Source organism: Malus sylvestris, chromosome 7, assembly GCF_916048215.2.
Source record: "Malus sylvestris chromosome 7, drMalSylv7.2, whole genome shotgun sequence".
NCBI classification, from domain to species: domain Eukaryota; kingdom Viridiplantae; phylum Streptophyta; class Magnoliopsida; order Rosales; family Rosaceae; genus Malus; species Malus sylvestris.
Genome location: NC_062266.1, coordinates 14619243 through 14691331, shown reverse-complemented (window position 1 = coordinate 14691331; position 72089 = coordinate 14619243). Strand labels below are relative to the sequence as shown.

Sequence of the window (72089 nt, the reverse complement as noted above, 5' to 3'; positions counted from 1 at the left end):
AAGGCAATCATGTTAAGAAGTGGGTAGGAGGTTGGAACCAACCCACAAACATCTAAATCGAGCCAAAATAGGACAAGAAGCTGCTACTTGAGGAGGAGGAAGAAAACAAGGCCACGGCAGGGGTAGAACAACATTTGCCGCAGCCCTCTAAAGCTTCTAAGCCATCCAATACAGGTAAGTTAGGTTCAAATTTAGTTAATCCTAACACTATTCTGCCGAATGTGCCTTTCCCTCGTAGATTTATGCAATCTAGGAAAGAAGATAATGAAAAAGACATTCTAGAAGCCTTCAGGAAGGTGCAAGTCAATATCCCGCTCCTTGATGCAATCAAACAAGTTCCAAAATATGCCAAGTTTTTTAAGAAGCTTTGTACAACAAAGAAGCGGATTCCGGAGATAGAGGTGGTACATGTAAGTGAAAATGTCTCTGCAGTTTGCAACGAAAGTTACCACCTAAATGCAAAGATCCAGGTAGTTTCACTATCCCTTGTGTTATTGGTAATACAAGGTTTAAACATGCTATGCTAGATTTAGGTGCTTCCATTAATGTCATGGCATATTCTGTTTATGCATCTATGAATCTAGGAAAGCTTAAAAATGATGGTGTCATTATTCAATTGGCTGATCGATCTAATGCATATCCGAAAGGAGTTTTGGAATATGTTTTGGTGCAGGTAGACCATTTGATTTTTCCGACAGATTTTTATATGCTTGAGATGGAGGATTTAGCCCATTCTCCACCATTGCCAATCTTACTTGGACGACCGTTCATGAAAACAGCTCAAACCAAGATTGATGTGGCCAAGTGAGCGTTGACTATGGAGTTTGATGGTGATGTGATTAATTTTAATGTTTCTACATTTGTTAAGTATCCTAATGATGTTTGTTCTTGTTGTGCCATTGATGTGAAAAGAAAAAAAATAGGGCAGGAACGTTCAGCACCTAGCAAGAAGGATGTATTTCGAACCACCATCGAAGAGGAAATTTGATAGGAGCATATTTATGCGACTTAGTTAGCTTGTTTTCTTGCATTTTCATAGTTAGTTTCTATTTATTAGAGTGATTTAAGCTATTTTCGTGTGTTTGTAGGTCCAAATGACAAAGTTGGCAAGAAAGTGCAATTTGGAGCATTTTGAAGTAGTTTCAGGCATCAAATGGATAGCTTATGAGTGGAGCAAGATGGATGGACGAATTTGAAGACCAAAGATGTCTAGGAATGTGTGAGAGAGTTGGAGAATCAAAATTGGAAGTTTTGAAGATAAGGAATCAGCTACAAAGAAGGAACATTATCCAACCTTATCTAAAACATTATCCAAACAAATCTTATCTTATCATTTCCTAATCTAGCCTTATCCTATCTTATCTTATCCAAATCAGTTTGTGCCTTAATTCCAGCCATTTATAAGCGATAATTATGCATTTAAAACACATATTTCAGATTCTAGAGCCATTATCCTTTATGTGCCGCATATATGCCTTCCCCTTGGTGATTTAGGAATTGTAATATGTCCCTAAAACCCATGCCGTGTATCCTTGTTCCTTTAGGTTCAGAAATCTGTTCTAAAACATCCTTTCTAGAAGCTTTAATTTCTGTCGCACCTTTCTTACCTAATTCCCCTTAGTTTCTGGTTGTTGTAACCCATTCCACTTGGGTTTTGGTTGCACAATCCTATCCCTACTCAACCTTATGCCGTGCCTAGCCCTATATATACATACTTGTCCACCTATTTCAGAAGTTATGCACCCATATATTCAGATAAACTTTAGAGAAAAAGGAGGGAGTGTCGTAGGCTTCTTGGAGATTTGTGTGTGCTTGCAAGGAAGGAAGGAGAAGAAGGAGCTTTGTGCCGTGGCTTGCAATCCAAAGAGGGTTCGAAATCTACCATTGGAGTTGCTGGGATGTTCCTGGTTCTTTCTACCTTTAGATTTGTTTCAATGTTGGTTTTAATGTTGTTTTCAATTTCTAAAGACATGTGGAACTAATTTCTTTATAGTTGGAAGTGAATTCGAAGCCATGATTATATGTTTTATATGAATTGATTACATCCAATTATTGTTTCTTGAGTCTTGAATGTGATTTGCTTATCTGAATTATCAAAACTTGTTTCTGTATGTTGATTGAGGATGCATACTTAATTTGCATGCATGAATTTGATGCTAGAGTATAAGGGAGTTTCACCTAATCGTTATGAACTTATATTCACAAGTAGTGGAAGTCACTAGTCATGATTGTGTTAAGTAAATTCTAGGCAGGAGTATCATGCTTTTCATAGTTACGAATGCTTCGTCGTGAATGCAATTTACTTATCTGTTTGATTGATTACTTATTCTTGTATGTTTATTAAGGAGGCCTACTTAGTTTGCATGCATGAATTTGATGCTAGAATATAAGGGAATTTCACCTACTCGTTATGAACTTATATTTACAAGTAGTGAAGGTTGCTAGTCAGGATAGTGTTAAGTAAATTCCTGGCATGAGTATCATGCAGTTCATAGTTACAAATGCCATGTCAATGCTTATGATTTTCACAAAACTGGGTGATCTTTGATATGTATCTCTATTATGCAGTTCATGTAGGGAACTTGATAAGAATAATTTGGTTGCGTCGCTAAGTCCAATCCAATGAATTTAGGGAAATCTGATGGTTAATTTGTGCAGTTCATGGTTAACTTAGGGCATTGTCATTCATAGTTTATAAGAAGAATAACTGGAAATCGATTTGTATGCATATGTGTCATGTGTGGAGAATGACCCTCTAGCTAGCCTTTCACCCCTTTAATTCACCCAATTTCGTACCCTTTAGTTTGTTTCTGCAAGTTTGTTTGTTTATATCTTAAATTCATCGAAACAACCCCCTATTAGTATTTTGAGTCAAGTTAAGTTTAGAATTCGTCCAAATCACACTTTAAGTTCCTGTTTTGAGTCAATTTGTTTGTTTTGTGCTGTTTGGAGTTAATCTGGTTAGGTTTGAGTCACTAGAGTCTAGTTTTGTGTTTTTGAGTTAAATCTGTGCAGATTAGCATCCCTCCTAATCCCCGGCCTAGAATGATCCCTTCTTACACATACTATAACTATCAAAAAGAGGGTTTAAGTTTGTGTGTTATTATATATCACATCAGACACAAAGGTAAAGTCCTTGCCTAGTTCCGTCTCTTGAAGTGGTTTAACACTTCAACACTCAATGATTCAAAATCATCATAAGTCCATGTTGATGGACTATTTTTGTCAATCAACAATTATGTTCTAAACATAATTACAAACTTTCAAGAATTATTCAAGGCAACTCTCATTTCTTCATACAACAATTTGTAAGTGAGGAATCATGGCACATAAAGTGTCCATGCCCTTGTGCTTACTTCTCATGTTCCTTGTTCATTTAACAAAGAAACAAGCACAAGTGTTTGCGTTAACTAAGGGTTGTTTAAAGCAACTCTTATTTCTTCATACAACGATTTGTAATGGAAGAATTATGACACCAAAAGTGTTGTCCTCTAACATGTTCTTCCAATGATACATTATCAATAGGGAGATTGTGAGGATGAGACTACTTAGGAACATATACAATCCATTCAAGACAATCTATGGGATCGTGGACCAAGTTCAAAAACTAAAGCCTTCGGCTTTTCTTTGTCAAGTTTTGGATAGCGTTTGCAAATATATCGGTAAATAAATACATAACGAATATAAATTGATTGATTTCAAGCCATTTAATCCGGGTCTTTAAATGAAATAACACCACCCACTATTTTTGGCAAATTCCATATTCCTCATCGGAATTCGAGAGTTTTGGAGGAAACTTGTAGTAGGGTATGGGAGGCTCACTATTACCAAGCCCACCTCACAATTATATGATATTGGCTAGCGTTTATAATAATAAGAGAGTACACTTACTCATTTACATCTCATGTAAGCACCCATCTAGTTTGGCCTCTAGAGAATGATGCCTCAGAATTATATCATGTTGGCATCATTGCACTTAGTTAAATCATTTCCACCATGCCAATTCGTGTAGGGGTTCAAGCATAGCCTCATAATTATATCATGTTGGCTAAACTCATTGCCTACCTCACTTCATCATGTATGTACATAGAACTCCTCCTGAGTGTAAGCACATACTTTGTACTCCCCATTATAGGATGAAGTCGGTGTATGAGTCATAAACGATTGGAGCCTACCACGGTGGAAGGCCACGAAAGAGGGTTCAAAGCACTCTCACGCTTGTCAACTTAATAATGGTTTGGTTGAGGGTTTTAGGTCTCATCATATATAAGCATACATTTTAATCTTATTAAAACGGTTTTCTAAAGCAAGAATATATGGTACTACCAACATAAGCTTTGCATTCATTGATGGACTATAGTTGCCTTAGCGCCTTAGGATGACTATGAACCCTTGATTCGATCCAACACGAGCCTAGTGTTGGATGTCGATCTAGGGATGGTGATTGATTTTAGTTACGTGTTTAATCATATTAAGGCATGTTTTCTTATTGGGTGTTGGACCCTACTACTCCAATTTCATGCATATCAAATAAAACAAGAAAATGAGTACTTCAAAGTAAAGAAGAGCTTATGCTCTTTTACAACATTTGATCAAAACAAATTACTTTAGAGTAAATAAGAGCTTATTCTCTTTTACAACATTTGATCATATCAAATTACAACCAAAATCTAATCTACATATTCCCATGGTTCAAACAAATTTGAGAGACGGCCTTTCACATAGCTCAATTATCATAGGTTTAGGTTCATAATCACCCTTTCTTTAATTAATAAACGCTTTAACTAATTAAACTTGAATGCAACATTGTCATTTGGTTTTTGTATCCATAGAATTGATTTGGATGGAGCTAAATGAAATGAAAATCCAATTCTCATTTAAAGATACAAAACTATTTTGTTCTCAACTAATTTGGGCCAAAATGCAACAACCTTAACTTTTTGGGCTATATTGCAAAACACAAACTTTTGATGTCACTTTTTAAAACACAAAAGTCCACTACTTCATGTAATTACAACTAGAACCCAAAAATTTCAACAAACACAAAAACTTCATTAAAGGAGCAAAACAATTTGTCCTTCAGTGATTTTGGGCCTTTACGTAAAAACGTAAACTTTCGGGTCAAAGTACAAATACACAAAAGTATCAAAACTTTATGTAATTGCATAAACTTCCCAAAAGTACCCCCATTTTAGGGGTGGCCTGTTTTGGTAGGTGAGAGTGGGATTTGGTTTTTTGTTGAAAATTCAAAAAAGCTTAAAGAGTGTTGAATAAGTGAAAGGTATGGGTTGAAAAGTTGATTGGTATGGTTGAAAAGTTTGATTGGTATGGTTGTAAGATATAGGTAAGGTGTAGCATTTATCAAATAATAAAACACAAATCATCGATCACCAATCAATAACAAACTAAAACTTTATGAAAAACAACAAACACATTGAATCAAAACACCAAACCTTTTAGTTCTTGGTAAGAACATCAAGAACAATGAAGAACATCCATGAAAACCCATAAGAGCTCCATAAACATTTTTCACCCAAAAACTCTCAAAGTAAAGGGAAATAACATATTACCATCCTAGGGTACCTAGGGGTTCCAAAAGTCACTTTAAAACACTATTAACAAGACAAACATGAACCCAAAAATCCACCCTTTGGATTTGGCCAAATTTCCCCAAAAACATGGCACCAAATTTTAGCTCCAAAATTCATGCTCATATGAACTACATCTACAACATTTGAGATGACAAATTTTCTAACAAAATTTACATTCAAAGAAGCAAGAATAAAGTTTGTAACAATTACAACATTCAAATCATAAACTATGAAAATACAAAACCCAAAAGGATTCACCAACTACTCTACCTAGGCTCTTATACCACTTGAAGGAAAAATTTGTGGAAACTAGTTCATTTGAGCAACATCTATTCATGCTATTAATAATTAAAAGGCAGAATCATGCTTGTATGCACTAAAAAACAAAACTTTACCCATGAAATTCAAGACCTAGTAGTTATGGTGAACCAAGACTCAACTCAAAACAAAGTGAGTTGAGAAACTTTATACCTTTGAAGCACCTCTTTTCTTAGCAAAGGTTAATCACCCATGAGAGGGCCTTCTTTCCTTTGTCACCTTGCTCCTTGGCTTCATGGATTTGGATGGAGGAACTTTTCTTCTTGGCTCCATGTCTTCTTGGATATGGATGGAAGAATTGGGTTCTCTAAAAGTCCCCAAAGTTGGAGACCCCTAAGTTTCGACACCAAGGATGGTTAAGGAAGAAGACGAGTGACCATGGAAGAATTAGATGCTAGTAAATTCCCCCATGGTGGTCGGCCTTCTAGAGAGAAAAAGGAGAGCTTTTTTTCTCTCCAATTTCCTCAAGAAAACCCTAATGAAGTAAAGGCTATAAAGTCACATTTATACCTACCTTCATTGGAGTGGCAAACTTGTAATAAGTCCAAAACCCACTCCCTCTCTAAGCATGGTCGGCCTCCCTATTTTAGTGGGTTAATTGCCCATTTTGTTTTAGTTGTCACACAACTTAAACCTTATATGCCTCGTGGACCAAAACCCTTTTTGTGTCCCGAAACGTAAAACTAACTTAAGGCCTAAAACGAACCTTTCGTTCTAGATTAATTAACTTTTAATTAATCCTTGCCATATACAATTAAACTATTTAATTATCCTTACTCATCTTCATTATATCCTTCAATCATTACCTTACACAGTGTGCAATCTATTAGGTTCCTTTTAGCGAGGCAGTGGGCGATTAGAACTCTTCATATCAATTGTGAATTGAAACTTACTTTCAATTCTCCCTTTAGTGATTATACACCTTTAGGGCTTCCACAAACCATTAGTGACACCTATCAGTATGTCATGGCTACCCAAGCTAATAAGAAGAGGTTGAGAACCTATTCAGTTTAGGATGACAATGCAATACAGTCTTTCTTTAATACTATACTCTTGACCACATTGTTTGGTTTGATAGTTTATTCATGTCTACTATCCAATGTGATTCATTTACTTATATGATTACCTTGAATGTGATTTGGAACGACTTCCTAAATTTTATTCATACTCTGGCCAGAGATTCTCATTCATATCATAGAATATTCTCCCTCAAATGGTTCAAAGGTTAGAGATCCCTTGTTGCACATTCACTTGCCTCCTTGGCTAAGTGGCTTAACCCCAAGCATGTCGTGGACACCCTCTTACAGAGTGACTTTGACATAGTCAAAGATCAAGGACCTAACCATAAGACAACTATCATGCCTCCAGTCAAAGGACTACTTTGCATTATCATAACCATGAGTTCTCATGTGACATGAGTATGAGATCTCCTTGTTGATCGCGTTCAGTGGACTCATTCTTTATTAAGCACCTATGTACTTGTCTTGGTGTCAGTCACACCAATGACTCGAGACCAATCACTCTCACTGAGAGAAGACGTAGCACGTACTGATCTTAACGGACTGTCAATGCCCAATTGGCAATCTTATGATCAAGAACATTTAGGATATGTTTACAAAAGAGAATGGTCTCATGAATCTAACTTCTTTAGATCACATTCTCCCAATTACATATTCCTTGGAGTTATCATTTAAGCATATAACATTTATATGAGACGGCTTTAAACAATAATCTTTGCAATTTATATTAAACTAGATTAGTTTAACATGTGAATTCGCAAAGTATCATCATATGATTTGCTTTAGGGCACATTTCCAACAAGGCAGGCTTGGTGTGTCACGCCCCGATCCCGAGGTACATCCAGGATAGACCCATGACATCACCAAATCACAACTCAAGCTTCGATTTGCAGAGTAATTTCGTATACTTTATGGCTAGGCTATATCTAACCTCCTCGTTAAACTGCCTACGTACCCTAAATAGAGATCAAGCCATTTGTAGTTTACCCTTCTTAAACTCTGAACTTTTCCTAATCTACTCGGACCTACCACCTATACAATCAATGTCACAGGGCAAACAAGAACTCGAATAAGCTACAAAGCTCGTGTGAGTGACAATAATACAACTTATGTGATAATCAATAAAAAAAATGACCATCAATCACAGTTTATAAACCTCAAATATAAATTCATACTTATGAAATCATAGTCAAGTCACTAAAAACTACGAAGGAGTCACCCATACATCTAACGTCTTTTCTAATTCAAACCACAAAAATTCTCAAAAACTATCATTCATAAATACACTAAAAACAAGGGCTAGAAAGACGCAGTTCGACTGAAGCCTATATAAGTAACCAAACAGAAAGTGGCCTCCCATAGCAAATTAACCAAGCAAAGCCACCCCTGAGAAAGTAACCAAGTATGTAGTGACTCCCCATCGCAGATTAACCAAGCAAAGTCACACCTACGAAACTGTTAGGTAATGATCACCTATCACGAATTAACCAAGCATGATCACCCCTAAGTATGTATGGCCATAAGGATCGCCCATCGCAGATTAACCAAGCACAATTCATAAATAGTATAGTCCCCTATCGCAGATTAACCAAGCAAAACCAACTCTGAGAAGATAACCAAGTAGGTAGTGACCCCCCCCCCCCAATTGTATATTAACCAAGTAGAGTCACACCTACAAAACTATTAGGCAGTGATCACCCATTGCAGATTAACCAAGCATGATCACCCCTAAGTATGCATGGCCATACTTAAGATATAAGGATCGCTCATCATGAATTAACCAAGCATGATCCATAAATAGGATTGTCCCCTATCATGGATTAACCAAGTAGGACCATCCATGTACCACGACTACATGGTGCAGACTCGATGTCACCTAACCCCGTGACACTAGGGTAACGATCCTCTACTAGACCTCACGTTTAACAAACATCTCAAAACACAGTTCATAAACATTTCAAATAGGCAAGTCATGTTGGAAATATGCCCTGAAAGTCAATCTTTGGAAGAAACCTTTCAGGACAAATGAATCGATGTATGGATGACTCTTATACATCAAATGGCAAAGATACTAATTAGGACTATCTCAATAAACGATATATGTCCTTATTAATGAATCCATGGACAATGGATCGATTGAAGAAGTAATCTAATGATGTTAGACTACAGAGACCTTCTTCACATAACCATTATGTCCAAAAAGGTTCCTGGTCATTGGATTGTCGGAGGGATACTGACAATGCTTAGACCGGTACATACTGTGTCCGCTTCAAATGGAAGAATGGAAAGTCTCGTCCCATTTGTGTAGTGACATTAAGACAAGTATGTAGGTGCTCATTAAGGGAATGAGTTCACTGAACACAATCGAATGAGAGTACTTGCATGGAGGTCTACTCACATGTCAAGCAAGTAACTCTAATGGTTGGAATAATGTAAGTAGTCCTTTGACCTGAGGCATCGTCGTTGTCTTGTGGCTAAGTACTTAATCTTTGATTATGTCAAAGTCACCCCATTCGCGGATATCCACGGCATAATTGGGGTTAAGCCACTTAGTCATGAAGGCAAGTGAATGCGCAACAAGGAATCTCTAATCCTCTATTAGAGAGGAAGAATACTCTAAGATATGATTCGGGAATCTTCGACCGAAGTATCGAGCATAATAAAGGAAAGCGTTCCTATACGACTCAAATGAATCATATAAGAAGGAATAATCACATTAGGGGTTTGACATAATATATCCATACCCTAGTAATGTGATTGAGAGTATTGTTTTAGAGAAGGATCGAATTACATTGTAATTCCAACTGAATAGGTTCTCCGAACAACTTCTACATTAGCTTGGGTAGCTATGACATATGGTTAGATGTCACTCATAGCTTGTGAGTTCTTCTAGATGATTAAATGTAGTCATCAAAGAAGAAAGGTGAATTAAAAGGAAGTTTTTAATTCACTAAGTGATTGGATTAAATATAATCAATTGGATTGATATCAATCACCTCACTGCCTTGCTAATTAGAACCTAAAATGATTGTACACCGATACACTCTTGTAGTGAGTAATTAATGGATGATGGAAATAATTAATTGGATTAATTAAGTGTTGTGATTAATTTAGAAAGTCTAAAGAAATCATAAAAGCGATAAAAGATCGTTTTGGGCTTAAAGAAACGTTCGGGTTTAATTGGGCCCATTGGGCCTAAACCCATTGGGCTTTTATTCAAGCATTGGATGACTAGAAATAAATAAAAGCCCAAAGCCCAAACCAACACAAAAGGGCCGGCCCTTGCAAGTGGAGAGGGAGAGATATTTAGTCAAGTTGTTGACTAGGTTTCTTTTTGTCTATATAAGGAACTTTATAGAGTTTTAATCCTTAGGGTTTTTTGTGTGTTTTAAAACAACAAAGAGGCTAAAGAAAACATCTCTCTAAAACCACAAAGGCCGGCCACCTAGAGGGTGAATTAGCTAACAATCTTTCACCCTTTTGGTTATTCCTCCATCCATCTCACTACACTAGTGGGTGTGGATATTTAGAGGTCTTCTCCTTTGGAGACTAAAGGAGAACCTTGGAGCACTCTTACTAACAAAGTGGAGGAGGCAAGGAGGGAGGCTAGGCTCAAGGAGTTCAAGGAGCAAAGGGCTTGGAGGTGGTCCATCCTTGGTCTCAAGTCTAGATCAAGAGGTATAAGACTAAACCTTCACTTTGTTCTTCTCTAAAATGTTATGATGCATTATATATAAACCTATGAACCTTGAAGGGGATTTGCATGACTATAGCTTTGATATTATTTGATAAATTGCTTCCGTTGCTCATGTATATAAATTTTGAATTGTATATGCATGCTAGTCATTTAGAAATCCCATGTGTTAAACTCATAATTTTCCCTTCAAGTCACATAACAATTCATAAAGTAGATTGATGGCAAACTTTATAAAAACAATTATTTAACATAAAACATAATTTAAAAATCCATGCTATATCTACAAAGTATACTAGCACATGAGGTTTTCAGGGTAATAACTATATCACATATATTAAAGTCACTCACCGAGATAAGCCCGCAAAGCCTCACTGAGTCTCTAGTAATACTAATTTTAGTATTTATAATGATTTGGGACATGTTGACCAAAGGTCAACTCTTAGTCAACGTTGGGGTCCACAACCCTACGTAATTCGATCTGGAACATCTGCCCATGAATTTTCGATCCATAACTTCCCAAGAGTCTCATTAATCTTCTAGAACAATATCCTAAAATTTCGAAGTGATTCAACAATCAGATCTCCGCCAATTGCTAAAATTATGGGGTGATCAACACATGGTTTTACGAACTTAGAAATTCAATTCGGGAAGATCCGTACATCGGATTCCTGATTCGTAAGTTTCAAAGTCCTCAAATATTAGTACTATAACGCATTAAAGTTTGGTGACGATCGAACAGTTGAATGGTCGATTCATATAATGATCAAGTGGTGTGCCATAATGAAACTAGGTTCAAACAATCAAATCACATCAAGTGGATATCAAAAATGAAATCAGGACATCTAATCAAACTTGAAAAGGCATCGTCGGCCCATTGGCCACTCATCGTCGCACGCACCGCCGCAGGTGGCGATTTCCAGCGAAGGAAACCTAATTTTCCAACTAACTCTAAAAATTACCAAATTTTACAGACATGTAGATCTCAATGAGAGGAACAACTTTCATACCTTGGCCAAAGTCCAATTCGACCTCAAAATGAGCTTCAATGCCTCCACCACAATTTGGGCTTTGTTCCTGAGGTTGAATGAAGTCTATTAGTGGTAGTGGTTGATTAAATTAGCTTCAGGTTTAACGGATCGCCCCCGTGGAACCATTGCACCCATCGATACGGTTCTTCATGAAACCGAGCCAAAATTTCATCAATTTTGGGGTGGAAGAGGAAGAGGGAATGATGGGGAATGTTTTCCAGGTAGTGGGGAGCCTTGGATCGCCGAAAAAAAAATGCCATAGTCGGCGTTAGAATGTGTGGAGGAACCGGGTTGGGGAGCTAAGTCAGGTTGGAAAACGAGTCAAAAGGATTAACAGATTCCCTCTTTTTTCCCCTCTCTCCTTTCCCTCTTCTCATTGAACCCTCACTCCCCTCACTAATTTCCCTTCTGTCTCTCCTCATCTCTCTATCCTAGCCACACATGTGGCACCAGATCAATGCTCCAACAAATGTAAAGCCTTCCAGATTTATGGTCAAATGGCCATTTTGCCCACAACTTCGTTCGTTTATAACTCTTTCGTTATAACTCTGAATTCCATTTTGTTTACGCCCACGCGTCCATTTCAAAACGTAATATTCGAATCTGCAAAGAAATTCAAAAAATCATGAAATATCAAATACGCTCATGAAGAATCCCGTTTAATACATTAAGAGAAATTTCGTCCTTTCACTTATAAAAAAAATTATACGCTGCAAATACAAACGCGTCAAAACTACAAATAAGAATATAAAATATGAAATACGTAATTTTCAATAATGAAAATCGGGGAAGGGATTTCACATGGTGGATCTCTCACAACTGCTCTCATGAGTAGACTTCTTCTTCTTAGCAGCAAATCGACGTCAACAGCAGGAGGAACAAGCCCAAGTACCACCCTACTTGCAGAATCCTCATTTCCACTCTTCATGGCAATAAGTCTCTCCGAAGTCGGGTCAGACTTAGCTCCAGATACTGGGGGCACAACAGAACCTTTACGTTGTGCAATATTGTCAGCAATCAGTCTAGCCACCTTCGGGGCAGCCAACTTCACATGCTCATCTTCAGCTAGCTTCGGAACAATAGGCTTCACAAGCTCAGACCCAGCAACCTCTTTCTTCCCCTTTGAAGAAGTTAAGTCAATCACAAGAGTAGGTGACAAAGATCTTTTTCCTCCTATTTTCGTTCGTAGCAAGCTCCACGACAGCGATTGAACGAGCTAATGCCTTACCTTCTCTCGGGGGTAGTCCACTTTTCTCCCAAAGAAAAGTGCTAAGTAGCCAGCCATTCATGATACTCAGCAAGAATGCTCAAGACGACGTGCGCCTTCTTCATATCTGACGAAGTCTTTGGAGTTAAGCCTAAAGACGAAAGGTATTCAATGAACAAGTCAGAAGCAGCTTCACACTAGCATAAAGCAGCCTAAAGACGAAGTAGTTTACTTACTATTAATGAACTAAGATGAAATCTGCAATTTAGGCGAGAAGTTGGATTCCCACTCTCCTTTTAATTTCTAAGGTGTCTCTAACCCAGTCCTAATCCCATTTGCCTGAGAAATTAAACAGTTTATGACAAGACCTCAACTGCCCATGAGCCAAGCCTTGTGGCCTAGCTTCTGCCCCTCTCAGCTCAACCAGGTAGTAAGGGAGCCCAGCCCATGTTGGCTCTTCCCTTATTTTTTTTTTTTTTTTCTCTTTTGGTCCAGTAGGTATGTGATAGGAGCATATTTATGCGACTTAGTTAGCTTGTTCTTGTGCATTTACGTTGTATTTCCTTAGTTATTTTAGTGTTCAAAGTTATTTTTGTGTGTTTTCAGACTCTAAGTACAAAGTATGCAAGAAGATGCATTTTGGAGGCCTTTGGAGCATGTTTCGGGCTTGGAATGGATAGCAAATACATGGGCCAAGTGGATGGACGAATTTGAGAACTAAAGAGGCCAAAAATATGAAGAATTATGGTCCAAAAGATGAAGAAAACAGCCCAAAAATCTATCACCCCAACTTGCATTCCTTGCCATGCAAACCACATAGAATTCCCTTTGGATTCCATGCCATGCTTGATCACTCTTGTCCCCTACATAATTTCTAATTTCATGCTTCAATTCATTTAATTATTACACTCAATGGCTTGATACCTCTTGTTCCCTTCACTCATTAGATTTTAGACAACATTTACATCCATTACATGCACCAATTGATGCTCCATCATTCACATTTGGAATCCAATGCCATGTGCAACACATGTTGTTGCACCTTTGACCCATTTGTTGACACATTTCACCTCCCTTTCCATCTCTATGCAATGTACACAATCATTCATGCTCCCTAGCTACAACACCACTCCATTTTACCTTTCACACTTTGCATCATTACTTCATTTTCACCCTTGGACCATTGCACACCACACACACAAATTGCCATGCATTTCATCCTTAACCTAACCTGATTTTCTAAGGTTTTTGGGGCCTATAAATACATGTTTACACCCCTTGTCCAAAGGACAATCCCCCATATTCATCATTTTATCACAAAAATTCGTCCATACACACCCTAGGAAGCAAAACACCCCAAAAACACCATTCTAGTGCCTAGAAAACATAACAGCCACTCCACCTTCTTCCACCCTCTTTGCCTAGTTCTCCACCACCCTCCAACCCTCAAACACTCCTCCACACTTACCCTAAAACTTTCCATACCATTCCCCATCCATTCTACACCATAAAAACCACCCAAAACTGTCCAAAACCTCTAGTGCCACTGCTTGCAAGGAAGGAAAGAGAAGGAACATCTTGTGCCGTGCCTATGCCCAAGCCTTGGGAGTGTTGGAGCGTTTCTAGGTGTTTTCTATCTTGTTTTTAATGTCTAAATTTATGCATCTTTGCTTTGTAAGTATGAGGAACTAAACCCCTCTTAGTTAGGGGGTGATTCGAAACTATGTTCATGCTTGCAATATGATTTGATTACATCCAGTTGTGATTCATAAGTTGTGAATTCAATTTACTTATCCGTTCGTATAAAAACTTATTTGTGTATGTTGGTTGAGAGTGCACGCTTAATTTTCATGCATGAATTTGACGCTAGAATATAAGGGAGTTTCACCTAATCGTTATGAACTTATATTCACAAGTAGTGAAGGTTGCTAGTCACAATCACGTTAAGTAAATTCTTGGCATAAGTTTCATGCAAATCATAGTAACGAGTGCCTCGTCAATGCTTATGTTTTTCATAGAACTTAATGATTCTTGCTTGTATCTCTATTATGCAATTCATGTAGGGAACTTGTAGGGAATGTTTTGGGTTGTCGTATGCGATCATCCAACCTAATAACTTGTGGAAAAACTGAGGGTTAATTAGTGCAATTCACGGTTAATTTGGGGCGTTGAGTATTCATAGTTTATCGAAAAGCAACTGGAAATCGTTTTGTATGCAAGTGTGACATGTGTGGAGAAGAACCTCCTAGCTAGCCTTCCATCCATAAGTTTCATTCAAATTCATTTTACAATCTGTTTTGATTCACTTAAATTTGTCTAAGAATTTGTTTACTTTGTTCTTGTCTTAATTTAATTATTTTCGTCCAAAATCAACCCCATCTTATTTCTTTGAGTCATATTAATTAGAACTTGTCTTAGATTATGTTTTTAAGTGTTTTAGTTCATTAGAAAACCAAAATTCGTCCAAGTTTGTGTTAGAGTCCCAAAACTACCCAGATTGTGTCTTAGATTAATTTTCATGCATGAATTTGACGCTAGAATATAAGGGAGTTTCACCTAATCGTTATGAACTTATATTCACAAGTAGTGAAGGTTGCTAGTCACAATCATGTTAAGTAAATTCTTGGCATAAGTTTCATGCAAATCATAGTAACGAGTGCCTCGTCAATGCTTATGTTTTTCATAGAACTTAATGATTCTTGCTTGTATCTCTATTATGCAATTCATGTAGGGAACTTGTAGGGAATGTTTTGAGTTGTCGTATGCGATCATCCAACCTAATAACTTGTGGAAAAACTGAGGGTTAATTAGTGCAATTCACGGTTAATTTGGGGCGTTGAGTATTCATAGTTTATCGAAAAGCAACTGGAAATCGTTTTGTATGCAAGTGTGACATGTGTGGAGAAGAACCTCCTAGCTAGCCTTCCATCCATAAGTTTCATTCAAATTCATTTTACAATCTGTTTTGATTCACTTAAATTTGTCTAAGAATTTGTTTACTTTGTTCTTGTCTTAATTTAATTATTTTCGTCCAAAATCAACCCCATCTTATTTCTTTGAGTCATATTAATTAGAACTTGTCTTAGATTATGTTTTTAAGTGTTTTAGTTCATTAGAAAACCAAAATTCGTCCAAGTTTGTGTTAGAGTCCCAAAACTACCCAGATTGTGTCTTAGATTAATTTTCATGCATGAATTTGACGCTAGAATATAAGGGAGTTTCACCTAATCGTTATGAACTTATATTCACAAGTAGTGAAGGTTGCTAGTCACAATCACGTTAAGTAAATTCTTGGCATAAGTTTCATGCAAATCATAGTAACGAGTGCCTCGTCAATGCTTATGTTTTTCATAGAACTTAATGATTCTTGCTTGTATCTCTATTATGCAATTCATGTAGGGAACTTGTAGGGAATGTTTTGGGTTGTCGTATGCGATCATCCAACCTAATAACTTGTGGAAAAACTGAGGGTTAATTAGTGCAATTCACGGTTAATTTGGGGCGTTGAGTATTCATAGTTTATCGAAAAGCAACTGGAAATCGTTTTGTATGCAAGTGTGACATGTGTGGAGAAGAACCTCCTAGCTAGCCTTCCATCCATAAGTTTCATTCAAATTCATTTTACAATCTGTTTTGATTCACTTAAATTTGTCTAAGAATTTGTTTACTTTGTTCTTGTCTTAATTTAATTATTTTGGTCCAAAATCAACCCCATCTTATTTCTTTGAGTCATATTAATTAGAACTTGTCTTAGATTATGTTTTTAAGTGTTTTAGTTCATTAGAAAACCAAAATTCGTCCAAGTTTGTGTTAGAGTCCCAAAACTACCCAAATTGTGTCTTAGATTAATTTTCATGCATGAATTTGACGCTAGAATATAAGGGAGTTTCACCTAATCGTTATGAACTTATATTCACAAGTAGTGAAGGTTGCTAGTCACAATCACGTTAAGTAAATTCTTGGCATAAGTTTCATGCAAATCATAGTAACGAGTGCCTCGTCAATGCTTATGCTTTTCATAGAACTTAATGATTCTTGCTTGTATCTCTATTATGCAATTCATGTAGGGAACTTGTAGGGAATGTTTTGGGTTGTCGTATGCGATCATCCAACCTAATAACTTGTGGAAAAACTGAGGGTTAATTAGTGCAATTCACGGTTAATTTGGGGCGTTGAGTATTCATAGTTTATCGAAAAGCAACTGGAAATCGTTTTGTATGCAAGTGTGACATGTGTGGAGAAGAACCTCCTAGCTAGCCTTCCATCCATAAGTTTCATTCAAATTCATTTTACAATCTGTTTTGATTCACTTAAATTTGTCTAAGAATTTGTTTACTTTGTTCTTGTCTTAATTTAATTATTTTCGTCCAAAATCAACCCCATCTTATTTCTTTGAGTCATATTAATTAGAACTTGTCTTAGATTATGTTTTTAAGTGTTTTAGTTCATTAGAAAACCAAAATTCGTCCAAGTTTGTGTTAGAGTCCCAAAACTACCCAGATTGTGTCTTAGATTAATTTTCATGCATGAATTTGACGCTAGAATATAAGGGAGTTTCACCTAATCGTTATGAACTTATATTCACAAGTAGTGAAGGTTGCTAGTCACAATCACGTTAAGTAAATTCTTGGCATAAGTTTCATGCAAATCATAGTAACGAGTGCCTCGTCAATGCTTATGTTTTTCATAGAACTTAATGATTCTTGCTTGTATCTCTATTATGCAATTCATGTAGGGAACTTGTAGGGAATGTTTTGGGTTGTCGTATGCGATCATCCAACCTAATAACTTGTGGAAAAACTGAGGGTTAATTAGTGCAATTCACGGTTAATTTGGGGCGTTGAGTATTCATAGTTTATCGAAAAGCAACTGGAAATCGTTTTGTATGCAAGTGTGACATGTGTGGAGAAGAACCTCCTAGCTAGCCTTCCATCCATAAGTTTCATTCAAATTCATTTTACAATCTGTTTTGATTCACTTAAATTTGTCTAAGAATTTGTTTACTTTGTTCTTGTCTTAATTTAATTATTTTCGTCCAAAATCAACCCCATCTTATTTCTTTGAGTCATATTAATTAGAACTTGTCTTAGATTATGTTTTTAAGTGTTTTAGTTCATTAGAAAACCAAAATTCGTCCAAGTTTGTGTTAGAGTCCCAAAACTACCCAGATTGTGTCTTAGATTAATTTTCATGCATGAATTTGACGCTAGAATATAAGGGAGTTTCACCTAATCGTTATGAACTTATATTCACAAGTAGTGAAGGTTGCTAGTCACAATCACGTTAAGTAAATTCTTGGCATAAGTTTCATGCAAATCATAGTAACGAGTGCCTCGTCAATGCTTATGCTTTTCATAGAACTTAATGATTCTTGCTTGTATCTCTATTATGCAATTCATGTAGGGAACTTGTAGGGAATGTTTTGGGTTGTCGTATGCGATCATCCAACCTAATAACTTGTGGAAAAACTGAGGGTTAATTAGTGCAATTCACGGTTAATTTGGGGCGTTGAGTATTCATAGTTTATCGAAAAGCAACTGGAAATCGTTTTGTATGCAAGTGTGACATGTGTGAAGAAGAACCTCCTAGCTAGCCTTCCATCCATAAGTTTCATTCAAATTCATTTTACAATCTGTTTTGATTCACTTAAATTTGTCTAAGAATTTGTTTACTTTGTTCTTGTCTTAATTTAATTATTTTCGTCCAAAATCAACCCCATCTTATTTCTTTGAGTCATATTAATTAGAACTTGTCTTAGATTATGTTTTTAAGTGTTTTAGTTCATTAGAAAACCAAAATTCGTCCAAGTTTGTGTTAGAGTCCCAAAACTGCCCAGATTGTGTGTTTAAGGTAGTTTTGAGTGTTTAGGGGCTGTTTTGAGTCTTTTGGTTTGTTTTAGTGTTTTAAAGTATAGTTTTGCATTCTTTGAGTCTAGTTAGTGTTTTAAACTTTGTTTTTACGTTTTCAAGTCAGTTTCCAAGTGATTTAGCAATCCCTCCTAATCCCCGGCCTAGAACGATCCCTACTTACATACTTTACTACAATTGATAAAAAGAGGGTTTAATTTTGTGTGTTAACTTATTTTTCACATCAGTAGGAGGCTTACATGCCCAACATTCCAGCAGTCTAAAAGGTTAACAACCTCCTTATTTCTCTCGATTGTCGGCCTCGCCCACGTCAGGTCCAAGAGCCCAAAGGGCCTAAGCCATGTCACTCGCCCAGCACTGCACCCCAGTGCCTCAAGTCGCTGCCCCTACCATCCCACCTTCTCAGCCCACGACGAGTCGATTCTTGGCCCTTATTAGCCGACGTGCCACCTCCCATCCCCCCTCCCCGACGACTGCCTGGCAACAACACCATCCAAGAAGAAGACAAAGAAAATTATATTTTTCTTAACTTGGTATGGCACTGAGACGAAGAAAAGCAGCAGAACACAATTCTTTGCATGGGCAATCGAAGAAGATTGTTGGGGAAGAGGGAACAAATATCTTCTGGCTTTCTTTCTTTCTTGTAAGAATTTTATTTGATCTCTTAGTTTACTTAATACCATACTTAAGGCAGGCTTAAATAGATTTTGGTGATAATTAAAATCTCTTTCCTAGAAGAATTTAATTTCAAGCCAAAATGAGAAATTACATCAAATTGGGAAACAACTTCAGGCTTACCAAAGCAACTTGGGATTTTTACATCTACTGCCCTTTCCTGCAAGCAAACCAGCAGGTGTAGGGGCACTTGTGAAGCAAAAAATAATCCCAAAAATCCTAGAGGCGACACGTGGACTTTCAGCTAAAAAAGACATGACTGCCCTTATTAAATGAGTACGACATCCCACGTGCAACTCAACATCCTAGGATATGCAGGCAGTAGGCTATGACTACTCAGAGCTCTACTACCTATGGAAAAAATTCAAAGGTATTTAATGATAGGATTATCCCAAAATCTTATCACAAATACATTCCTAATTGAAGACAAACCCTATCAAGTAAGTAATCCCCATTATATTTAATTAAGGATAATTACCTTTATTTCCAAGATATTATTTACCTAATATCTTGGGAATATTATCACAAAATCAACCCTAATGGCTAGCCACCTCCTCTATAAATACCCATTATCCACAAAAAATGGGACGTGTTACAAGCCTATTTAACTGGGCTATTATAAAGGAATAGAGAATGGGTCGGCATCAACAAGAGAGAAAAGAGAGAGATTTAATTATGAGGTGTATGTTGTATCACCCTATTGTGCCTTTATTTATAGTAGGATAGGTTAAATCCTTACCCTTTTAAGATTACAACTCTAATTGGATATTAACTACTAAAGGGAATATTCAAAGATATCCCTAGATACACTAAGATTTACACAATCACATTCTTATTCTAAATATGACTGCAATACTCCCCCTCGAGTGTGTAAATACTCAACAAAACATCACATCAAATCTTCAGCAAATAAGGTAGAACAGTTGATGAAGTCGACAGAACAACGGGCAAATGCAACAAATTTAAAGAAAGTATGTTGTTGATGCACAAAAATGTGGGGACTTTGGTACAACAGAAAGTGTTAAGTTTGTGACCATCGCTAGATTGCTCCGGTCACTAGTGTGGATACGTATGTAAATGGATAAAGACAGGAAAGCAAACACAAGATGTACGTGGTTCACCCAGATTGGCTACGTCTACGAAGTAGAGGAGTTCTCATTAATTGTGAAGGGTTTACACAAGTACATAGGTTCAAGCTCTCCTTTAGTGAGTACTAGTGAATGATTTAGTACAAATGACATTCGGAAATATTGTAAGAGAATGGTCTTTATTTATAGAAGAGAGTTTCTATTTTCATTCTGACATTGACACGTGTCGAGTTGTGATTGGCTTATGATGTTAACACGTCTCGCACTATGATTGGCTTCTGATGTCGACACGTGTCGTGCTGTGATTGGCCTCCTGGTTGGAGGGAAACTCTTCTGGGTCCTTAACGGTATAACGTTGACCAGTGCTCAGTAGTTTCGGGATTGGTCAAGTATGGTACAAACAGTGCTCCCCTAAGTTCCCGAGTGAGGGAAGCTCCTCGGTTGGGGACTTGCAAAATCCAAGCTATTGAGTAATCACGAAACTTCTAAGTACCGAAGTGTGGTATCATTTTCACTTGCCTTATATGTCTCATATGTAGATATGGCATCTTCTCTGGAAGTGTTTTTCCTCCATCCAGGGGTGGTATCTTTAACCGATGAAGATGCACAAGGTAATGTATCAACTTCACTTGAAGCTTACTTGTAGTTTCGGGCTTGGTCAAGTGCGATACAAACCCTATATTAGGAGTCCCCCAAGTCGCCGAGCTAAGAGATTTGCCGAATGAGGTAACAGACAAGGTAAGCAATCAGACTTCCAAGCAAGTAACCTGGATCAGAGGTTCGACTTCGGCTTCCGGTTGATTGTTCTCCATCTTCTTGTGTCGTAAACAGCAACAAGAATAAGGAGAAGCAAATGGAGAAGAGATGATATGAGATACTTTTCTTTTCAAGAAGTAACTTTCCACATGCTTATTCTTGAATTGGGCTGGAGGATTTTCTAGTTTCCTCCAGAGTATAAGGCCGACTCAAGAATTTAAGGGTCAAAACAAGTCTATCAAATCTAGAGTACGTTTAACCCTGATGATATGGGATACTTTTTCTGTTGACAAAGTAGTGGATGTATCGGCATGTGTTCTGCTACGCTTGTCTCCACATGCTTCCTTGTATCCTTCTCATTTGCCCTATCTGTTCCTCAGGCAGATGTGGTATCTTCTCTGGAAGCATAAGATGTTGAAGATGAGTACTCGAGAGCAATGCCAGGTAAGTAATCAGGTAAGGGGTTCCAGGTAATCAGTTCATGACTGGAAGCTTGATTCCAAGTGCTGACTGATTGCTCTCTTTCTCTTTGTCTTGCAGGTAAAAACAAGGCCAAAGGGAAAGATAGGGAAAAAGCATGATATGGGATACTCTTGCTTTTAACCTTGATGATATGAGATACTCTTGCTCTGGTGTGGCTTGTTTGCAGAGGTATTATCGGGAGGAAAAGAAGCTGAGTATTTCGAGAGACTCTGCTGAGAGTGCCCTCTCGGATGTGAAGAAAAGTTGAGCATTTTTTTTATTTGTAGGTCTGCCTGGCTATTAAGGATGGAGGTCGACATATATAAGAGTCTCCCTAACAACAAGTAGTAGTGTTATTCCTGTACCCTTCTTGGTCATAGCAATGTAGTAGGAGCTGCAAGCTTCACATGTTTTAACTTTGTCAGAGCACTTTGAAAAAGTGGTATGTGGTATCTGGAAAGCTGATGTTGCGTCTGAAGATTGCAGACAAGCTTTATCCAAGGAAATCTGGTTCTTGAAGTTCGGAGAGCGGTGCCTCTTCGGTTTTCAAACAAGCAATCCTGTCGGGGATCTGGCTCTCGAGATGCAGAGAACGGTGCCTCTTCGATTTTTGAGAAAGCAATCCTATTAGGAGTCTGACTCTTGAGATTCGGAGAGCAGTATCTCGTTGATTTTTAAGAAAGTAATCCTATTGGGAGTTTAGCTCTCGAGATTCGGAGGGTGGTGCCTCTTCGATTTTTGAGCACGTAATCCTATTGGGAGTCTGACTCTCGAGATTCGGAGAGCGGTGCCTCTTTAATTTTTGAGAAAGCAATCCTGTTGGGAGTCTGACTCTTGAGATTTGGAGAGCAGTGTCTCTTCGATTTTTGAAAAAGTAATCTTGTTGAGAGTATGGCTCTCGAGATTCGGAAGGCGGTGCCTCTTTGATTTTTGAGTAAGCAATCTTGTTGGGAGTGTTTTCTCGAATGTGAGTAAAGGTTGGGCATTTTTGCCAGTCTGCCTTGCCACGGAGCACAGAGGTTGACACACATTGGGACTTTCTAGTTATCAAGCAGTGGTGATATTCCTCTACCTTTGTGGGTAATAGTAGAGTAGCTGGACCTTCAAAATTTATGTGTCTAAACTTTGTCAGAGATCTTTGGCAAAGTTATCTGTGGTACCCGAAGAGCTGATGTTGCGTGTGGAAAGTGGTTCCTCTTCAGAATCCGGAGAGTGGTGCCTCTTCGATTTTTGAACCAACGGCCTTGTTGCTCTTTCTTTTATAAGGGCACCAAAGATTTATTGCACCTCATTTCTCCTTCATCATTTCTGAGAATGTCTGGCACATCCGACCGTCGTTTTGACTTGAACTTTGGTGAAGAGGCAGCCATGCCTTTTCAAGACCACATATGGCACCCATCATTCTTATCCCCTACTGGTCTTTTTACCGTTGGGGACTCTGTGATGAAGAATGATATAACCGCTGCAATGGTGGCCAGGAACCTTCTCACTCCCAAATATAACAGACTACTTTCCAAACGGTCTAATGAGTTGGTTGTTAAGGATTCTTTGGCTCTCAGTGTTCAGTGTGCAGGTTCTGTGTCTAATATAGCCCAACGCCTATTTGCTAGAACCCGCCAAGTTGAATCATTGGCGGCTGAAGTGATGAGTCTCAAACAGGATATCAGAGGGCTCAAGCATGAGAATAAATAGTTGCACAGGCTTGCACATGACTATGCTACAAACATGAATAGGAAGCTCGACCAGCTGCAGGAATCTGATGGTCAGATTTTACTTGATCATCAGAGGTTTGTGGGTTTGTTCCAAAGGCATTTATTGCCTTCGTCTTATGGGGCTGTATTGCGTAATGAAGCTCCAAATGATCAACCTTCGGTGCCTCCTCCTTCTGGGGTTCTGCCTAGTACTAAGGCTCCGAATAATCACCCTCTGGTGCCTCCTCTTTCTGGGGCTCTGCCGACTGCTGAGACTTATCCTAAGCAACCTTTGTGAAGGCTCCCTCATGTTTGTTTATTTTGATTCATGTATATGTACATATTTGTAACTTATTGGAGATATCAATAAACAAGCTTTGCTTCATTTCAACGTATTGTGTTAAATGCACCAAGGCCTTCTTCACTAAGTTCTTTGAATTTTTCCTTTTGTTGAAGCTTTATGAGTGAAGCATGTAGGTTGAGGTAGTGCTCCTTTAATTTCCCGAGTGAGGAAAACTTCTCGTTTGGAGACTTGAAAAATCCAAGTCACTGAGTGGTCATGAGACTTCCGAGTATCAAGGTGCAGTAGTATATGGTAGGAGTCCCCCAAGTCTCTGGTCGAAGGAGTTGACGAATGAGGCATTTCTTTTCTAAGTGGTAGCCCAAAACTCCTTCTTCATATATATTTGTTATGAAAGTTGTTAGGCCCAAAAAAGAGGAGACCTAGCCAATTTTTTTTTTTTTTCGAAATTTTTTTTTTTTCGAATTTTCTAATTTCCAAAAAAAATAAAAAAATAAATATATATATATATATATATATATATATATTAAAGCTTTGTAGGTGAAGCTTTGGTATTGAAGCTTTGAGGTTGAAGCTTTGTTGGGTACCATGAATTGATTTTGCTTCACACTATCTTGATCAAGATAGTGTGAAGCTTTTGTAGGTGAAGCTTTTGTGTTGAAACTTTGTAGGTGAAGCTTTTGTGGGTGACGCTTTTGTGGTGGGTGAAGCTTTTGTTGGTGAAGCTTTTGTGGTGGGGGAAGCTTTTGTGGGTGAAGCTTTTATTGGTGAAGCTTTTATGGGTGAAGCTTTTGTTGGTGAAGCTTTTATGGGTAAAGCTTTTGTAGGTGAAGCTATCGTGGGTGAAGCTTTTGTAGGTGAAGCTTTGGAGTTGAAGCTTTGTAGGTGAAGCTTTGGAGTTGAAGCTTGATCAAGATAGTGTGAAGCTTTTGAGAATTTGTAGTTGTACTCCATTGATGAAGTTTTTGTTGATGTAGTTTTGGAGTTGAAGCTTTTGTTGGGTACCATGAATTGATTTTGCTTCACACTATCTTGATCAAGATAATGTGAAGCTTTTGAGAATTTCTAGTTGTTCTCCACTGATGAAGCTTTTGTTGGTGAAACTTTGGAGTTGAAGCTTTTGTTGGTGAAACTTTGGAGTTGAAGCTTTTGTTGGGTACCATGAATTGATTTTGCTTCACACTATCTTGAAACTTTTGAGAATTTGTAGTTGTCCTCCATTAATGAAGCTTTTGTTGGTGAAGCTTTTGTGGTGAAGCTTTGTTGGGTACCATGAAATGATTTTGCTTCACACTATCTTGATCAAGATAGTGTGAAGCTTTTGAGAATTTGTAGTTGTCCTCCATTGATGAAGCTTTGTTGAACTTCCAAATTTTTTTTTTTTTTTGGGAACTAGAATTTGAAAATGTGGGAGAGACAACACATACAAATTTTGCTTCCACACGGTTGAGCAAGAGATTGTGATGCAAGCCACACCTTGTAGTAGTAGAAGGTTTGGATGAACCATATAAATTGAATTTGCTTCGAACAATCTTGAATTTTCTTCGAAGGTTTGAGAATTGTAGTTGCCTTCCATTGATGAAGCTTTTGTTGGCACCATAAATTGGTTTTGCTTCACACTGTCTTGATAAAGAGTGTGTGAAGCTTTTGAGAATTGTGGTTGAACTCCTTTGATGAAGCTTTTGTTGGCACCATAAATTGGTTTTGCTTCACACTGTCTTGATCAAGAGTGTGTGAAGCTTTCGAGAATTGTGGTTGAACTCCTTTGATGAAGCTTTTGTTGGCACCATAAATTGGTTTTGCTTCACACTGTCTTGATCAAAAATGTGTGAAGCTTTTGAGAATTATGGTTGCCCTCCATTGATAAAGCTCTTGTTGGCACCATAAATTGGTTTTGCTTCACACTGTCTTGATCAAGAGTGTGTGAAGCTTTTGAGAATTGTGGTTGAACTCCTTTGATGAAGCTTTTATTGGCACCATAAATTGGTTTTGCTTCACACTATCTTGATCAAGAGTGTGTGAAGCTTTTGAGAATTGTGGTTGAACTCCTTTGATGAAGCTCTTGTTGGCATCATAAATTGGTTTTGCTTCACACTATCTTGATCAAGAGTGTGTGAAGCTTTTGAGAATTGTAGTTGCCCTCCATTGATGAAGCTCTTGTTGGCACCATAAATTGGTTTTGCTTCACACTGTCTTGATCAATAGTGCGTGAAGCTTTTGAGAATTGTGGTTGAACTCCTTTGATGAAGCTCTTGTTGGCACCATAAATTGGTTTTGCTTCACACTGTCTTGATCAAGAGTGTGTGAAGCTTTTGAGAATTGTGGTTGCCCTTCATTGATGAAGCTCTTGTTGGCACCATAAATTGGTTTTGCTTTACACTGTCTTGATCAAGAGTGTATGAAGCTTTTGAGAATTATGGTTAAACTCTTTTGATGAAGCTCTTGGTGGCATGAGTGGTAAGTTGCCAAATGATATTAGAGTACGGGTTGTACATTTCATCACCTGGTTTATGGCATGAAGATGAGTTTCTTCTTCACCCGGTTTGTGGCATGAGTGGCAAGTTCCCAAATGATATTAGAGTACGGGTTGTACATTTCATCACCTGGTTGGTGGCATGAAGGAGAGTACGGGTTGTACATTTCATCACCTGGTTTGTGGCACAAAGATGAGTTCATTCTTCACCTGGTTGGTGGCAAGAGTGGCAAGTTGCCAAATGATATTAGAGTACGGGTTGTACATTTCATCACCTGGTTGGTGGCATGAAGGAGAGTATGGGTTGTACATTTCATCACCTGGTTGGTGGCATGAAGATGAGTTCCTTCTTCACCTGGTTGGTGACATGAGTAGCAATGTGTCAAGGCACATTGTAGCATGTGTCAAAGACACAAAGTATGTAGAACCCTTTCGAAGCACAGTTGGCTTATGTATGGATGTGTTGGAATGTATGATGTTTATGTATGAATGTGTTAGAATGTATGATGTTTATGTATGAATGTGTTGGAATGTATAATTTTTATGTTGATTGATATGAGTAATGCTTATGAATGTTTTACCATGCATGAAGGGATCCATGCTTTTGATATGTGAACCATGTTGGTTGTAACACTTAGTATCACATACTTTGTGTAAGTCAGCATAGACCAAGTGTTCCAGTGTTAGGAACGCAAAAGACACATAATAAGTTGTCTGAATTCCCTCTTCATTAAATATTTTCCGAATGGCTTATGTGATAAAAGATCTCAAGCGATTGAGAGTCAAAACATTTGTAATGTGTATGCCTTCTTATAATAGCATTTCCTTCAGTACCTAGTCCTCCACTTTGAAAGAGTGAGGCTTGGCCCCATAGTCATAATAGTCGATGGTATGTTCAACTTTGGTTGTCTTGATACGAACTTTTATCCCTCTTGTTATAATGGGCTTGCTGAGAGTAAAAATTCTTCCTCTTACCAAGAGACAAATACGTTTGGTGACTTAGCGAGTAGCTAAATAAGGCAGGAGATGATGCAATGGGTGTTTGAATGGCCAATATCTCCTCACTTGGTAGAACTTGACTTCCACTTCCCATTTGTTGATAGGGGTTAACCATATAGGGGTTCCCTTGGTATGTCCTTGCTTCGGCGGATGCATTGTTGTAAGCTTGTGCCATCACCTCAAAGTAAGTCTTCCAAGTGTTGGCATTGATCATGTACTTAAATAAACAATCACGTAGGCCTGCCGTGAAGGCCTTGAGGGCGGTCTTGTCATCTGCCTCAGCGCAACGAGAATACTCATGGCTGAAACGACTGGCATACTCTCGTAGTGACTCGTCCGGCTTCTGGTGAATAGTGTACAAGTCATCTGCAGAATGTAAGTGATCGGTCTGGAAGATGCAACAAACAGTTTCCTCAATTCCTCAAATGAGTCTACTGTCTCAGGTGGAAGATGGCAATACTAGTTTAGAGCTCCGCCAAAGAGGGTGGAGGGGAAGAGAATACATCGCTCTTTGTCGGTGTGCATCTGATATGCCATGGTGGACTCAAAGAGGTTAAAGTGTTCAATTAGGTCCTCCCTTCCAGTATAGAGTTATAAACCAAGCTTTTGTTTTATCTTCGCTTGAAGGGGGTGTCGAGGATCTTTCTTGTGAGAGGGCCAGGCCTGGGTTGGTTGCAGTCAGGTATCTCGACCTGACGTTCAGCCTTCAACTTGTCTAGTTCCTCAAGGAGTTGTAGGACAAGGGGGTCCAGAGAGGAGTCATGTACCACTGGAATTTTCTTTCGTAAGTCTCCATCGCCTCTTGGAAGTAGGAAAGTTTAAGCAAGGGCGTGTGGTTTTTTCTTAGACTCGCCGTACTAACTTCTAGGGTGAGTCTGTCGGAATACCTCAGAGTCCCCCATACCTTCATGTTCTTTTAGGACACGTCGTTCCTTCCCTAGATTTGCAGCTAGCCTGGGTCGTGAGAGGGGACCGAGTCTTTCAGAAACCCTTGGGTCATTGATCTTCGAGCTTATGTGGAAGGGATTCTCTCGACGTTGCTTTAGGAAGTCTCGGCAGTCACGATAAACGGGCTTTCGATCCTTCCAACCCTTCCGCAAAGAGGTGTCTTCCTCCACTTCTTCTACTTCAGGTCGAAGCATCTGGCTTGAGAGAAGTCTCATGTTGATCAATGTTTTGATGATTAGCTCACTCCCCACCAGGGATACATATGTCGAATAGAGTGTTGGAAGTATGCCCACAAAGCCACTCATTTGATGTAATAGCTTTTGGAATACTTATTGTATTAAACTATTATATGTTTAATGAAGGGCAAAGCTTATTGTTAATCACTATTTATTGTATCATGTGTTTAAGCAATAAAGGAATCCAAAGAATGTATTTGATCTAAGAGAGAAGTGATTTAAATAAGTTAGATTAACGAGACCTTTCTCTTATGTTCATTCCTAAAACGTTCCTAGCTATAGGATTGCCAATTGGGCATTGACAATCCGCTAAGGTTAGTATGTGTTATGTCAACTCAAACGTGAGTATGACTAGTCTCAAGTCATTTAGTGTTGGACACTAAGACAAACACATAGGTGATTGAAAGAGTAATCGAGTACACTGAACAACGATCAAAAGAAAGTTCGAACATACATGTCATGTAAGAACTCGTAAGTTGCAATATGCAAAGTAGTCCTTTGACCTAAGGCATCATAGATGTCTAATGGTTAGGTCCTTGATCTTTGATCATGTCAAAGGCATTCCATCGAGAGTGTCCACAGCATTGTTGGGGTCAAGCTATCTAGTCATGTAGGCATATGAATGCACAACAAGGAATCCCTAACCTTCCATGGTGGAAGGAGAATGCTCTAAGATATGATTCGGGAGTCTTTGGCCAAAGCATACGAATATGACTTAGGAAGTATGTTCCAAATCATATTCAATTGAATCATATAGAGAAGTATCACATTGGATAGTAGACATGATACAAACTATCACTCAAACAATGGGATTAAGAGTATTGTATTAGAGAAGGACCGTATTGCATTGTAATTGTAACTGGATAGGTTCTCCAACCAATTCTATTTAGCTTGGGTAGCCATGACATGATGCTAGGTGGCACTCATGGTTTGTAGAAGCCCTGAAGATTAGCAAACACTAATCTTAATCAAAGAGAGAATTGAAATGTAGTTTCAATTCACAATCGATCGTTAAGAGTAACAATCGCCCACTGCCTCGCTAATTGGAACCTAATGGATCGTACACCAAGTAAGGATGAAAGTGAAGAAATATAAATGAAATGGATAAGCAATTAAATGGTTTAATTGAAATATGGTCAAGGTTAATTAATAAGTTAATTAATTATACGAAAGGTTCGTATTGGGCTTTTAAGTTAGTTTTGGGCTTCGGGGTCCAAAAGGGTTTGGTCCACTAGGCCCATCATGTTTAAGTTGTATGACAACTAAAACAAATATGGGAAAATAGCCCAATCACTTAAAAGAGGCCGGCCATAGTGAGGGAGTGGTGAGTTTTGCTTAATTGCAAGTTTGCCACTCACCTAAGAAAAGAGATATAAAAGCATCTTTATAGCTTTTACCTCATTAGGGTTTTCTTGAGGCAAAGATGAGAAATATTTTCTCTCTTTTTCTCTAAAGGAGGCCGGCCACTTAGAGAAGATATAGCTAGCAATCTTTTCTTCTCTAAGTCATCCATTTCATCTTCACACCTCATCCTTGGTGTGGAGACTTAGAGACACCAAATCTTTGGTGTTTTTGGAGATCCTTTCCTCACATCCTCAAGGAGCAAAGGAGCATCAAAAGGAAGAAAATCACAAGGAAGATCCAAGGAGCTAGGAGGTGACTTGAAGGCCCTCCACTTGGGTGAATCCCTTGTGTAAACAAGGATGAGCTTCAAGGGTAATGAATCTCTAAAACCTTCTTTCTCTTTAATGTTGTTAAAGAGTCTTGTGGTTCACCATTCACTAGGCTTTGAAAGTCATGGGTTTTAGAATTGTTTTTTAATGCATGCCTACTTTAATGTGTTAATAGTTTGCATATGTGTTCAAATATTCTCACATGTTCTTAGTTAGGACAAAATTTTTCCTTCAAGTGGTATCAAGAGCCTAGGTCTAGTTTATGGTGAATCCTTTTGGGTTTTGTGTTTTTCATGGTTTGTGATTTAAATGTTGTAAATGTTACAAGCTTTGTTCTTATTTTTGAATATAAATTTTGCTTGAAAATTTAGCATCTCAAATGTTGTAGATGTAGTTCATTTAAGCATGAATATTGGAACTAAAATTTGGTGCCATGTATGTTGGGAAATTCGGCCAAATCCAAAGGGTGGATTTTTGGATTCATGTTTGTCTTGTTAAAACAGTTTTAAAGTGATTTTTGGAACCCCCTAAGTACCCTAGGATGTTAACCCTCTTTTGTGTAATGAAAATTTGAGTTTTATTGTGTGAAAACATTCATGGAGCTCTTATGAGTTTTCATGTGTGTTCTTCAATATTCTTGATGTTCTTACCAAGAACAAAAAGGTTTGGAGTTTTGATTCAAAATGTTTGGTGTTTTTGATAAAGTTTTGGTTTATAATTAATTGGTGATGGATGATTTATGTCTTTATTGTTTGACAAAACATTTTCTTACAACCTATACCAATCAACTTTTCCTCACCTACCTATCCACTTGCACAAAACACTTTCAAATTTTGAATTTTTCACCAAAACCTTTTCCCCCCTCCTTTTTCACTACCAAAACCGGCCACCCCTTAATGGGGGTACTTTTGGGGCCTTTTATGCAATTACATAAAGTTTTGATACTTTTGTGTATTTGTACTTTGGCCCAAAAGTTTACGTTTTTTCGTTAAGGCCCAAAAACGCTGAAGGACAAATTGTTTTGCTGCTTTAATGAAGTTTTTGCTATTGTTGAAATTTTTGGGTTCTAGTAGTAATTACATGAAGTTGTGGACTCTTGTGTTTTTACAAAGTGACCCCAAAAGTTTATGTTTTAACATTATGGCCCAATTGTTGTGGTCATTGTTTTTCGGCCCAAAAGATGATGAGAACAAAATGGTTTTGTCTCTTTAATGAGAATTGGATTTTCATTTCATTTAGTTCCATTTAAATCAATTCTATGAATCCGAAAACCAATTGTTTAAGTTGTTTTCTTAGTTAATTTGATTGATTAAGAAAAGGGTGATTATGAACCAAATGCCTCGATAATTGAGCTATGTGATTGGCCACTTTACATTGTGAATGTTTGGGTTAAGTAGTTTAGATTTGAATGTAATTTGATTAGTTCAAATTTGTTGTAAAAGGACATAAGTCCTTCTAATTTTTTGTAAAAGAAAGGGCATAAGCCCTTCTCTTTATTTCATGTATTCCTTTTTGTTTATATGTATGCAAATTGGAATAGTTGGGTCCAACGCCCAATAGGAAATAATGGTTTAATTAGATTAAACGCGTAACTAAAATCAACAACTATCTACCTTAAACCCAAGGTCCAACACAATGCTCGTGTTGGATCAAATCAAACGGTTCATAATCATCCTAAGACCTAATATGACTATATAGTCCATATGAGGATGCAATGCATTCGTTAGTAGTTCCATATAGTCTCGCTTGTTTCATCGAAATAGTGGGAGTATTATATACTACTAATTCATATTAACTTGGACCAATGGTTGTGATAGGCCCAAGTTCTTTTAATAAGATTAAAATAAAATTGATGTAGCCCAACACAACTCCCTCAACAAAACGAATATTAAGTTGATAAGCGAGAGATGATTTGAACATCTCTTCGTAGGCCTTCCACCATGGTGGGCTCCAATCGTTTGTGACTCCTACACCGGCTTCACCCTATCATGGGGAAGTTCAATATATGTGCTTACATTCAGGAGGAGTCCATATGTACATACATGATGTGGTGAGGTAGGCAACGAGGATGGCTGACATCATATCATTGTGAGGCTATTCTTGAACCCCTACACGAACTAGCATGGTGGGAATAACTTAACTAAGTGCAATGGTGCCAACATCATATCATTGTGAGGCATCATTCTCTAGAGGCCAAACTAGATGGGTAATTACAAGAGTTGTAAATGACTAAAGCGTTATTCTCTCATCATTATTTTTGCTAACCAACATTGTATCATTAAGGGCAAAGCTTATTGTTAATCATTATTTATTGTATCATGTGTTTAAGCAATAAGGGAATCCAAGGAATGTATTTGATCTAAGAGAGAAGTGATTTAAATAAGTTAGATTAACGAGACCTTTCTCTTATGTTCATTCCTAAAACGTTCCTAGCCATAGGATTGCCAATTGGGCATTGACAATCCGCTAAGGTTAGTATGTGTTATGTCAACTCAAGCATGAGTATGACTAGTTTCTAGTCATTTAGTGTTGGACACTAAGACAAACACATAGGTGCTTGAAAGAGTAATTGAGTACACTGAACAACGATCAAAAGAAAGTTCGAACATACATGTCATGTAAGAACTCGTAAGTTGCAATATGCAAAGTAGTCCTGTGACCTGAGGCATCATAGATGTCTAATGGTTAGGTCCTTGATCTTTGATCACGTCAAAGGCATTCCATCGAGAGTGTCCACGGCATTGTTGGGGTCAAGCTATCTAGTCATGTAGGCATATGAATGCACAACAAGGAATCTCTAACCTTCCATGGTGGAATGAGAATACTCTAAGATATGATTTAGGAATCTTTGCCCAAAGCATACGAATATGACTTTGGAAGTATGTTCCAAATCATATTCAATTGAATCATATAGAGAAGTATCACATTGGATAGTAGACATGATACAAACTATCACTCAAACAATGTGATTAAGAGTATTGTATTAGAGAATGACCGTATTGCATTGTAATTGTAACTGGATAGGTTCTCCAACCAATTCTATTTAGCTTGGGTAGCCATGACATGCTGCTAGGTGTCACTCATGGTTTGTGGAAGCCCTGAAGATTAGCAAACACTAATCTTAATCAAAGGGAGAATTGAAATGTAGTTTCAATTCACAATCGATCGTTAAGAGTAACAATCGCCCACTGCCTCGCTAATTGGAACCTAATGGATCGTACACCGAGTAAGGATGAAAGTGAATAAATATAAATGAAATGGATAAGCAATTAAATGGTTTAATTGAAATATGGTCAAGGTTAATTAATTGGTTAATTAATTATACGAAAGGTTTGTATTGGGCTTTTAAGTTAGTTTTGGGCTTCGGGGTCCAAAAGGGTTTGGTCCACTAGGCCCATTATGTTTAAGTTGTATGACAACTAAAACAAATATGGGAAAATAGCCCAATCACTTAAAAAAGGCCGGGCATAGTGAGGGAGTGGTGAGTTTTGCTTAATTGCAAGTTTGCCACTCACCTAAGAAAAGAAATATAAAAGCATCTTTATAGCTTTTACCTCATTAGGGTTTTCTTGAGGCAAAGATGAGAAACATTTTCTCTCTTTTTCTCTAAAGGAGGCCGGCCACTTAGAGAAGATATGGCTAGAAATCTTTTCTTCTCTAAGTCATCCATTTCATCTTCACACCTCATCCTTGGTGTGGAGACTTAGAGACACCAAATCTTTGGTGTTTTTGGAGATCATTTCCTCACATCCTCAAGGAGCAAAGGAGCATCAAAAGGAAGAAAATCACAAGGAAGATCCAAGGAGCTAGGAGGTGACTTGAAGGCCCTCAACTTAGGTGAATCCCTTGTGTAAACAAGGATGAGCTTCAAGGGTAATGAATCTCTAAAACTTCTTTCTCTTTAATGTTGTTAAAGAGTCTTGTGGTTCACCATTCACTAGGCTTTGAAAGTCATGGGTTTTAGAATTGTTTTTTAATGCATGCCTACTTTAATGTGTTAATAGTTTGCATATATGTTCAAATATTCTCACATGTTCTTAGCTAGGACAAAATTTTTCCTTCAGAGAGGTGACCCTCCTTGTTGGGGGGCACCCAGATGATGGTTGATGTCCACAGGGACAACGAGCTCGCATGTTTTAGTACGCCTAGTTTCGTGGAGCGTCTCAAAGAGCTTATCATACTGCTCCTGGAGGACCTCATTCTTCATTGCTATCTTGTTGTTCTGAGCTTCTAGCTCATCGACTTTAGCTTGAAGAGCAACCCTCTTTCCTTCCTTCTTTCGTTGCTTCGCACTAGGTACAAGAGGGGTGTTATTCTGTGTGATGTGGCTTCCTTTGCTCCCCATGTTGGAGAGAGATGCTTGGTCAAAAGAGAGTGTACGAATGGTGGAAACCAGCTTGCCAAAGCTGAAAAGAATTGGAATAAGTGTCGTTCCCACAGATGGCGCCAAATGTTGATGCACAAAATCTGTGGGGACTTTGGTACAACAGAAAGTGTTAAGTTTGTGACCTTCGCTAGATTGCTCCGATCACTAATGTGGATAAGTATGTAAATGGATAGAGACAAGGAAGCAAACACAAGATGTACATGGTTCACCCAAATTAGCTTTGTCCACGGAGTAGAGGAGTTCTCATTAATTGTGAAGGGTTTACACAAGTACATAGGTTCAAGCTCTCCTTTAGTGAGTACTAGTGAATGATTTAGTACCAATGACATTCGGAAATATTGTGAGAGAATGGTCTCTATTTATAAAAGAGAGTTTCTAGTTTCATTCTGACATTGACACGTGTCATGTTGTGATTGGCTTCTGATGTTGACACGTGTCGCGCTATGATTGGCTTCTGATGTCGACACGTGTGGTGCTGTGATTGGCTTCCTGGTTAGAGGGAAACTCTTCTGGGTCCTTGACGGTATAATGTTGACCGGTGCTCAGTAGTTTCGGGATTGGTCAAGTATGGTACAAACATATGCATTGGTAGTAAAACTCATAAAACCTCGTTATAGTAAAACCCAAGGTGGGAGAAAACCCATAGACTAACGAAAAAAGTGAGAAGTATATATAATGGCTAAAATAAACGTTAAACATGATGAAAGTAGTGAACTCAACGGAGTATGATCATCCCAGGATAGGTGCCTCATTAAAACCTCGTCAAAAACCCAATGGGAAAAATGCTCCTAATCATAGGAAAAAAAGTACATTAAGATCAAGTGAGTATGCTTCTGGATACTCCCCTGAGTTAGACATAACTTCCAAATACAAGCGATTTAACTCAGATAATTTACGCATGCTGATTCCTTGGATGAGCTTCTAAAAAGTAGACTTAGGCAATGACTTGGTGAAAAGATCAGCCAGGTTATCCTGGGAACAGATTTGCTTGACTTTAATGTTCTGATGTTGTTGTTGCTGATGAGAATAAAAGAACTTCGGCGCTATGTGCTTTTTGTTGTCTCCCTTGATGTATCCCTTCTTAATTGCTCGATACATGCTGCATTGTCTTCAAAGATCGTTGTAGAAAGGTCAATGATGGAAGTAAGAACACTAATGCTTCGAATATGGTCCATAACTAATCTCAACCAAAAGTACTAACACGATGCTTCATGCAGGGCGAGAATCTCAACATGGTTCGAAGAAGTCGTAGCTAGCATTTGCTTGGTAGACCTCTAAGATATAACAATGTCTCTAACGGTAAAGACATAACCCATTTGAGAACGTGCTCTATGTGGGTCAGACAGATATCCATCATATGCGTAACCAACAAGGCAGGAATCAACTCGATAACCGAGGGGGTCAGCAACTCTCGAAGATTCGTGGGTATAGAACAAGCCCAAATCTGTTGCACCCTTGAGATAACGAAAAATGTCTTTAACACCATTCCAGTGTCTACGTGTGGGCACATTACTATGTCCAGCCAAAAGATGAATAGCAAAAGAGATGTTGGGTCTTGTGCATTGAGCCAAGTACAATAAAGCCCCAATTGCACTTAGGTATGGAACTTCAGGTTGCAAAATCTCTTCCTCATCCTCCTTTGGATGAAAGGGATCTCATTTAGCATCTAACGTCCAAACAATCATAGAAGTATTAGAAGGCTTCACTTTATCCTCATTAAAACGTCGCAACACCTTCTGGATGTAGTTTGATTGATGTACTATGATTCCATCTGAACAATGCTCGATCTCCAAGCCAAGACAAAATCAAGTTTTCCCAAGATCTTTCATCTGAAATTCTGATTTTAAGTGAACGGTAATTTCCTCAAGCTCTGCGAGAGTTCCGATGAAGTTCATGTCGTTGACATAAATTGCAACGATCATAAATTCGGAATGTGACTTCTTTATGAACACACATGGGCATAATTCATTGTTCACATAACCCTGACTTGTCAAATATTCACTTATACGATTTTACCACATCCGCTTAGATTGTTTCAATTCGTAAAGTGGTCTTTTTAATCTAATAAAGAGAGTCTTCCGTGGTCTAGAACTATTTGAAACAGTCAATGGAAGTCCTTCTGGAACTTTCATGTAGATTTTCGTATCTATATCCCCATAAAGATACGTGATTACCACATCCATAAGCTGCATATTTAGTTTCCAGAAACTACTAAACTAATTAGGCAGCGGAACGTTATGACATTTATTACGAAGGAATACGTCTCCTCGTAATCAATCCCACAGCGCTGAGAGAAACCTTGTGTTACGAGGCATGCTTTCTATCGCATTATTTCATTCTTCTCATTACGTTTCCTCACGAAAACACACTTGTAGCCCACGAGCTTCACATGTGGTAGAGTATGAGTTATAGGTCCAAACACCTTACTTTTCGTAAGTGAATCGAGATCCACTTAGATTGTTTGTTTCAAGTTTGACCAATCCATTCTGCGTTGGCATTCATCAATGAAATGTGGTTCAATGTCATCAATAAGCATGATGTCAGTAGCTACTATGTACATAAATGCATCATCAATGATCATCTCATTCTGATTCCAAACCTCATCTAATACTGCGTAGTGGACCGAAATTTCTCAATTCTTGGGAGGTCAATTTATCTCATTTAAGATAGCTACTATGTACACAAATGCATCATCAATGATCATCTCATTCTAATTCCAAACCTCATCTAATACTGCGTAGTGGACCGAAATCTCTCGATTCTTGGGAGGTTAATTTATCTCATTTAAGACATCATCGTAATCATCTAGAATAACCTCATGTGTTGGGACAGATGAGTGAGCGATGGTCAAATTCGAACTAAGGTCACTAGTTGGTGCCATTTTCCTCTTCCGGGGTTGTGAATCCTTTGAACCAAGTGGCCTGCAACGCTTCAGGGTTGGAGCAAATGATTGGTTAGCCGCCAACGTACCGAGCCACATGGAAGGTGCAGCCTTCCCTCCTTCGAGGACAGTTCGGCCTTCCCAGGCAAGACTGCACGGCATACATTTATCCTTGCAGGTGTGTTTGTAGTGGGTATATGTGATCTTATCACCTTAGCTAGATTAGTAAAGCATCTGGCATGCTTTGAGCAATGCTCTGAAGATCTATAATTCGTCGCACCTCAGTTTAAGACTGGACAGTGCAGGGATCTAGATGAGACATAGTGGGAGCATACCACAATAATTCGCAGCGTTCTCCAAGAACGTTAGCATACTTATCTCCCCCTAACAACGGGAAGACTGTCTTATCAAAGTGACAATCCGCAAAATGTGACGTAAAGAGATCTCCTTTCAATGGCTCTAAATAGCGAATAATTGATGGTGAATCATAACCGACATAGATTCCCATTTTTCTCTGAGGACCCATTTTGGTATGTAGTGGCGGTATTATTGGCACATAAACTGTGCACCCAAACACAAGTAAATGCGAGACATCAGGCTCGTATCCAATAACCAATTGTATTGGTGAATGAGGTTGGGTAGCGGTAGGCCTTAGGTGGACCAGCATAGTTGCATGCAATATTGCATTGCCTCAGGCAGATACCGGCAGTTTGGTTTGCATAACCAAAGTTGATAGGAGCATATTTATGCGACTTTGTTATCTTATTTCTTTGCATTTAGTTAGTTAATTTCCATTTATTATAGTAATTTAAGTTATGTTCGTATTATTGTAGGTCCAATTGGCAAAGGTGACAATAAAGGGAAAAATGAAGCAATTTGGAGCAATTTTGGACTTAGATTGGATAGCATGCGTATGGAGCATAATGGATGGACATTTTTGGTGACAAATGATGCTAAAAATGTGCTACAAATCTGGAAGAAGTAAATTAATACTTGGAAGACAAGGAATTAGCTGAAGAAAAAAAAAGAAAACTTTATCCAATCTTATCTTATGCAACCTTATCCAAACTAACCTTATATTATCCTATCCTAATCCTATCTTACCTTATCTCCAGCTGCAAGGGAGATTCCTTATCACATTAAACCACTTCCTATCTGATTTAAGGAGTCCTAAAACAATGCAATCAACCTAATCCTTTTCCTCCACAAATGGTGTCGTGCCCCTGCCTATAAATACTACTTATTGCCGCAACTTTCAGGGGGGGGAGAGGAGAAAAATACAAAGAGTGCCACATCCTACATCCAGAGAAAAAGAGTGCCGCAACCTGCTATTCATCCATTGGAATTTCGAGAGTTCTTTCTATCCTTGTTTAGTTTCGATGTTTATGTTAGATTGCTTTTCAACTATGATGAACATGTGTAAATAAATTTCTCTTTAGCTAGAGGTGAATTCGAAGCCATGATCATATGTTTTATATAAATTGATTACATCCAGTTATTGTTTCATAAAACATGAATGCGATTTACTTATCTGCTTTATAGAAAACTTATTCTTGTATGTTTATTAAGGGTGCACACTTAGTTTGCATGCAGAGATTTGATGCTAGAATATAAGGGAAATTCACATAATCGTTATGAACTTATATTTATAAGTAGTAAAAGTCACTAGTCATGATTGTGTTAAGTAAATTCCTGGCAGGAGTATCATGTAGTTCATAGTTACAAATGCCTTGTCAATGCTTATGATTTTCACATAACTTAATGACCTTTGATATGTGTCTCTATCATGCTTTTCATAGTTAGGGAACTTGAGAAGGATAATTTGGTTGCGTCGCTGAGTCCAATTCAATGAACTTAGGAAAATCGGAGAATTAATTAGTGTTGTTCACAATTAATTTGGGGCATTGTCATTCATGGTTTATAGAAAAAATAATTGGAAATCAATTTGTATGCATATGTTTTATGTGTGGAAACCCTACTTGTGAAAATCATAAGCACTAATAAAGCATTCATAACTATGAACTACATGATACTCCTGCCAGGAATTTACTTAACACAATCATGACTAGTGACTTTTATTACTTATAAATATAAGTTCATAACGATTATGTGAAATTCCCTTATATTCTAGCATCAAATCCCTGCATGCAAACTAAGTGTGCACCCTTAATAAACATACAAGAATAAGTTTTCTATAAATTAGATAAGTAAATCGCATTCATGTTTTATGAAATAATAACTGGATGTAATTAATTTATATAAAACATATGATCATGGCTTCAAATTCACCTCTAGCTAAAAAGAAATTTAGTTACACATGTTCATCATAGTTGAAAAGCAATCTAACATAAACATCGAAACTAAACAAGGATATAAAGAACTCTGGAAATTCCAATGGATGAATGGTAGGTTGCGGCACTCTTTTTCTCTGGATGTAGGATGCGGCACTCTTTGTTTTTTTCTCCTCTCTCCCCCCTGAAAGTTGCGGCAATAAGTAGTATTTATAGGCAGGGGGCCTGACATAATTTGTGGAGGAAGAGGATTAGGTTGTTTGCATTGTTTTTTAGGACTCCTTAAATCAGATAAGAAGTGCTTTAATGTCATAAAGAATCCCCCTTGCAGCTGGAGATAAGGTAAGATAGGATTAGGATAGGATAGGATAAGATAAGGTTGGATAAGATAAGATTGGATAAGGTCTCCTTGTTTTCAGCTGATTCCTTGTCTTCCAAGGATTAATTTACTTCTTCTAGATTTGTAGCACATTTTTAGCATCATTTGTCATCAAAAACGTCCATCCATTATGCTCCATACGCATGTTATCCAATCCATGTCCAAAACTGCTCCAACTTACTCCATTTTGCCCTTTATTGTCACCTTTACCAATTGGATCTACAATAATACGAAAATAACTTAAATTGCTATAATAAATGGAAATTAACTAACTAAATGCAAAGAAATAAGATAACAAAGTCGCATAAATATGCTCTTATCAAAAGTCCGAGCTATCAATTGAAGGTGCTTTATGAAAGCTTCTGCCAAGCCGTTTTTGGTGTGAAAATGGGGTACAGGATGTTCCACTTCAATCCTTACTGACATGAAATAATCATCAAAAGGATGTGACGTAAACTCTCTAGCGTTATCCAGTCGAATCGACTTGATCTGATAATCAGGGTGGTGAGCCCTTAGCTAAATAATTTATACTAGGAGTTTCGCAAATGTAGTGTTACATGTGGACAACAAGCAAACAAGTGATCATCGTGTCGATGCATCAACTAACACCATAAAGTATCGAAATGGTCTACATGTTGGTTGGATAGCTTCACAAATATCCCCTTGAATCTGTTGAAGAAACTTAGGAGGATTGTGAATAATTTTTGTAATCGAGGGTTGAGTATTCAACTTCCCCAAAGAACATGTTTTACATGGCGGGAATCTAACGTAGGGAGGTAAATGATGCCCATGTGATGATTTGAGGATACGGTGCATCGTGTCACGTCCAGGATGTCTCATATGGTGCATCGTGTTCTGGAACTCAGGCATAAGGCCAGCCACATGGTGGACTTCTATGCCACGAATGGTTGTTATGTACAACCCACTCAGGAGACGTTCCAACTTATCGTGAATACGCTTCTGGCCATATTCATACGAAGTGATACAAAGAAATTCATATCCATTGTCTTCAGTGGTTTCAATATGATATTGATTATCTCGAATATCTCTAAAACTCATCAAGTTCTTTCGAAACGTGGAGAATAGAGGGCCTCTTTAATGGTTAAGACGGTTCCATTGGACAACATGATATGGGCCTTTTTGCATCCTTCAATCAGGTTGGATGAACCTGAGAGAGTTGTCATAGGTGCTTTCTTAGGTACAAAATTAGTAAAATGGTGTCACTTACGCAATATGGTATGTGTGGTAACACTATCAACCAGATAACTAACTTCCCCACTAGACATATACCTAGAAATAAATTGATTGAATTGGTCACATCCATAAATATAATTCCATTCATTCAATTAATCAATTCAAGAAATAATATCCATAAAACAATTATCCATAATTCAAAATAAACCAAAACTAAATTGGGGGTCCGGCCACTCCTAGTGGGTTTGGCCACTAGGGGTAAAACATCGTAAAAACATGTCTAAATTTTATTTGTCCATATGAGCTAATGCCTCCTGAAAATATGATATCTCCATGGATGTAATAGCATCTTCGGGATGATCCACATGTGCAAAGTTAGACTCACGGTGGGAATGATACTTAGCAATGGTATTAGGGGTAGCTCGACGTACGTATGACCAATGGTCCTTTGATCCACAACAGTAGCACATGTCCATTTTAGTGGAAGTCGATTAAACCGTAGCTTTTCCCTTGTTCTTGAAGTTTGTGGCATTAAAGGTAAGGGGTTAGCGCTTCTTGGTCAAATTTCCTCCCTTGGGTGGGCTTTGACTATGTGGACCTTGGGCTCGTGGTGGGGCTTACCGTCCATTGCCACGGCCATGATGATTTTTATGTCGTTTGTGGCTGCTAGAATTGGTCGCATGCACTTCAGGTGGGGCATTCGAGCCAATGGGTTGAGCTTAATGATTCTTCATCAAAAGCTGGTTCTTCTTTTCAACAAGAAGTAAAATAGAGATCAAATCTGAAAATTTGGTGAACTTTTATGCCCTATATTGTTGTTGCAGGACAATATTGGTGGCATGGAAGGTCGAATAGGTCTTATCCAAGAGATCTGATTCGATTAATTCCACTTTACAGAACTTTAGCAGTGATCGGATTCTACAAACTTCAGAGTTGTATTCATTCACAAACTTAAAGTATTGGAAGCGTAGATGCTGCCAGTCATGTCTTGCTTCAGGCAAGTAAATGTCTTTCTGGTGATTGAAACGGTCGGCCAAAAAAAGCCAGAGGGTGCGTGGGTCCTCCTCAACGAGGTACTCAGTCTGCAGTGCATCATGAATGTGTCTTCAAATGAAGATCATTACATTAGCTTTCTGAGCTTGGTCGACGGGTTTTTCTCAATAGGTGCCTCGATAGTGGCTCTAATACCATTTGCAATAAGATGGAGCTTCACATCTTGAACCCACTTCAGGCAGTTGCTTCTAAATACTTCCAAAGTGGTGAAATCAAGCTTGTTCAAGTTCGAAATGTCCCTAAAATGGAGGGTATAACAAAAACATGGTTAGTCATATGGTAATCCATAAACATACATTGTAGAACATTCGGGTTCTATAGACATGTATTGGTTTAATTTATGCATGAAAGCTACAAGTATCATGTGGTATGTTTTGAATGAAAACTTCGGGTTTCAAAGGCACTAAATATGAAATTACAGGTTCAATTTAGTTTTATGAATGATTAATTCATAAAGGTGAGGTTCCTGCAGGAACATAGAATGCAATATGCTGATTTAATTATAGTGGATTTGAGTTGCTTCGAGAACTCAAGTGTGAGAGCTTCAGGACTACGAAAGTATGTCAATGGTTCAAAGTATAAAAACAAATTATTGAATCGTTAATGTCCAAAAGTGATCTTCAGGTCAATAATTTTGGATTAATTATCAAATTAATGGACTGCAGGTCACTTTTAATTAATTGAATAGATCAGGACCAAACGAGGTCGATCGTGGAAGCAAAATAATGACAAACAGGTCATATTAGCTTCGGTTGGAGATAAACCAAGTGATAATTAATTAGTGTAAACCAAAGTACCCTAAATAAATATTTGGGCATGATTTATAATGCAAGGATGCCAAAAATTGGTATCGGGTAGAAAAAAAGACACATGAGTGAGCCTTGCAGATTCGGCTGTAGGCTTATTGGGTCACGAGAGGGCTTCAAGCCTCTGGGTCATGTGGTCTGGGAAGCCTAACAAGGCTGCTAGCATTGGGCCAAGAAATTGGACATAGGTGTAGGCCCATCAAAAAGTTGGTCGTGGGTTGGTTTGGGAATCCTAGTCGAAGCTGGGTTCAGGTCGGGACAACCCAAGCCCAGTAGCAAAGGTTACAGGAAAGTGGGGTGAAGACTGGGGCGAAGCCAAGTGAGCTATAGGCTGCTTCAAGCGAGCCAAATCATGGGGTAAAAGTAAGCCCAGCGGTACTGGGTTGCTAGAGTTGGACGAGGGACTCACGGAACAGCAGGCCAAGAAGGTTGCAGGCTTTCTTGGTTGGGCTAAGAGACTTCAAGCCTGTTAAGCTCATTAAGCCGAAAGCCTAGGGTGTCTGGCTTAGCATAGCAAAGCCCAAAGGTTGCTGCTATGTGGTCCAAAGGTGTCAAAATGACACTGTGCCATGATGTGCTCCACGGGGCTGACCTTCAAGCTAGCAGTGGTTCGGCGGTGGTGCCAAGGTGGTGTGGCAACTGTACCGCACCAGTTCCCAATATATATATATATATATATATATATATATATATATATATATATATATATATATATATATTCAACTTTTCTAGGGTTTGAAAAACCCTAAATTGCTTGTAATTTATTTATATGCTTTGACTCATAAATTCCATATAACAATATAATTGTGTAATGCATGAAACATATATACATATATATATATATATATATTGACAAATATATATAACACATATAATATATATATATATATATATATATATCGGAAGGAAAATATAAACATAAGGGGTTCATGCATCAAGGGGAGTGTTTTCATGCTTCATGGTCGTTTCAAATATCTTCCTTTATTTTAAGCGTACCTGATTGGCAGAAAAAAAAATAAAAGCCTTTGAATTTTGTAGAAGATAGCCTCCTCCTACAATCCTTCAGTTCCTTAGCTTCTGGCAAGAGCGTGCTAATAACGTGTTGTAGACCTATTTAACTGAGCTATTCTAAGGGAATAGGGAGGGGGAGGCCGGCGGCAACAAGAGGGAAAAGATAGAGAGATTTAATTGTGAGGTGTGTATTGTATCATCCCATTGTGCCTTTATTTATAGTATTAGGAGAGGTTAAATCATTACCCTTTTAGGATTTCAACTCTAATAGGATATTAACTACTAAAGGGAATATTCAAAGATATCCCTAGATACACTAGGATTTACACAATCATATTCCTATTCTAAATATGACTGCAACAGGACGCCTTTTCCATACACAGAAAACCCTAAACACTCACTTTTTTCAGAGAGACTAACTTAGGCATCGGAAATCCATTGGCCAACACCCCCCCTCCACACCCACACTCGTCATGGGCGCGTGAGGCTTTTGGTCTTTGATTGAAGGTTTAGATTGTTTTGTAGGTGTATTTTTGTCAAGACTGAAGACGGTGGAAATTTGCATCGACAAGAACGATCACCAAAGGTTTGTGGCAAGATTCCGAAAGCAACCGGTGCTACCTCTTCTAGAGCCACGAATGGAGCCAGTGTGAGGCATAATCGCCGCAATTTGTTGTTTGAGGATGCCCCCATTCATTCAAATCTCTAGCTCTATCCCTGGTGGTAGAATGATTTCTACAAATTACAAAATCAAATTATCAATGATAAATCAATTTAAGCCAATTCTAGTTTTTCCTAATAAATCATTTTTATTGTCGCTCACCACCCATCTCACACAAATTCTGTACTACTATTTTAGATTAGAGGAATTTATATTTGTTGTTATGTTTGATTTAATTGTTTCTTGTTTGAAGGTGTTGCAGCAACTTAGTGGCCAAACACCCGTTTTCTCCAAAGGTAATAATTTTTTACCCATTTGGATTTTTATTGGTAATTCATTTTTTACATCATTTTATATGTCTGCTGCTAGAAATTAGCGTTCGATTTCACAATATTATGTGATGACAAATTAGGTGATTACCAAAATATAATCAAACTTTAAGAATATGAACTGTAAGAATATCAACCCAAAAGCACGAAAATATTGCATTATATTTTGGAAAAGCCCCACAGTGATTTTTTTTATTTTTTTTATTTTTGAAAAACAGTGATTATATATAGGATTATTTGGCTACGATAAAGAATGTAATAATTACACAACATTAGATAATCCTATAAGCGTCATTATTATCTGGTGCTTTTAGGATTATATTTTGAAGAAGAAGAAGTGGATTATATTTTAAGTATGACCTAACATTTAATTACACAACATCAGATAAACATGAATCAAATCTAAGAATATGAACCTAACGGATAATCATGCTCTATAATCCTAAAAGCACCTGATAAATCTATCTTTGAATGAACATGATTAAAAACAAAACATGATTTAGGTTATTAAAAACTCTACACAAATGGTTTAAAAACCGCAATTTTGTTTCCGGTTTTGTATACAGCTGAGCTTTTAACCTAAACAAAAATAATTAAAAACCCTACAGTTTATGTGAATCGGGGTGACTAGCATAAAAACTCTAAGTCCTGGTTCAATCAGGAGTCCTCAAAGATAAGGATGGCGTGAGAATATTCTTAATGTTCTAAGGGCCTGGTTCAGACTCCCAAGTCCAGTAGGAGTGATTGAGTTCAATTCAAATAAGATGATATTTCATTCAAGATATGCCAAGAAAATTTAGTCCGAGTAGGACTCTACCTCAGCATCAGGTAAAAGTTGCTACTATAGAAGAGGGAATGCAATGTTCAAAGCCTCTTCAAATCAACACACAAATAGGTCATGCGAAAACTCTCACTCCACGCGAAACCCTCTCATCCCTGAGAAAACATTGACTTTTCTAACTTCGTCAAACACATCTTTAGTTAGTCTTAACAAAACTGTGGTTGGCAACCGGCAACACCTTCAATTAGTCTTAACGACACTGGAGCCATAGATCAGGCAATTGAGGAGTACCTTCAGTTAGTCTTAACAGCACTGCTTCGAGATCAACTAGTTATTTATCCAAGTCTCGGTTAACAAGGAATCTCTAAGTCCTTGTTCGAAAAGGTCATTTCATCAGCCTTCTCGACGAAGTGAAGTGTTACTAGGTTACATCGTTCGACACATTGAAAGCTGAACTTAGTTTATGATTGGATATTCACAAGTACAATTTAGAATTTGGCACTTCGACGGCCAAACCACATTTACAATCAAGACACTTATCTCTTTTGAGTATTTGTGTCTGTACAGCCTGGAACCGATTCAACGCACTTATATTTGTACAAATATAATTACAGCGGTTGAGCTCGGTGTCAACGATTCGTGAACTTCGAAGGAATTAGAAGCCTTTTCTCTAGAACCCAAAGGCTGAGACGAGTTCTTTCCTCAGCTGCAATCGCAAGACAAAAGTCAATAGCACATTCGACACCACCACCACCACCACCACCACATTCATTCACTCACCAACCGAGCTCTATCGTCGAGTTGGCACGCCCCGCATTCAATCAAAGGACGTAGTTAGCTCATTAGCTATTCGGCCTGCACGTCGCGTAGGCTTGGTAGTTTTTTGGGTAAACAGATGTTATTTGGATTCAAATTATCATTTGAAGTTATTTTGTTTGTATGTATCAGGCTAGATATACTGTCTGTTATTTTGTTTGTACGTATCAGGCTAGTTATACTGTCTGGTATTTTGTTTGTATGTATCAGTCTAGTTATATACTGTCCTAGAGTTATGCCGTCAGGTAGAGGAAAAGAGATTTAGTACAGGAATTTAATAACAATATCAACAAAGTTGCCCCAGCATACTTCCACTTTGCTCAAACCTGTCATGAGTTAGGATCATAGTGAATAGATAGGTGCATGTTTCGATTCATAAGATATAATGTGACCATAGTAGGACACTTGACAAAAGAATTAACTGATAGACCATGAATTTCAGAAGCTTGAAAGGGTAGTGGGAGCTAAAAATAGATATGCTAGTCCACTCATGAGCTACCTGATTAGCGTTCTGAAAGCCTCCCAAGGGCATATAAAATTAGAAAATTCTTCAGCCTATGACATAACACCATAAACTCCTTTTGGTGGCAGTAACATATGTTGTTATTTCTTCAAATCCTGAATCTACAACTTAGATTTCTGCACGGTGTAAAGAACAACTACCATTATAAACTAGGCTAGTCAACTTCAGGTGCAGAAATTTTTTAAACCAAATTATTTAAATTGGATATGGACTTCACATTTAGTACAAACGTACCTGGAGATTAAGAGCTTGTAGCCGAGGATCAGCTGGCAATAACAGTCTCTGAGGATATTTGTCCCCTAAATACTAATCGAGCACCACAAGAACACATCGTACCCAAATAACAGAACAATTAGAGGAACAAGTAAACCTTTAAAAACTGGAAACAGATGATCCATTTCCCAACAAACTACACTAACCAGCAATATTGCAAAGGAGTCTGAAACCACTGTATCCCCATCGACCAACACCGGAACAAAATGAAGAGGATTCAAACACTTGAACTCTGCAACTCAATCATTAAAAAAAGGCTTAATTTATTGAACCTTGGAAACATAGGCAGCATTTTTAAAGGGGTTATATCTAGCATGTTATATTGCCTGGCTGTGAATTTGTACCGCACATTCGATAAGTATCCAGTACCCACCAAAGTAAGGATTTATACTAAAAATTTGACAACATTAACGTGCCGGATTGTTTGGCAAGAGAATGTGGCTTGTAATGAGCATAATATCGCTTCAAACTCACCTGGACTGAACTGCTCTCCAGCTGGTAGGCTCACCGGTTTGTACTCGTACGGGAGTCCTACGCATTCAATTGAACTAACAAGAAGTCAAAACCAAGTAAAATCCAACTCAACCAAACATTTGGCCATTAATTCATGAATGTTGTTTTACTGCAGTAGCGAAAAGCAATCATACCTATGCAACTTGGTACGGGTTCAATACCCACGGATTCCTCTCCTGCCTACAGCTAACTACCTATAGCGCTACCCAAAAAAAAAATTGAAATATTAATTCAACCAAAATTTTACACAAAATTGAAATCGAGTGACATTTTTTTTAAACAAACGATAGTATCAATACCAAGGGGTTGGGATTGGGCTAAGCCTTACAATATGTTTGCCACAATAATATGGTAACTTCGCCTTTGGTGATAATTGAACGCTTTCATTTACAAGTGGAAAAGAATATCATTAAATCGTAATACTAAGTGGCGAAATCGAGTAACATTTAAATTTGAATGAATCATAAAACATTCAGGAGCAAAAAAAATGCAAAAATTACACTAAAAGTAATATTTTCTAAAAACCTTTAAGATTGAGAGCGAAGCGGACGCGCCAAGAGCAAGAGCTTTGCCAGTAGGAATAGAGAAGGAGCTTTGAAGCAGCCGGTACCTGATTGCTGCTGCTGCTGGTGGTTTCCATGGCTCTCCGTTGTTGTCAAAAGCTCTCGACTCTGAAACGTCTGATCCTGTTCAAGACACTAGTCAACTTCGAATGGAGTTCAATTTAATGGGGGCTGTTTTTGTTTTCTTCTCAGCTTCACCGTCGCCAAAGAGAAAATCCACTTTTTATTATTATTATTATTATTATTATTACTAGTACATGCGCACCCACAAAGTACAAGTTTGAAATGTTTTATTTTTATTTTTAAAATTAGAAGGAAGTGGAAGAGAGTGAGAAAGACGCGGGACAGGAGAGAGAATAGAGGTTTTATTTTTATTTTTTTAATTAGAGATGTTAAATAAAAACAACAAAATTTTGTTTAATAAAATATTTTACTGACCTTAATGTAGTACAAAGATATGATGTCCTCAATATTTTCTTAATATTGATAAAGTGTGTGACACAGTACTTATTAACTTATTAGGAAGCCTTTAAGGATGTGTTTGTTTGGTCTCATTAAATGGGACTGGACTGGACTGGACTACAGTCCCATGTTTGATAGGTGATGGGACTAAGTTAAGTGGGACTAAGGGGATTCGTGTGGACTAGAGGCCTTCTTAAAGGTTCTTAGCGAGGCCCTCCCCAAACCATGGGACTTGCTAAAACCGGCTTCTTCTTCCTCCTTGCGAGCCCCTCTGTGAGTTCTGGGCTTCTTAATTTTGAATTTCGATGGGATTTAATTAAGATCCGCAGACTATCCCTAGCAAGCTGCTTCTCTTCGCCATGGTCATCATCCTCTAAAATCTTGAATCTCATATTTCCCACCACCAACATCAACCACAAAAAATCCCCCATCTCATATTTTCCACCACCAACCATCACCCGGAAAAAATCCCCAATCTCATATTTCCTGTCGCCACCACCGCCATGGACGAGCCATCCGAGAAGCTCCAGAACCTCAAGTCGCTGAATTCTCTGCTGCTCAAGGAAACCAAGGACCGCTAGCAGTAGGTGGAGTCGCTGGTGCAAGGCAAGGCAGATTTGGAGTCCGGGCTGAGTCGATTCCGCCGTGGAGATTGAGCTGCTTGTGAGCAAGTTGAGTGAGTAGAGCAAGGAAAATGTTGGGTTAGAGTTGGAGAAGAGTGTTTGTGGTGTTTTTGTTTTGACCCAGATGGAGCAAATGATGTGAGATAAAGTTTGAGATTGAGATGGCGATGAGTAGAGAGATGGTGAAATTATGAAGTTGATGAGGGAAGTGGAGCAGCTTGCTGGTGGAATCGAGATCAAGAAGGGAAACTGAGAGAGAGATTATGTGAAGAAATTAATAATAAATTAATTTCGACAATAAACTACAGTATTATTTTCATTATCCTACTTGTTAATCCGACACTGCACCAAACGCTTCACTAGGTTAGTCCAGCGTAATCTAGTCTAAGCTATTCCAGCTTAGTCCCTGAAGTTAATCCAGTCCGGTACAACAAACGCCCCCCCTAAGAGAAGAAGGGATTCCCATTTTTTATATAAATGGGAATTAGTTGTGAGGTTCACATCACATCGAATTTTAACTATCCGAAACGTCTATTTCTTAAATTGTACCTCATAGATCATCATTGCAAAATATTAGCCAAATAGACAAATAGTTTCGGATTAAATTGAATTTTTGTAAGAATAATATATGAATTAAGACTTACAAAATAAACGGTTCAAATCGTTGAAATTCCATGTAGAGTGTTTCTCACACCTAATTCCCATTTTTTTTTAAAGAAAAACAAGAATCCCTTTGCATAAAGAGCCTGAACTAGAAAAAAAATATATCAAAATGAGGCGTTGGAAAGTAAAAGAATACTCAACTAACTCCAATTGTTTAGGTAAATCCAACACATTAAACACAATTAATACTGTGAATAACCTCTATGACTAGTGAAACCATACAGGACAACATATAAAATGCCAACAATATATAATGGTGAAAAAATATGTGAAAAATGATGTAGGAAAAAATTATAAATTTAAATAAAATAAAATAAAAAGTGGGCTGTTAAGAAAAAACAAAAAAATGGGCTTACACCAAAAATTGAAGACTCTAAAGTGGGTTGAAATAACAAAAACACAAAAAGGGAACTGGGCATAGCAAGTGAAAAGAAAAAAATAAAAAAAAAGTGGGCTGGCTAGCGGACTGGCTAGCTGGTTGAAGATGGCCAGCCCTCTAGCCTGTTCAGACTCTGTGAGGCCCACGAGCCCTCTAGCCTAGCCCTCGGTTAGAGATGGTTTTCGAGCTATTTTTGGCCCTTTGACTCTCTGGACCCTTTGGTTAGAGATGGCCTTACATTCCTTTAGGCACTAAATCTAATCTTAACCATACATAGTAGGTCATTAATACATCTCTAATACAAGGACATATGAGACCTACAAAAGTAAATGGATCCAGACCTTACACTTGTCATATAAGAAAATACAATGACAGTTAAGGAAATTTGAAAACAACTTCACTATCAACAGAGCCACCACAAATATCAACTCGGTAATCCTGCAGATCGATCCTGAGAAGCTCCTCCGGTCAAACTCGGATTTGGTGACGTTCTGCTAACCTTGATCTCGTTCGAGTAACCGGAGATTCGATCATCAGCAGCAATGCCTGGCGGCTCTGAATCTTGGACTGCTTGCTCTATGTGAACGTTTTTACGATTGCATGCATGTTCTGCGTGTTAATATAATTAGTAATAAATATATAAATCAATTAATAAAATCTGATTAATTAGTCAGAAAGATTCAATGTTCATCAACTTACGATTTTACGAAGGATTTTTTTATACAAGATATAGTTTACACTAAATTACGGTAAGAGAGATTCGAACTTTTGTACGTTAATAGAAATTACTAGTATCAGTGCAGCCTTTAGAAAGAGTCAATGCCATCAAGAAGAAGAAGAATATAGCGGCAACTTTTACGAAAGCCATGGATTCGATGATCAAAAACTTAAAAAATTTGGACTGAGCGAAAGAAAGGGTAGATGAAGGATAGTTAAACAATGTTGTGTGTGTATATAGGTGAAGGACGTGAGTGCCTAGCCTCTGGAGTTTTCTCCATGACCATGAGAGAAACAAAACTCAAACTTTCCTACAAATTTAGGCGAAAGAAACGATTCTCTAAGGATGAAATTTTCTTTAAGTACCAATTTTCCCTTCTTTAAAGAAAAGAGGAAAGTTATGATTAATGAGTTGTGATTCCATCGGGTTTATAAATTAAAGAAGGAAAACGATTTTCACTCTTTTTATTTATAGTCTTCAAATTCAATAAATTAAAAGAGAATCAAGGGAACAAAAACAAATGAGATATGCAGAACAAGAAAAGGGTATGAAACTTAATAGGCAGCCAAACTTTGTATTGCAAGTTATTTTACAGATCAATCCCTTTGTGTCATGATTTTCTCTCTACCTTCTTGCACTACTGTCTCTGTAGCTGGTGTTTGTGCTTGTTTGCCTCGTTGTTGGCCTTCTTGTAATCTTTTGGTATCTTTGCCCGGATATTGCATTTCCAGTTTACCAAAAAAAAAAAAAAATTTGGGATTTAGGGTTTATGTTCATTTATGTATTTCTTATCAAATATCTCAAATACAGCACAAGACACCAATTACATCACTCAATCATTGCTTCCAATTTTGGCTCTGATTTGACCAGAAAACTTTTAGCTTCGTCATCCGTAACTTCACTGTTTTGTGAAACGTGTAGAAACAAAGATCAAATTAGTGGCTAAAAAAGTAACGGAAACGATACAAAAACTGTTAATTAACTTGAAACCATGCACTGCGAAGAACTGGAAAGAGCATAGGAATTTGTAACCTGTCTATAGCTTCTCTCTTGGGAATCAACGTGAGCTCCTTGGATGCAAGAAATCCACAGAAACTGCCAAGGGCTTTCTCCTCGCAGAATTTACATAGATTGCACAGGAAATCGTTGAACTCTTTTGGTTCCTGCATAGGACAAACTTTCGGAAGTTAAATATGCAATTGTCAGGTATAACCACAATTGTTAAACCAGTAAAACAAAACTAACTAGACAATTGGCGTAAATTTGAAACAACATTAGTTTCAATTGGCCTTATAAAGTGAAAGAACTCTGGAAGGTTTGCCTCTATGTATTGACATCCATTGTGAAATATGTGTCTGACTAGTGACTCCTTGAGCATTAGGAGCCATTCCTCCTTACAAGCTGAGGTGGGGTAAATCACAATTTAACATGTCTTCCTTTACTCAGAAGTACATGCATCAATCTGTGACTCGTTATTGTCAATAAGATAGGTATGAAGAGATGTAACCACGTACTATTTTCTTTTAGGGGAAGAGAAAAGTCCTTTTCCACAAGAAAAAGGTTAAGAGGGAAATCATGGCAGCACAAATAAGACGAGCTCCACTTTGTATGAGGGAGAAAGGGGCATACCTGCTCTAGGATACAACCCTTGCGGAGGGCAATTAAACATTCCAATGCCTTTGAATAATTATCCCCTTCATAAGAGTCCTCTACTAAGTCGTGTATTTTATTTTTCATATCCTTAATTGCTTTACCAACCCATTTTGGGCTATCTCTACGACTGATCATAGCTTCAAAATCCTGGACAGGAGTAGTGTCCCCAATTTTCTCAACCTTATTAGGTCCATCGGTAATGCTAAGATGATCCTCCCCCTCCTTTGACCCAGATGGTTTATCTCGCAAAAATCGCCTACTTGATTTCTTCAGCTGCAAACCAGTTACACATAAAACTTGATTTATGTGGTAGGATATCCAAAAAAATATATAAAGTGACTGGATGATAATGAGTAATGACCTTTGGGTTCTCTTTGAGTTCAAACCGGCTATGAAAGACATCAATAATAGACTTGTTTTGAGAAATAAGCTCTTTATCAGGTTCAGTAATCGTCCTAAGAGTTTCATCAAGTGGAGGTACAACTGCATCTGGTTGCCTTGACTTCAACTCAAGGTGACGATAAAAGCGCTGAAAAAAAAGGACAAAATCTGCAATGGTTTCATCTGAAAAACCATAAGGTATAACAAGGGAAATAACACCAGGAAGCCCGAAATCAGTGTGAAGAAGAGTCATGCGAGGACTAATCAAGCAAAATAGTAGTCATGACTCTATTGGTCATAGTTTCCAGCCGTTGTGGCCGGTGCTCGTTTGCGTGCACGAGACACATTATCATCTTTAAACAATTTCCCTTTTAGAAATCATACTGTATAGCCCCTAAAGCTCTGCAAAAATTTCCACAAAGGGAAAGGAGCACCTGAAATGGACAAAATTGCATTACTAAGTACCTCAAGGACAGGATTTGGGGTTAAGCTAGGCAGCAGAGCCTCCTCTTTGCCAGGTGGTGCAAGGTCAAGCATCTTGACAAGGCCATCTGCAGCCTCTTGCTGTTGTTCACTTGGTTGCCACGATTCCGGGAAGTTACTGAAAGATGGGAATTGAAACTCCCTAACATCCTCAGCAAAAGGGAGTACATTGAAGTAAAATGAATCAGGCTGCCCATAAATACAATTAACCATTCAGAATTAATAGGAAACCATGAAACGAAAAGGTATTTTAAGCAGTCTGTGAAAATGGATACTGAGACGTGAGACTCACGATATTGTCATTGTCCGAGACATTAGGTGTTAAGACCCCCACAACAACATTTCCTTGTCCTTGTCTCCAAACACAGCGCATAATTGCCACCTTATTCATATCTTTCATAGCTCTTGCTAGGGCAGAAACAGCAAGAATGGCCCTCGTATTACCCGGTTCAGGGATGAAAATATTGACATCTTTCATGTAATAATGTCTTTGATTTATGTTTATGCATAGGGCCAACCCCAAAAAAATGGAAAAGAAAATATCAAAACTACTGTCATTTCAATTGATATTCAAGGACAAATTAAAACAGATAAAAGTTTACCGCATTATATTTTTAGCATCAGAAAATCCCAGAAGTTTCACACTCTTTTCTGGCTTGAACTTGACAGCATCCCATTCAGCAGATGATATGGGAATAACTTGAGGGCCATAACGATAACCCTTAATCCTCTGGTCAGGAGGCACAACTTTACTAGGATCTTCAACACTTTTATACTCAAAGTCCACCTTGACTTCATGTGTAGCAAATCTATCTGTTGGAGGCGCTTTCTCAGAATATTTCTTCAGAGTGGGAAACTTCTCTTCCGATGTTTTCTTGTAAACCCATACCTGTTTACCATTAAATGTGTAAACAATACACATAAAAAAATTCTCAAACATATTATAATTTCTTGGAAAATAAATTCTAAACTTATAATACACCATCCTCCGGTCCATATGATATTAATTGAAAACCAACATACAAGAAATATATAATCAGATAACTTAAGACACGCAAGAATCAACATCAAGCTTTAAGATGAGAAAAGTTACAGTTATATGTTCATTCAATTCTGTCATCCAGAACATATACTCAAAAAGTCCCCATAGTCCCAATGTAACATGTGAAATGAGTCGTTGAAGCTCAACATTCAAATTTTGGTGCTGTCATTTTTATGTGCAATACAGGATACCCAAGCACAGGCTTACGAGTACCAGCTAGTAGATTGACTCTCATGCCAATGGAATATAACATGCTCCACCACCAGATACTAGGCCCTTGTGTAGACCAACACATAGGCCTACTTAGGTCTGAGTGTTCTGCCATAGACAGTGGTTCAACAATCCACTTCTAACTCAAGCAATTACATAGGTGTGAAGGTCACAAAACTTTATTGGCATGCACAATAGCAGTGTGACAATAATTATGCACAACGGGATAAAAAGGCTTGATTGAATTACTTTGATAAAACATAAAAGGTCTCACCTTAATCTTCATTTTGGGGCTAAGCTCAAGATCACCCCTGAATATTGTAACTGGAGATATTTTTCGAGTTCTAAGAGCACCTAGCAATGAAGTTGGACTCTCAACATGTACCAACTTTGCACACGTTTTCCTTGAAAATATACCCAATAGATGATCATTCTCATCCATTATGTTTTTATCAGCTTCCCCAGTAAGTTTTCCTCTCACAACAATGCTTTCCATTCTCATACCATGTTTATTCATGTGACCGGCAATGGTGGTGACTTGTTCTTCTTTAGTACCCTCTTGCGGAAATTTAGTAGGAAATTGTGCATTTGTAATCAGACAAAGGCGTTTCTTTCCTTTGTATGTTTCTCCATATTTCTTGATCAGCATATCCAACCCAACAATTATGGCATCAAGAACTATCCAGAAAGTCAAGGCACCAGGGATGTGAAAATGATCACATAATTAAGCACTTCCAAACTTTCCATCTCTCAGTAGGCCATTATACAGACTATACAGTTATACTAAAAGGCATCTCCCTTTAGATTCGAATGAAATGACAAGAATTCATCAAACTAAAGAGAGAATGTATCCTGAAAATGTATGCTTTCTGACAGAATATAATTAGTGTGCAAGTATGTAAAAGGTTCTTCAGCAAAACTCTTATCGAAAAAATTCAACTAGAGAAAAGAAAGTGCAAATGGAAGGAATGTGAAAAAAAAGATTATGAGAAAATTATAAATCTTTTGAATCACAGCAGGACAAAAGTAAGAATGGCAAAATTTTCAGCAGAAGGTTCAGGCCAAGAAGAAATCGCAGCTATTAAAGTTTCACACACTAAGGCCATTTCCAACAACCAAAAAAAACTAGAAGTTAAAAGGATACAATCACCCTCATGAGTTCCTCGTGGGAGTTGTTGTAGAGTTTCAACAAGATGCCCATCAACAACTTTGATATTTTGTAAAACCACTACATGCTTGTATCCACCCACTTCCGTTGTCAGTTCGTTTTCAGTGTCTGAGAGATGAAACAGCACCACTAATAAGTAATACTACTCGAATAGTTACTGTAAAAGATAAATTTAGAGCCAAATAACAACCAGAGATCACAGAAAAATTAAGCACAATGATGTAATTGCTGCAACTAATTATTAGAAAGCCAAAAGGGTACCTTCGGTTCCGAACAATACAACTCCTACTTCATCATATTTATTGTAAATCAACTGCCAAATACAGAAAATTCGATCAACTTTGTAAAAGCAGCAATACTCTAAATTTCTAAAACCAATTAAAATTAACCATTTACCTTCTTCTCTACTAGCATAGAGCAAACTTTTTCGATCTCTGGAAGAGCTTTGTGCATCGACGGGCTAACATCAATCAACAAAACCATACCATCCTATCCCCAAATACATAAAAATAAAAACTGTTAGATTAAAATCTGACAAAAATTACCCAAATTTAAGCATCCTCAAAACCCTAATCCATATGCAGAAATTAACAACTTGGGTATCCTATGAAACTGGAAAATTGAGGGTTTTTTTCCGAGTTTTGGAGTGTAAAAAAGGGACCAAATCAAATGGAACCCCAAGAAGAAGAAAACGAAACGAAAAATGGAATGAGAATTTGGAGAGTGGAAACAAAGCCAGTAGCTTTTTAGTCGGAGAATTTTTTCAGAACGAAGAAGAATTGAGGAGGTTTTGTTACCTTGTTTCGAGCCATTGGAGGGGGATTTTGGTAAAGCTTGTCGCAGAAGGGTTTTTGTTTCAAATGGTTGAGGTGGTGTCTTTCTTCTTCCCGCTTTGGGTTTATAAAATAGCCAATTTACTTGATCGTCCCACAATAAAATGTTTATTATAATCAAACCCTTTCTCTTTCGCGATCAACTTGGGCTAACAGCTAACTACATTTTTTACTCTTTAGATTTGCGATGATTTTCAAAATCGGTCATATGATATGACTTGTATTAGTGATTAACTTAATCACTATTAGTGGGTTAATTAAGTAATTAGTTACTATTTTCAGTAATTAGTTAAGAAGGCCACCTAGCAGTTAATGGTTGTTTGAGTTGTATAAGCGGTTGCTCACGCTGAGTGGGTGGCCAACGGTCATTTTGAATTAAAAATATTATTACAAAAAAATATCCTTGAAGCTCAGCTTCTCTTCCACCATAGCCATTCCTCCGTTGTTTCTACTTGCAGGTTTTGAGATAAGGATTTGGTAGTTGAATCCTAACAAAAGCCTATAGCAATGCACACGGTCCAAACTAGAAGTCGGGCTGAAGAACTATCTAATTGAGAGAGAGAGAGAGAGATAGAGAGTTGACAGTGATAGGAGGAACCATCTTCAACTTGAGCTACATAGCTCAATCTTATCTATTTCCCCAGTTGAATTTTTGGATCATACAGTTTAAATTAATTTGTGTGTAATTTATTTGGGTTTGATGAGTGGGTGCAGTGGTAAAAAGCCTGAATACCTTGAAGGAGATCTTTAACTTACGCATGGAGAAAAATATTACTAAATCATAGTATCAAATGTCTGACCAATTACAGGAACTACAATGGGGGTAGGAAGAAGCCGGTCAACAGAGAAGCTGCTTTGGAGGTACTTCTCCAAGTGGTAAAAGCACTTCAAACATGTTTGCCAAGGATGCCAGCTTAAATCAGCAAAACTCAATTCTAAGAACACATTTTGCAGATTAAGTCAACCAAGCCGGACAAGTTCACGCCCGTGGATAATGGACAAGAGAGATGACTATGTTCGAGTGGAATATAAAAGTGCCATTTTAGGGGTAGGTGTAACCCGTAACCCGGAATTTAGAACAAAAACCCTCGATGCCATGATTGAAAAAATGAGTGTCGTAACATTATTAGTGTGTGCACGTGAATGATTAATATGGGATTTAGTATGGAACTCACATTGAGACAAATGTGAGCATGAATGCAAGTGATTGATATCAATGTGGGATGGTGAAGACTGCTGAATTAGACGAGTGAGATTGCAAAATGGTAGCACATTGATAACCGAGTGTTCGTGCAACTTGTGGATGGTGCTGAGTAGGGATGGGCAACAGTTATGGCGGGCGGGTAACCGCGGTTATTTACCCATAACCGTTTATAAACGGTTAACCATACCTATAACCGCATACCCATTTAACCGTAACCGTTTAATACCCCGTTTACCCATTTACCCTTTATCTTTCTTTTTTTTTTACCATTACCCATTTTTCACATTCACCTCTCCCAGACCCTGCGTAAAGCGGGAGCCTTGTGCACTGGGTACGACCTTTTTTTTTACCCATTTTTCACGTGTCTACATGTTTTTTAACAACTTGAAAATTAAAAAACAAAATTGTCATAATTTTCTTTTTTTATAACAATTAAACACCGTTATAGGTACATTCATCATACATTTCCGTATTTTAATTTTTTATGTCCTTATACCATTCCAATAATTGAAATAATAATTTACGAATGATATTTTTAATTGATATAGAATGAAAAAGCAAGAAAATTAGTTTTAAAAAATAAAATTGGAATATAGGATATATAAATTACAGTAACAATGCTAACAAAAGTGAGGGATTAGTTGAAATGGCAAGTCGCAACATGTTTGAGGAATAGGTCTTGGGTTGAATTAAGTGAGTGGGGCTGAGGGGAATTGTTATTTATTTTCCTAATCTTTTGGGAAAACTTTTACTACTAATCCATGTTACCAATGAAGGTAATATAATATTTGTTAAGTATTTTTTGTTACGAAAACTGTTTAGAAGACAATATTCTTGAGTTATTTAACCTATAATGTAAAGTATTAACATAATATATATATATATATATATATATATATATAATTAGCTATATAAACCATGCCCATAGCATTGATCTAAGTTTTGTTCGATAGAAAACATGGTTTATGTTAATTTTACATATATAAAATAAATGGATAACGGTTACCTGTTTATAACCGCAGTTAATACCCATAACCACCCATTTAAATTTCACGGGTAAATGGTTATACCCATAACCGTTTATTTATCTAAACGGTTACCCATAACCGTAACCGTGAAATTTAAATGGGCAGGTAACCGCGGTTATCCATATCTTTGGGTATTTTGCCCATCCCTAGTGTCACGTTTGGGCTAGTGATGGAGAGCTACAATGATGTTGTAAGGGGACGCCTAGCCAACTATTTTTGCCGGTTTCTTTTTTGGAGTGTATTAGATAAGCGGGTATGGAGCACATAAGTGGCTTTGATCCGTTTAATTAATCTTGCACTTATTTATTTAGTACATTAGCTAACTGACATACGCAACAAGAGTGCGAAAATCTTTCGTGGTCACTGTTTGGGTTAATATTTGAACTTTGGGCCGAAGGAAGAAAAGCCCATAAGGCATGACTCTGCCCGAAGGCCCAGCATCAAACCCATTCGCCCAGCCCAAGGCAAAATGACGATTCCACATTTAATGCAAGGGCTAGTGGCTTGAAAGAAGTGACACTTGATTGAAATCAGCCGACTCTCACCCCAAAAGCACTTTCTGAATGGCAGAGTAGGTAAATTGCTGATGAGTCACTACCCCTCAGTTGCTTTCGGGCAGGAACCAAGCTGCAAGCAGATAGGCTAATTCGCCTATAAAATGAGGAAGAAGGCCCAGAGGCAAGGACACTCAACCAATCAAACAAACAAACACATAAACTCTGCTCAAGCCAGATTTGCATACGAAGCTGTAGTCAGCCCCTAACCTCAATCCTTTTCAGGATCAGCCCTCACAAAAGCCATCTTTTGTCTACTTTAATAGCTTTACTGCTTACCATTAGTATCGATTTCTCTTGTGTAAATTTATTCGTCATCCATTCTCCCTTGAAACCCTCATACCCCTGTAGCGACAAAGAAAAGAAACTGCGAAAGGTCCAGCCTTGCCCGACAAGGTTCAATCTTGCCCGATTCCCTTTATTTTGTCTTTTAGTTAATAGATCCGGTGTTGTAATAAATTCCCTACTATGTATTCAAATCATTTTAGGTCTTTTAATGATCCAAAGTTCAGCTTACTCCCGGATTTGGTTTTAATTAAATGGTTTTACTATCTTAAGAGTGAATCCACTTAATGCAGTGATTAGACCTGGACCTCTGCCCTTTTACCATACAAGATACACAAAAGTCCTTGATCTCAAGGCATAAAAAAGAATCTAATGTGGACTTAACCTATCCACGACAATCTTTTGATAATGAGAAGTTAGAGTAACTTGGGGCACAAGTAATTGACTTAAATCTACTCATTTTACATCTGCCATACTGAGATGGCAGTGGCAGGCCTCAGCACTTAAGTTAGTTTTGACTGCGAGCTTCACAGCCTATACTTAAGGCCCGACAAAGGCACTTTTTAGAATTAACTCTGTCATCTTCTTGCAGCCCGACGAACAAAGCAAGAACCCGACAAGCAACCAAAGTGCTAACTCCGCGGGGAGCTGTGTACTCGAGCCAGGAACGCCCACAGGCGATATTCCTGCCCAAACATAGTTTTGGCACACCCGATGGGACATCATCTTGTATGCCAAGAAGGCGAAGGAAGAAACAAACCTTCAAGAGGGGAGCAAAATAGAAATCACTCCACTACACACCGAGATCCAGCATTACAAATCTCCCCGAAGATTTACAATGACCTATCTTGACAGAAAGCCCGACTTCTTCTGAGAAGTCAGAAAGAAAAGTTACGAAGGAAGATCTACAGGCCACCATGATGGCTGTTATAAAAAACATGGAGAGAAACTCCCAAAGCATGGAAAGAAGCTCTCGAAGCATGGAGAGAAACTCCTGAGAAACAAGGGAAGACATAAGCAGACTTTATTCCTTAACAGGGAATTTGCAAAGGAGGCTAGATCTGGAATACCCTACTCCAGAAAATATTAAGACAATAACAAACGAAGCCAGTCCCGTGAAGGAACTAGTTATTCCTCTGTTTCCTATACTAGAGGAAAAGAAGGATAAATGGAAGAACAAGGAAGAATCCGGAGCGAGTCATCCGGTTTTGGAAGAAATTCTGGAAATAGAATTACCCGACCCCTTGTTTTCACTAAACAATAGGGGCAGATCGGGCAAGAAAAAGCAAAATATGGGATGCCCCAGTTGATCAGGGAGTCCAGTGGGAAGGGAGAACCTACCAAGGCAGATAAACCACCTCCTTATAGACCGCCGCCAATGACTGATAAGGGAGGAAAGCCTAAATAGAGGAAGCCCGAGGCAAGGAATGAGAATAACTTGGGCAATGACCATAGCCCGAAATGGGAACCACGTCCTCATACTCCACCTAATAATACAGCCAATCAACAACTTAGAGATGAGTTGGCTGAATTAAGAATGATGGTAGTAAGGAATGCCTAACCACAAGCTCGCCCACTATTTAGAGTTGCTTATCAAAAGCCCTACCCAGAGTTCATTGATGAACAAAATCCATTTCCTCTTAACTTCAAAATGTCGCATTCCCAACGTTCAGTGGAGATGACAACAGTGTGTCCTCCAGGGATCACATCTTCAAATTCTCCAACCACTGTGTGGCATTTGAAGACAATCCCAATTATAAGATGAGGTTATTTGGGAATTCACTGGTAGGCTTAGCATCCCAATGGTACTCTTTGTTACCCCTAAATTCCATTGTCAACTGGGGACAAATGGATATGGCTTTCCACGAGCAGTTTTACAGGATAGAGACAGAAATGACCATTAACGATCTAGTCGAAGTGAAACAATATGAGCATGAATCTACAGAAGATTTCATTATGAGGTTTAGAAGAACGAGGATGAGATGCCAGTTTCCCATTAACCATATCCAACTTATAGCTATTGCTCAGAAAGCCTTAAGGCTACCCTTGAGAAAGAAGTTTTATGATGTACAGTTTAATGAACTGCAAGAGTTGGTGATCGCTGCTACCAAATATGAGAAGTTGTTGCTTGAAGAACAACAATTGAAACACTCCTTTAAGGCACCACATTTCTACCGAAATAAAGTTGCCATTCACCAAGTAAAGTTTGAGGAGCGACCAGAAGAAAATGATGGTCATAGGAGAAACCTTAGAGAAGCAATAGCGGAAGTAGGAGAAGTTGCTGCACTAGTCTTGGCTCGCTGCTTAGGACTGGGGATAGAGGCCCCTGTAACCTCGAAGACTGAAGAAGGATGTGGAAGATCTCCCTTACACACCAAGCGCGGAGGGAACTTGCCCGAACCCTCTCCGGGATCCTGTTGCAACCAAGACAAATATGATAAGAGAGAAGTGTTCAAGCCAGGAAAAGGTAAAATACGAAAGATCAATATACCTGAGATAAGCCCGGAGTTTAGAAAGAGGAGGAGGGGGAGTAATCTCTTGTGATTGTTGGGAGAGATTCTCTCTACCTACTGGTGGAGGAGAGATGGTACCCGTGGCCTCAACAGAAGCCTGCAAGAGTAGAAGAGGAAGTGGAACTCAGTAACTAACCTGTAAGAAAAAAAGCAAGAAGATTCAAAGAAAAAATATACTTGTGGAGGAACTTGAGGCTGAGAATGATTGGTCACCTCGGACGCTACAGGAATCTTAGGAACTATCGACTCTCCTAAAGTAGGAGTTAGTGCGTGCTATAATTCTTGTACCAAGGCAGGCTAAAAATATGGAAGGGTAGTAAGTTCAGAAAAAGAGTTTTGAGCATAGGATGTTAGGAACGGATACTTACCAAATCATTGTCATCTTCCACATAATGCATCATCTGCCCGGTTGAATGATCAAACTGAGAAATCGGAGTCACCTCTAAAGGGATGGGTTGTGCTTGGAAAAAAGGGGTTTGCCTTGATCGAGCTGAAGGAGAATAAGCTTCAGGCGGAGAGATCTTCTTTGCCCGAATTTCCTGATACATATAATCGGGTAAAAGAGTTATCAGAAAAAGAAAGAGGGGAAAGAATTCTAAGAAAAGAGGGGGGCAGTCTATACTTTCTTCAAGGATCGCATCCTGGTGATCTTTATCCTTTCGTTGCCTTTCTACATCCAATGGCTCATCCTTTAAAACCAAAGAGGGCCTTTTTGATATCGAAGGTCCTGATTACAAAAAGGACCAAACCGATTGGTTCCCAAGGGTGAGGTATGAATTGAAGATTGAGGCAGAATATACTTACTGGGGGCTTTCTGTTTTTTCTTATCCACGACAACAGTAGAGGTCTTTGAAGTAGAAGTAGCTTTGAAAGACTTGGAGGTTTGAGCTCTTGTACTTCTCCTGGTTAGGGTTACTCGCTTAGATTTTATTCGTTGTTCAAGATTAGAATCAGAAGTATCCGTCACAACTGTTCGTGACTGTTTAGGAGCCCGAGTACTTATTTTGAGCTCTCCCTCAGCCTCTGAGTCTTCAAGAAGGTCAGAGGTATCCCCACCTCCTCTAATTTCTCGCCTTCTAGCTTCGTTTGCAGCTTCTTGAAGAATCAATGCGTCGGCGGATTCTTCTTCTGACCTGACGTTTGTCATTTTTGTAGTCCTTTGGGCTGCAGGGAATGAAAAGATGAAGAGTTAAAGAATCATTGATGTATAAAGTTTTTTTTTTTTTTTTTTATAAAGAAGGGATTGAGATAACATAAAGTACCTATCTGCATAAATGGTCAGCGTCCTCTACAAGAGCATCTTGGAAAGCTTGATCAAGAAACCACAAATATCTGCAAAAACAGATGCTCCCCATTCTAAGTCTACCTGAGTCTTGCAGACTCTAAAAAAATAAAAGTAGGTAAATGTTGAATGATCTATGGGGGGAGCTTCGGCTAAAATTCGGGCAGGGACTACACCCTCTGGGAACTCCAAGTTAACTGCCCAAAACTCGGGGAAGTACCATTGCAACCATAATTGGATCATCCAGATGGGCCCATTAAGGTTAGTCTTAAATGGTTCACCCCGAGTCATTTCAAAAAGGATATGATAGAAGTGAGAAAGGAAGAAGGGACCAGTGGCTACATCATCAAAATTGTGAAGGGCTTCTACTAAGGGAATCCATTCGACCTTCACTCCCTTGGATTTATTGGGAAATGTATCCTTGTTGCGCTAGTACATGAGAAAATACATATGCTCCTGATCTATGTTGGCATTAGAAGAACCCGCACCGAAGTTGCTCTTCACTAAAGGGATAAAACCCTTGAAAGACATCCCATAACTCTGGAAAGTTGCTAAGTTGTATTCTAACTGAAGAAAGGAAGCCGATGTGCCCGAGCTTGTACCCAAACTTTCAGCAATCAGGCGAGGAGGGAGAGCCTAATCATGAGTTACATCCACAATTATGCCCGATGGTCTTAGCCCAAAGACTTATGCCATATCCAAGATAGTAGGAGACATGGGACCTATCTTGAAGTCAAATGTGTTAGTGCCCGAGTTCTAGAAAAGAAGAGCAGTGGTCAATAATTATGGCTTTACGACTACGATGGTTTTTTAGAGCATTATCAACTCATGGATACCATTATTCATCCATTTCTTTTTTAAGATGGGCTCGAGCTCATTTATCCACCTAACCCAAGCTTCATCGTTCATTAGAGGGAAGCCACGACGATGATTTGACCACTTGGACGAAGAAATGCCAGATTCAGCCAGAAACGGGTTCGGAGTGAACCAATTAGCCTTGGGCATACTGGTTTCTATTGCAGAATGAACTTGAGAAACCCATGCAGGTCCTAGTGAGTGAACCCCTTCCTTCTTAAAAAAGAGTTCAGAATGTAGACCTGCCCGAGCATGATGAAGGGCATTAAGCAAACGGCGTAAGGTGACTATACCCTCAACAGATTCATATGAAGATCAGTTTGAGATAGTTTTTGGGGCCATTGATTAGATTTGGAGGGAAATATAAAAAGAAAATTTCAAAAGGGTAGAAAAGAAGAAGCCAGAAGCAGGAAAGATGTTTGAAAACCTTAGGAATTCTAGAAAAATCTGGGAAGCTAGAAATTCAGGAGTTTTAAAACCATTTAAAGGAAATTACACAATAAGCTGTTGATTAAAAGGCAAAAATCGTGGGTTAGTGGAAAAGACTCAGTTAGCGACAGTTGCATTAAATGGCATTCATACCGACTGTATGCACACGGTATCTATTCAACCATTATTAAACGCCTCGGTTTGCAGGTTTAATAACAATTGAAGGGGGCATTGTTTGGGTTAATATTTGAACTTTGGGCCGAAGGAACAGAAGCCCAGAAGGCATGACTCTGCCCGAAGGCCCAACATCAAACCCATTCGCCCAGCCCAAGGCAAAATGATGATTCCACATTTAATGCAAGGGCTAGTGGCTTGAAGAAAATGACACTTGATTGAAATCAGCCTACTCTCAGCCCAAAAGCACTTTCTGAATGGCAGAGTAGGTAAATTGTTGATGAATCACTACCCTTCAGCTGTTTTCGGGCAAGAACCAAACTGCAAGCAGATAGGCTAATTTGCCTATAAAAGGAGGAAGAGGGCCCAGAGACAAGGACACTCAACCAATCAAACAAACAAACACACAAACTCTGCTCAAGCCAGATTTGCATACGAAGCTGTAGTCAGCCCCAACCTCAATCTTTTTCAAGATTAGCCCTCACAAAAGCCATCTTTTATATAGTTTAATAGCTCTGCTGCTCACCAGTAGTATCGATTTCTCTTGTGTAAATTTATTCGTCATCCATTCTCCCTTGAAACCCTCAGACCCCTGTAGTGGCAAAGAAAAGAAACGGCGAAAGGTCCAGTCTTGCCCGACAAGGTTCAATCTTGCCCAATTCCCTTTATTTTGTCTTTTAGTTAATAGATCTGGTGTTGTAATGAATTCCCTAGTATGTATTCAAATCATTTTCGGTCTTTTAATGATCCAAAGTTCAGCTTACTCCCAGATCTGGTTTTAATTAAATGGTTTTACTATCTTAAGAGTGAATCCACTTAATGCCGTGATTAGACCCGAACCTCTGCCCTTTTACCATACAAGATGCACAAAAGTCCTTGATCTCAAGGCATAAAAAAGAATCTAATGTGGACTTAACCTATCCACGACAATCCTTTGATAATGAGAAGTTAGAGTAACTTGGGGCGCAAGTAATCGGCTTAAATCTACTCATTTTACATCTACCATACTGAGATGGCAGTGGCACGCCTCAGCACTTAAGTTAGTTTTGACTGCGAGCCTCACGGCCTATACTTAAGGCTCGACAAAGACACCTTTCAAAATTAACTCTGTCCTCTTCTTGCAGCCTGACGAACAAAGCAAAAACCTGACAAGCAACCAAAGTACCAACTCCGCGGGAAGCTAAGTGCTCGAGCCAGGAACGCCCACAGGCGATATTCCTGCCCGAACAGTCACACTGCAAAAGCCTTCTTACAGCCGTTGTTACCCTGCCTATCTCTATCCAATCCCATGTACCTGACATTTTTATGCACGTCTGCCAATTTTTAATTTTTGTCACTCAGTTCACTTGGTTATGGTTACCGGTTTAATTGTTTAATTTATAAAACCCTAATAAGCTTAAAATATAAAATAAAATTTAATAGGACAAAAGAATAACCGCCGCAAAATCTACGAAACACCTCTCTATGTTTTGTGTTGGAGTTTGATGTTCATGTTGAGGTTAAAATTTTGAATCTATAACCTGCCCATGGGATTGCAAGGGTATAATGAAATTCGTAAGTGGAATGGAACCCTTACGAAATTTCATTTTGGGCAGGCTGTCAGCACCGACTGAAAACATAACCAAAACATCACAAAGCTCCTCCTTCAATTCGTCGTACCAACCGTAATTACGTTGGCATTCTAGCCGCATTTAAAACCTATCGTTAATCCAGATATAAATAATTAAAAAATAGAACCCAGCATCCATCGTAACTGACGGGAACCACACTACGGCCTGGTTTGGTATTTTGAAAAAAACAGGTATCAAAAAAAGCTAGGAGCTTTTTTGTGTTTGGTAAACATTCAGCTTTAGCTTTTTTCACAATTTTGGGTGAAAAAAAAACCAAAAAAAAAAAGCTGCAAAACCCAGCTTTGAAAAACCGGTTTTTTTCACATCTGTTTTACATAAAAGTTTACCAAACACTATAATACTACTTTTTATTTTTCAAAAGCATTTTTACAAAAATTTTTACCAAACACTCTACAGCTTTATTTCACAGCCGCTTATTCTCAAAGCACAGCAAAAACAACTTTTTTTCAAAGCACAGCAATACCAAACCAGTCCGTAATTCTCAACTCATCACCATCATCAGCCACCACCAAATTTCTCTTCCGATCTCTATCTCGTTCCCATAAAAAATCTACCCAACCACCAAACCCAATCTCTTTGTCTTGTGTTGGACCACACGCCCCGAATCTGTGATGCCAGTAACAGAAAAAAAAATAGAGAGAATGAGAGAGGAATCAGGAATGAAGGTAGTTCAATTTTGAAATTTAAATAGGGCTTATTAATGTTTCAGGGCTGTGAGGTTCATATAAAAAACAGTAAAATTTGTGTTTATGCAATTACTAAATTGTCCATAATTTTTGTTTCTATTCAGTTTTATATAGAGGGCTATAATAATAATAATTTTCTGATGTTTTGGTTGACCATCAAAGTTTTATTAATATGTAGTTTAAGTAAACGCACCTACCCAAATAAGTTGTATATCAGTGATTCCAACACTTCACAGCCTAAATTACTCTTAAAGTTGAACGTCTTTTAGTCCCCTCCAATATCTCAAATACATAGTGAAAAAAATACATATATAAAAGGTGAGAGGACTATTAACCAAGAAATGTTGTGGAGATCGATATTGAATATGTATTGAGGGGATACATCTCAATCGAGTCGCCAATTTTTAACTTGTAAACTGAGACAAATCCGAGACTAATGATGCATGAGAGGATTAGAATGTCATGTTCGCATTATGCTTTAGGTAGGTGACTCAGAAAGTCATAAGAATCTGCACAAATTATGTGACACCAACATGCATGCCTAAGAGATTTTATTAGTTTTTTTTTTTTAATACAACGATAAATTAAAGTTCCCTAAATTTATAGTAAAGTTGGGAAAATAAATTGTTTTGGACTTGCTATGTTTGAGATTTGAACATGAGACATCTCAAGCACTCGCTATTAGGCTGTGTATTGCAATACGCGCTCTCCCAAAATAAGCGTCAAATTTTCACTAGCAACTAAATTACAAAGATATGACAACAATTTATTGCTACCTTACACAATACCAATAGTGGGTAAGGTGGTCTTCTAATCGAGGCTTAGGGCAAGTCGCTTGAGCTTCGTCACAAAACCAATCGTTTTAATCCTATTACGAGCCACACTACAAGATTATCAAATGACAGTCAAATCTACTACTACGAGTTTCATTAATCTGAAACGACAATCCAAGAAATTGATTCTGCGAAGATTTTGCAGCATTTTGGTTTGTTAAGGACAGGGCGTAATCTGATATCTAAGCTTTCCACTAACAATAACAGAGAATACGGCACCAATATCTTAAAAGAATCAAGGATTTAACATAATGAGTAATAGAGGACCCTCTCCATAAAAATTAAAAAAATAATAGAAGATGAAATCCAGCAAAAACCTGATTACGGAACTTAAACATCCAAAAAAAAATCAACTATCAAACCTGATGTGATGTTCATTTAGTTCCCCACTTGCATAATCCACTTTTCCACTTTTCATGGCAGCAAGCCTCTCCAAAGTCAAGCCAGACTTAGCTCCAGACAGATGTCTCAATGTAGACCCAAATATTGGGAGCACAACAAAACCTCTATGTTATGCAATCTTGTTATCAATCGTTCTAGCCAACTTTGGAGCAGCCATATTCATAGGCTCATCTTCAACCACCTTCAAAGCAGCAGGCTTCACAAGCTCAGAACCAGCAACCTATTTCTTCCCATTGGAAGAAGTTAAATCAATCGCGAGCTTCCTAGTAGTAGACGGACCCTCACGAGTAACGGAGGAAGTCTTCAACTTTTTTCCTCCGACGACTCTCGAGCAGACTACGAAGATCTCTTTTTCCCACATCCACTAGCAGCAGGCTCTGCAACAGCAATCGACCAAGTTAACGCCTTAGCCTTAATCTGCTTAATCTTTTCCTTCGGAGGCAGTCCACTTTTCTCCCGGCGAATAGGACTAAGCAATCAGCACCACTCGTGATACTCAGTAAGGATACCCAAGGCAATGTGCACATTCTTCATGTTTGGAGAAGTCTTAAGAGTTCAGCCACATTCTGAATCTACATAAATAGAGGAGGACAAATCAGAAAACAGCTTAACAAAAGCATAAAGCAGCTTAGAAACTAAGCAGCCCACTTACCATCAGTGAAAGCAGTCAGAATAAACAGCCTAGGCAAGGAGTCGGATTCCCACTCCCCGCTAAATTCTAGGGTCTCCCTGGCCCTGTCATGATCCCCTTTGCTTGAATGATCGAAAAATTTATGACGGGTCCTTAGCTGCTCAACACCATTGATGTGGCATATGTCAAAGAAGTACTAGAACTTGCTGGCAGTTAGATCTAAGTAAAAAAAACCAGCTCAAATTGCCATCACGCGGACTGCATTCGAAGAACACTAAGCAGAAACACACTTCATGGAGCAAATCACCCCTTGGAAGAATCGAGGCATAGGAAAGGTGAACCCGGCACAAAGTAGTAGGGCTGAAACTTGATGACTTTCTTAAACCCACACGGCTCATAGCTGCTACTTTCCTTAGCCTGTTTCACGCAAACCTAGATGAAATTGGGTGCTTGAACATCTCAATGAAGTCTCTGAATTGCTCATCGAAACCTATCTTGACATGAAGAACCTTGAAGTAGCCTAGCTTACTTGCAGCTCTGCCCTGGCGATACAACGGTAGAATACATTCATCATTCTTGTGGCTCAAGGAAGACATGTTCGAAACAAATCCTACAACGGCGCAAGAAGAATTGTTAGATGACTATTCGAAGAAGAAACAAAAATAAATAAATAAGGCCATAGAACCCAGCACCTTATGACCTAAGCCCACACGGTGCAGCAGCAGGAAGCCCAGCTCGCGTTAGCTCCCCCACTCCCTTAGCCCAGTCTAGTTTGGAGGGAGCTGGCAGCCCCACCCCCCTGCGCTTTCTTTTCTCCCTCGCCATCTTCTCTCCCGCACGTGCCTGGCCCAAATACCCGCAGGCCCACTTTCAGAAGAAGGCTCGCGCTTCCCTCCCGCACTCTCTCTCATTCCGCTTACTGGCCCAAGCCTAGCGCCAATTGCTTGGAAGGCCCAGCCAACGTTGGCCTTCTCATCCCCACCCAACCCAACGCGCCGAGCCAACTCAGCCACGCTAGCTCCAGCAGCGTCCTAAGCCAACCCAACCCAACCGAGTTGCATCATGCTGGCAGCAGCACAACAGACCGTGGTTGCACCCAACAGACCGTGGTTGACAGGGGTTGAGGAGTAGGACAAAAGTCCTACTCCTCAACCCCTGTCAACCAAATTTCAAGTTCCGAGGCTCCAAAATTAAATTGTTCTTACCTTAGTGCGGCTTGGAGAAGAAGAAACCCAACGGAACACAATTATTTGCACGGTTAAGCGAAGGAGATTGCTAGGGGAGGGGAACAAATATCATCTAGTTTTCTTTCTTTCTTGTAGGAATTTTAATTTATCTCCATGTTTATTTAATACCCTGCTTAAGGTAGGCTTAAATAGATTTTGGTGGTGACTAAAATCTCTTTCCTAGAAGAATTTAAATTCCAATTCAAAGTGAGAAACTACATCAAATTGGTAAACAACTTCAGGCTTAACAAAGCAGTTTGGGATTTATACCCCTACTGCCCTTTCCTGCGAACAGACCATCAAGTGTGGGGACATTTGTGGAGCCAAAAATAATCCTAAATTTCTAGAGGCAACACGTGGACTTTCAACTGAAAAAAAGAAGAAGATAAAATTGCCCTCATTAATTAAGCAAGCATTCCATGCGTAGCTCAGTATCCTAGGATAAGTAGGCTGCAAACTACGATTGCTCAAAGCTCCATTGCCCGTGAAAAAAGTCAAAGGTATTTAATAATAGGATTATCCGTAAATCCTATTATAAATACAGTCCCAATTGAAGACTAACTCTATCAAGTAAGTAATCCCAATTATATTTAATTATGAATAATTACCTTTATTTCTAAGATATTATTTACACCATATCTTGGGATTATTCTCACCAAATCCAACCCTAATTGCTGGCCACTCTCCCTATAATATACTCTATTTCTCCACTAGAAATGGTACATCTTTTCTATACATTAAAAAAACCCTAAACACTCCCTCTTTTTAGAAAGACTAACTTAGACATCGGATATCCATTGGCCAACCACCCCCTCATCGTGGGCGCCTTTTGGTCTTTGATCAAAGGTGTTGATTATTTTTCCGGTGCATTTTTGTCAAGACTGAAGATGACAGAAATTTGCATCGACAGTGATAGTAGGAAAGGGGAAAGGTAAATTTCTTACCCTTTAGGTATTACAACTAAAATAAGACACTATCTAAAAGATACTATAAATCCTAATAGAATTTACACAGTCACATTCCTAACCAAATTAGGATTGCAACACAATGTGTATTCTTTCTATATTTTTTACAAATTTGACAATTAAACTTGTAATCACATGTTACCGTTATAACAGCAGAACAAACAAATTTTTGTTTCCCTCCATGTCAATTAACCCAATTGCATATACATGGAGTCCTATTTGTTCCTCTTTCTTTTGTACCGAAAACAAAAAGTTCTCTTTGTTGGTCCACTCTAGTATCTCAATA

The 72089-nt window shown here is 38.3% G+C and overlaps 2 protein-coding genes across 15 annotated transcripts; both read right to left on the bottom strand.

Moving 5' to 3' along the window:
• Window positions 1-41286: 41286 nt before the first annotated feature.
• LOC126629322 (glutathione S-transferase zeta class-like) lies at window positions 41287-48709 on the bottom strand. Of its 14 annotated transcripts, none has more exons than XR_007625715.1 (7): window positions 48453-48709; window positions 48062-48129; window positions 47889-47945; window positions 47561-47646; window positions 47376-47447; window positions 47118-47257; window positions 45771-46944 (listed from the first exon to the last, which is right to left on the bottom strand). XR_007625715.1 is itself a non-coding variant. In XM_050299338.1 (5 exons), exons 1-5 carry the CDS (start codon window positions 48565-48567, stop codon window positions 47243-47245), a joined length of 345 nt encoding a protein of 114 aa, XP_050155295.1. In that variant the 5' UTR covers window positions 48568-48709; the 3' UTR covers window positions 46934-47242. The 14 variants fall into 14 exon arrangements, 2 of the variants coding, with proteins under 2 accessions (XP_050155295.1, XP_050155294.1); XR_007625721.1 differs by adding an exon at window positions 48227-48307 and having other exon boundaries at window positions 46934-47257; window positions 47889-47962; XR_007625716.1 differs by adding an exon at window positions 48227-48307 and having other exon boundaries at window positions 46934-47257.
• A 3154-nt stretch (window positions 48710-51863) lies between these two features.
• LOC126629319 (ATP-dependent DNA helicase 2 subunit KU80) lies at window positions 51864-57222 on the bottom strand. The gene is made up of 13 exons (XM_050299334.1): window positions 57070-57222; window positions 56669-56761; window positions 56534-56585; window positions 56249-56380; window positions 55379-55782; window positions 54455-54741; window positions 54145-54340; window positions 53835-54041; window positions 53350-53517; window positions 52965-53261; window positions 52368-52498; window positions 52163-52236; window positions 51864-52062 (listed from the first exon to the last, which is right to left on the bottom strand). The coding sequence occupies exons 1-12, from the start codon at window positions 57082-57084 to the stop codon at window positions 52164-52166; spliced, it is 2055 nt and encodes a 684-aa protein (XP_050155291.1). The 5' UTR covers window positions 57085-57222; the 3' UTR covers window positions 51864-52062; window position 52163.
• Between the last annotated feature and the right edge of the window lie 14867 nt (window positions 57223-72089).

What these genes read in the sequence shown, in the direction of transcription:
- LOC126629319 (XM_050299334.1), bottom strand. An exon ending in GATGCTAAAAATATAATGCG is followed by an intron (nt 54,341 to 54,454) that starts GTAAACTTTTAT and finishes CATAAATCAAAG; the next exon opens with ACATTATTACATGAAAGATG. An exon ending in AACTCAAAGAGAACCCAAAG is followed by an intron (nt 53,262 to 53,349) that starts GTCATTACTCAT and finishes ACTGGTTTGCAG; the next exon opens with CTGAAGAAATCAAGTAGGCG.
- LOC126629322 (XM_050299337.1), bottom strand. Translation starts at nt 48,567, where the DNA reads ATGGAAACCACCAGCAGCAGCAGCAATCAGGTACCGGCTGCTTCAAAG. An exon ending in CTTCGCTCTCAATCTTAAAG is followed by an intron (nt 47,946 to 48,452) that starts GTTTTTAGAAAA and finishes TTGAATGCGTAG; the next exon opens with GACTCCCGTACGAGTACAAA. An exon ending in TACAAGCTCTTAATCTCCAG is followed by an intron (nt 47,258 to 47,375) that starts GTACGTTTGTAC and finishes TACACCGTGCAG; the next exon opens with AAATCTAAGTTGTAGATTCA.